The following is a 60,948-nucleotide window of genomic DNA, read 5'->3' as shown; positions in this document are numbered from 1 at the left end:
TTTATGGGTTACATTGCATAGTCAAAAGCCTATAGTATTTTTCTCTTTGATATTTATCATTCACAAATTAAATTAGAGCCCCTAGTTTCTTTACTCTCCCGTTTTTTCGTCGTATATTCACAAAAAAAAAATCCAAAATTATGTGAACATTTTATAAATTATGTGATTTACATAATTCCCAAATTCCTACATTTTGGAGTCGAAATGAATTTCTGGATTTCAAAATTTTAGAAATTGAAATTAGAAGTAGTACTCTTGTACTTACGGAAGAAAATTTTGATTTTTTTTTTCATAAAAGCTAATTTCGATCCATTGTCCCACTTTTACCCTTACATATGTCTGTACTCTGTACGATAAATTTTGAAATAAATATGCAAATAATGCATATATATGTTGCAAGAGTATATATGATAATTCAAGAAATAGAATATGACAAGAAATAGAAAAGCAAAATAAACAAATTTAAAACCATATTGAATTGAGTATTTGCGGATTAGCAAAATTCAAACCGCCAGATGAACGGCTACCACAAATAATGTTCAAGGTAATTAGCATCACCTCCCTTAATTATATTAATTCGGCAAACACAACCCAAATATTTAATTTTTTTGCATTCACCTCCCCTAAACTTTGATTATTTGGCAACTAGACTATAAACATATAAAAATTTGGCATCTACTTCATCTAATTTTATTATATATAAAAAGAAAACTTTATATTGTCCTTAATGTCGACAATGAAAATAAATAATAAATTTTTGTTTGTCTATATTATGTATATATAAATAAGAATTATCAAAATATTTCAACATTTAAGTACAAAATATGTTTTCATTAGAAATTTTCATCGATAAAATATAGCCACAAAAATAATTATCTACTATTGTTATTGACATTAGCAATAAATATTTATCTTCCAAATAAAAGAATAATATTAAAAAAAATAAATGGAGGCAAGTGTGGTTGTAAAATTATTATAGTTGAGTGATGATTACCCAATCTTTTAACTTTGTTTAACTTTTAAAATAATACTTTATTTAATGAAGTAGATATTTATTTAAAAATATATATATATTTGAATTGTTTATATTTATTTACGAGTACTATTTTGTATTGATATGCTTAATTATCGAAAGTATTGGAAGTCGACGGCTTGTCGGCAAGTCCTTATTGGAAATGGACATATTTGTATTTTTGTCAGAAACGATATTTTCAAACCTTAAAACCACTTTTTGCCACAACTTGATAGATTACATTCACCTCCCTGAGCTAAAACTTAATTACAAAATGTCCCTCTTTCTCTTAATAAATTACATCTGGATCCTTAAAGTTTGTAAATTTCTTACATCTATTCCTACAAGAGGGTGTTAAATGTAAGAAGACGATAAATTACAGGAAGTAGATGTAATTATGGAGACATGAAGTTTTTTTTTTTTTTAAATAGACCTTACCTCATTGGAACAGTTGTAATTTACCCCCTTAAATTTTCAATTGACTATTAAATCATGTAAATAATTAGGGAAGCAACAAAAATATTTAAAATTTTGCTATTCAAACATGTTTCTAACTTTTTAGAAATTGCAAAACGGTTTATAAGGTGTCCGTCCGGCAGGTGTCTTCGAGTTTCTGCCACGAAACGTAGAAATGTTGAGAAGTTTAAGTTTCCGTGAAACATAGCACATGAACCATTTTTCAAACATAACTAGGGTCGAAAATCAAATCAAGCTCATGACATTTAATTTGAGACCGTTCGTTAAAAAAATCATTCGAGCTTACTTAAATTAAAAGAATCCAACAAAATTCGCGCAAAAAAAAAAAAAAACAAACACTAAATGAACTGGTCGTTGAGAGCTTATCAAACCAAGTTCAAACACAGATTTAAAAAGGTCGATAAAAATTCAAACAAACTTGAAACTCGGCCTTCCCTCAAGTCAATAGAACTCAGAAGAATTAAGTTCCAAGATACATATACATTATAGTAATAGATATAGTTGAAAATGTTTTAATTTATTACATAATAATATAACATGATCTTGCATTCTCCAATCAAATCTTACCTTAAAAATTCCACACAGTTTGTAAACAGAGGAGAAAACCAGAGGACTTTATTAAACTGTAGTATTGTATTTAACTGTATATATATATATATATATTTCATTTTTACACACACATTACACATAGTAGATGTGAAAGAGTAAGGAGAAAACCAGCTGAGCTTCCATTTCTACCTACATCCCAAAGCTACAAGCTGCTTCCCTAAAATAAAGAAATAAAAAAAAAAAAAAGGGTTTGATCTCGATCACGATTCACGAATCACGAATCACGAAACAGAGGAGAAACTCCGGGGATGTATATAACTAACCACCCCTCTGGTAAATAAATCTCCACCCGTTTTTTAAAAAGTCGTTAATAGTAAAAAAAACTCGGACTTTACGCGATTCTAGTGATTCAAGAATCATCATCATCATGCCTGGTTTGCCAATTCCTTGTCGCCGATGAATGTGCCGTGAAATCCGTACGGAACCCTCGACGGGAGTTTGACGGAAGCTTCCAATTCCATAGAAACGGCGTTCACGATTTGCAGCTCCGATTTTGAATTTTTCTCGTCGTGGCTGAACGCGAGAATATAGCCGTTGTCGTCGTCGTCGTCTTCGTCGGATGAGTTGGGGTAGTCTCTAGGAAGAAAGAGAGGCTCTCCGCCGTACTTGTCGTCTCCGTACATGAATTTCTTGACTTCGCCAGTGAAGAGGTCCACCTTGGCGAAACCCGAAACTTTAGGCCACGGCTCTGCAATTGCGAGGTACGCGAACCGGGTTTTTCTCCCAAGTTTGTTCCGGTTGACCATCCCCGCTTCCAAGTTGACCTGTTCGGTCTCCGACAAGATGGGCTTCCTCGTTGACTCGCCGGTCTTCAAATTGAGACGGATTTCCGACAACACGCTTTTCAAACCCTCGTCGCACTCGTTGAAAATCGAGTCCGGCGGAGTCATACACGAACCGATGACCACGATTTCGTCGGTTTCTAATTCTTCCCATGCATTCCATAGATGGAAGCAGAAGCAATCCGGTACGTTTACCCACTTCATCTCCGACGAATCGGACGAGTATTTGTTTAAAACGCCGAATCGGCATACTTTTTCCTTGTCGTACACCACCGGAGAGCCGCCGCGGATCATTTCCGACAGCTTGAACACCACCTGCTGATCGGGGATGATGACGTGGTTCTCGGTGATTGCGAAATCGTGCATCATTGTCGGCTCGGCGAGCGGGATTTCGACGTCTTCTGATTTTTCGCCGGTTTTCGAGAATCGGAAGTATTTAAGGTACGGCTTCTGAACGACGTCGTAGCTGAGGGCGAAGAGTTCGCCGGAGACCGGGTCGATTTTGGGGTGTGCGATCATGGTGGAGTTCAGCTGGCCGTCGAAGCTGTACCTGCCGACGGTTTTGAGGTCGCCGGCGGGGGTGATGCTGACGTGGTAGGGAAGATCGTCTTCCGACATGGCTAATAGCCGGTTGTTGAAGTAGACGACTCCGGCGTTGGCGACGCCGGAGCCTTGGCCGTGGTCGACGAGCTTGAAGAGCCCACGCGCGTAGAAAAGCATCAGACGCGCGATTCCCGAGTGGCCGTGCAATTCGCCGATTGCCTTGGGGAAAATCGAGCGGCCCAAAGCGCGTTCCTGGACGAGCCTCTGCGTCTCCGTGAACCGGCAGGAGTAGCTGGCGGCGCCGTCGGCGAATTGGACGGCGTGGATCATACCGTCGCCGTCGAAGAAGTGGTGGCCCGCCTGCGGCTCCAGCAGGGGATTGGCGCCGTTTCTGACGTACACGCCTCGGACGGACTCCGGGATTTTTCCGACGACGGGGAGGCTGTGGGTGACGGGATGCTCCGGCACCGGCGAGAAGTTTCCGGCGATTTGGACGCCCGGGTCGGCTGTCTTGGGCAGAGGGAGGCGGAGCTCGTGGGCTGTTAATGCCCTCTCGACGGCGTCCAAGGCCATTGCTGCCGCTTTCTGAATCAAGTTCCGTTTTCGCTCCGACGGCTTTGCTGCGGCGGAGGCGGCGGCGGATTCCGGGTTGGCGGAAGGTGTTTGGTGGGTTGTTTTGGGGAAAACGATCGCCGGAGTTTGGAGAGAGCATTTGAAACTGTTGGTGGCGTTGTTTCTCCGGAGAGTGGTTCTTCTATTATTAGGATTGTGAAAAGACGAAAGTACCCCCATCTCCGGAATCGATGAATTAGCCAATTTGGGCTTAATCCAAGAACTCGTAGAGTATGTAGTTGAAATTGCCATGCTTCCCTATTTTAATTTATCACTGAAAAAAATAGTGACTACTTGAGTGTGTGTGTTTTGAGTGAGTGAGAGAGAGAGAGAAAGAGTGTATGTGTTTTAGAGAGAGAAAGTAGTGAATTTGTATGTGTTGTGTTGTGTGAGTTAAGATGAGAGAGGAAGTATATATAGAGTTGAGAAGTGGGGAAGAAGGTCCACGTGTTGGATACATAGAAAAGATTTGATAATAAAACGGGGGATTTTGGGAGGTCATTTAAAATTTCCACAATCTTTATTTATCCCCATGATAATAGTGATATACTCTTTGCAATTTTACGATTATATTGCCAATGTATATGTGAGCTTATTTATTAGGTTCTTGAAATATAATTTGAGATTACAACTTGATAATTACTCTTGAAGTAAATGCATTATTCAATAAATGAAAGTCTAACATCCACTCTAACTTATTATATAAAATCGTTTTTAGTAAGTTTTCAACGATATTATTTAGTCGTAATGTCAAAAGTCACAACTATTAATCATCAAGATCAAGAGTTTATCGCATTTTGGTATAATTCGGACATAATTACAATTAATTTGTGTCTATGCAGACGAGAGGGCCGGCCCAAGCCTATATGGGGCCTTGGACAAATAACCTATTTTTAGCCGTTTGTATTATTTTTTTTAATGAAAAATTAAATATTTTTGGTAGTTTTTATTATTTAATTATAAATATTAAAATGTTAATTCTTATATTATATTTTCTATAAAATGCATGCTCTATATAAATGTTTTCGTTTAGTTCTATAAAAAAAATATAAAATTTTATTCCATATTTGGGGGCCCTAATTCATAATACACGTAATTTAATTTAGGCGACTCTATGCATCTTAAACATAGTTTGGGGGCCAAGCTATAGGCCTAAGTGGCCTATGCACTGCCCTGACAGACGATGTACGTTTAGAGCGATTTGAGCACTAATAAACTCTTTATTCGAGATGGCTATAAGTCGATATTACAAGTACAAGGGGACCTTTTATAAATGTTTATAACCAGGGGGCTAGAAAAATGATGAATTGTTTGGATGAGTTAAAAGTCGAAATTGAGAAAATGTGGTGCGTTTTATAAAAAAATGAGATTTTTCGTTTGTAGCTCTGTTTATATATACAAACACGCTTAAGTGGTCTAGTTGGAAAAATGAGGATAGAACATTGTCTAACTGCACGAATTTAATTTCTCTCTCGTCAATACCTTTGAAAATCGAGTTTATTGTACATAATTTTTCCACATTATATTTCAAAAGTCATTTTAACATGAATAATTGCTTGGCATGGCATGATTTTCCACGAAAACTTATTTCAAAAAGATTAAAAAAAAAAAAAAAACAAAACAAATAAGCGAACAATTGAAATTGAGGGACTAGTCGGGAAATAAGAGGAAAAGGTAGCTCTATTTAAAAGTAGACAAAAGTCAATTTAATTAATATTTTTTTTATCTTAATCTATAAGTGATTAGTGAGAGAGTCGACTTTCTTGTTTACACGATGCTATAATAAAATTCAAAATTATCTAAATAAAGTTAGTTACTATTATCTACAGTATAAATAGATAGATTAGACATCAGAACGAGACCTTGTAAGATTGAAGAAACTCCCAATTTTCTTACTTCGTTAAACTATGAGTGTGAATGGGCTGAGACGGTTTGACAAACGCTCGAATTTGAACCCGAGTTGAGAGCTCGAACTTTCTGATGAGCCGAACTCGAGTTTATTTTTAGTTGTTCGTAAGTTTGCGAGCCGAGTCGGCTCGCGAGCTTTTTTTATTTTGTTTAATATAATTAATATAAGTTCATATAATTAATTAAAACAATTACAGTTAATTATTTTATTTCATAATTTTTATTAAAAAATTAAAATAATAAAAACCTAATAATATTAATAAAAAAAAATAAAAGAAAAATACACAAAATAGACTTATGCTTGAGCTCAAAATATCAAACTCAAAGAGTTAAACGTCGACAAATTAAATTCGAACTCGCCAAAAGAGTCAGGCTATGCTCGAGCTTGGCTCGTTTACATCGCTAAGTTAAACACCGCGTTGAATCCTTTAAAGCTGAATGCACCTTTTTCTCGTAAAACGTGGCAGTTGAGTTAAGGTTGTTTAACGCAAATCAAAAGGTCCAACACGCTTTGCCCCCCTACCGCCCAGCATTTTCTATTTCCTTTTTATTATCAGGTTCCCATTTGAAAACAACGTTAATGCCACTCTTAACTTTTTTTTTTTTCTCCTTTGGAAAATTAATTATAGGTAAAACTTATTGTAGTATTTCACTATTGTTAATATATACATGGTTATTAAAATCTGAAGATTTATTACTCAAATCTTTTGATTCGATTCGATTCCTACCTAAATCGGTTCGAATATATGATTAAATCTTAAATGTGGAAAAACAGATTACATTTTACGATTTACGATCTACGATTCTTACGATACAAGAAAATTTAAGTTTACTATTTAAAAAGATACTAAACTTTTATTATAAACAGTTAATTCGATTAATACATCATAAATTGTCAACACTTTCTTCAATAAAATACTATTAAAAAAAAAATCAGAATACAGTATTTTGATTCTACTCCTCATCTATAGTTAAAGTAGAAAAAATAATTTAAACATGTTATATTAGTGGCCAGAAGGCATTTGTATTCGATATGAATATGTATTTCGTCTAGTCGATATCGATTATGTCGTAGTTAGCTTCCTAACCTCATACAATTTAGCTTTAAAAGAATTAATTAAATGTGCACGCTAACAATGCCCCTTGTGTTTTTCAAAGGAATTTAGGTACCTATTAATTCATTGACAGCCTGCTTTAATTCCTTACATAATTAATTTCAAGATCATAGGGTAACTACCATATCTATCTTTGACCAATATTTTATCTGCCAAATTGTGCTATTTTACTATTTTATTTTTTTATTTTATATTTAAGTTTTTTAGTGTTTTTGTCCATGTCATGGATGACTCTTGCCAACAGAAAAAGGGTCCATTTAATAATCTTTAATTGGTAGGCCACAAATAAATAAATAATTAATTAATAAATAAAGGGCTGATTATGGATGATCTTTTTGACATCTGCAGCCATATCTCACCTTCAAAAAAATTAATTTAAAAAATAAGAAATTCCGAGGCTACGTGTTCCCTTTGAACATGGATTTGCTGGGGGTTCACACCTCCATTATTTTTATTTTTTTAATCCAATTTATATATTAAAATATACATATATCTTTTTGGTGGCAACAATTCTCTCACTCTCTCTCTCTCTCTCCCTCCCCCTTTTTAAGTTTATTAGTTAACCATCCCCCACAATTTAATGTAAGTAGTATATTATATTATCTACCAAAGTGCAATATCAAGAATTTAATTTCAACGTCAATGCATCAAGTTAATTGAATATTTCTATTTTTTTCTTAAAGTCCTTTAATTGGATTTTGTTACTATATAAAGTCTCTCGAGTTTTGTAATTATGTTATTTGGGATGGATCGGAATAGACGATTTTATATGTTCAACGGTAGTTATTACATGCAATTGAGACTAAAGACTAGACAATAAATGAGTTGGTAAGTAAACATGTAGCTTAGACAGTTTATTTGCAGAACATAGTTACATAGATGAGTAGGAGATTAAACTCGGTATTATCTTCATAATGCATTCCACATCACATATATGGAGCTTATACAGACAACTTAGGTTGCTTATTTATGGAGCTTACTAATTACATTAATAGATAAGAGTTTAGATTGAGTATTATCAGTACATGAATGTATGCATTCCACGGCACACAGAGAGCTTATAATAACAATCACGTATAGCTTAGTTAAAATAAATTGAAAAACACTTAAATCTCTGGTGCCTATCACCACGATCAACACCATCAACACCATCACCAAACAATATTTCATATTTTATCTTTCGGTTTTCATGAACATTTGAAGAAATTATTGCTAATTTTTTATATCCGAGCGGAGGAAAAAAATGTAGCTCAAAGCAGTGTGTTTGTGTGTGTCACTATGTCGGTGCGTGACTATGCGTGCATGGAGGTGTGATGGTGTGTGTGCATGACTGCGCGTAGTGTTTTGGCGACGATAGTGGGGGTGGAACGTATCTGAAGGATTGCAGGAGTGATGGAGGCGAAGGAGGGGGTAATTTCATCCTTGAAAAATAGAACTTACCCCTTAAAAGAGAATATAAATGAATTCAACTAATAAAAGAGCAACTCCAACAGAATATTATTAAATAGCTAAACTGCCTATTTGATACTTCAAAATTCAAAATTCTGCGTATTTTGACACTTCGCCTCTGAATGTAAATACTTCTTTAAAGTGTGGTATTATAAATTCAACCACCCAAATATTCATATCATAAGTCGATGGTGGCACCTACACAACTGTAAACTTTTAACTGATAATTAATTTGATATCTATAGTTGTTGAAGTATATGAATTTTAAATATGTATCAAAAATATTATCTGAAGTATCAAGTGAGTACTTGATAATTCAATCTTAGTTATTTACTATTGGCGTTGCTCTAAGGATAATGTTATTTTCAGAGAAAAAATATACAATTACCAATCTGAAGATGTAATAAATATTATCACGTGATATTTATAACTCATAAGAGTGATCTTTTTAGTAAAGTAAGAGAGTGTGGTATCAAATGACCCGAGCTTATCACATGCTTATGCATAGTTGTGACATGAGAATAAAGTATTATCCGATACTATAGTTGGATGTAGGTTCCTTTTTTATTTTTATTTTTATTTTTATTTTAAAATAAAATGAATATTGAATTCAAATATATATATCTAAGTTGATGACTAGTACTCGACAAGATAGGGCATTTTTTTGGATTTTTTTAACTGAGATTAGAGAAGTGTACACGTAGAGTATATATAAATTTATAATATTTAGTTTATAACTAAAATAGTTTGGTGATGATTGGCAATGACAAGCCCAACCAACTTGTTCCTTAAAACATCTTCCACGCTGTCCATGTTACATAAGCATGTTAGCACATGAATCACTAATTTTCTTATTAATAATAATATCTTAATTGTATTATTCTAATAGTCAATGCAAACCTAATTTTGCAACTTGACATAAATTAATTGTTGCCTTGAATTATCTACGAAACTAGAACAATTTTATTAGTTTAAAAGGATATTTTTAACCAAAAAATCCCAATCGCCCCAATAGATTAATTAGTAACTTATATTAATTTATAAAATTATTGTTATTATTTTCAATAATACATTTAAAAATATAATTATGGACGAACCAAAATAGATGGTGAATCACCCAAGACCTGCAAAATATAATCAATGAGCTGATTTTATCGTAATAAAATGGATCTTGATATCTATCGAATTACCCTGAAGAAAACGTAACTTTGGAGATGTTGACTGGCGAACAAATAATTCAGAGCATTATGAGAACCAATAAAGATGATGGAATTGAAAATGATAGTTCTACTACAAAGCCCGTTTCTTAGACATAACCTCATAAAACAACAATGTTATTAAAATTCTACCGTACTGTTTATCAATTTTCATCTCTAGAAAATAATTCTAATCCCGAGCCGCAAAAAAATTGAAAAAAAATGATCATAACTCTAAGGTGATGTTTGCAAAAACTTATTTAAAAGCAGAAGTTAGTGGTGGTGAGTTAAGTTGGGATTAAATATTTATTTCTAAAAGTTGAAGGTGTTTGCAAATTAACTGAAAAATCAACTAAAAAAAAAAAAAAAAACAGCTAGATAAGTGTTTTTAAAATTATAGCTTAAAGAACTTATTTTAAGAGAAGTAAAACTAAAATTATTTTGCAAACACCTAAAAACAGATCATGTAATAAAAAAAATTCATCCTCTATTTTTAAAAACTTTAACAAACACGAACTAATTGGAGGTGTGGAAAATAATTGAAGTCAAAACCACATTAAGCCGAAAGTTTAAGAATAGAAAGGGAAATTTGTGTGAAAACGGCCAAATATATTGGGGCTGAAAGGTGTTTTGTCTCTGGCCCCACCCAGTTTTCCGTTGACCAATACTGATTTGACTAATCTTATTTCCTACAAAAACACATGTATTAAAAAAAAATCATAATTACCCACCAAGAAAAAACTCAAAATCATCCAAACGCAGATTCTGAACTTTTCTTCACCCGAGTGATAGAAGAAAAGTAAAATAAAACAAATGTGCTAAATTTTTTTATTTTTTTTTAATACTCAATATTTTCTCTTGTAAATACTACATTTGATAATCTTTTTCACCTTTAATTTACACACAATTACAAATACATAAGCTAACATGTTACCCTTTTTGTTTATGCATGCATGTTTAGCTTAATAAATGAATCTCCAAAATTATTCAAAAGTTTATCTCTGCTTTAAACAAATGTTTTGACTGGTATAATAAATAATGTATTCCCTATAAGTTGGAGATGCGCCATTTTTTTTAACAGAAACTACTATTTCAACAGAATAGAGTGCGTACAAACATTCAAAGTACATAATATTCAGAAAACATATCATCAAACAACAGTTTGTTCAAAAACTTAGAGTATTCATCAAAATACACGGTTTCACCCGGAGATAGAGTAGTTCCCATTTTAGCACGGGCATCTGCAAGGTTATTGACTTCCCGATAGCAAAAGTTGATACTAATTTACGTATTTTAATTTTCAAATTATCTTCCAAGAAGAAATTTTTTCAACACCTTTAAATATATTTTATATATATATATTTTTTTAACCAAAAATATCTCACAAAGCCTTGTTCTTCTTCAATACTTGATGTATTTTAAATAAAAGTGTTATTTTAATAGATTTGCATTTTTTTTAGCTTAAGCAAGCTTTGAAAAAACAATCAATGTTCCTTTATAAAAAAACAAAAAAAAAATGTTAAAAAATAAAAATAAATAATACAATATTCTAACTCGGTTGCATGTAGTTGTCCTATAAACTAGATTAGAGTATGCAGCCTGCAATGCTTATCTCATGATACTAAACTATGTTTGGAAGTTAGGTCCAATTAGAGATGACACAAATTGATGTCGATTTTCATTACTTTCTCACTAATTAAAAGGAGTGGTTGTTATAATTAGTCCAATTGCTTACTCAATGATGTTTGCTAATGTGGTCAAGTTACTTTAGTTTAATGAATTAGTTTTTTTACTATATATAGATCTAAATTGCTACCGGCCAGTTGTCCTAAAATTAATTGTTGTCGGGAAATACGTAAAGTTTAGCTTTATAATGCATTCAGCACGCAAAAGCGCCCATGATATTCAATTCTGGGATGCCTATATTCGGGCTTCCTCACGTGGACAATTGCTGCCAAATCGAGGAAATCAAATGACCGGCGATCCACATTAACAAGATTTAATGGGATTGAAATTTTCTAAATTAATTGAAGTTATCTTATCATCATTTCTCACTTTATTGTATTTAATTATGCTAATTTTGACCTTTTATAAATGGGTATTAAATACTCAATCTTAGCTTGTCGCTTTTTTATCGTTATCTATCCATAAGTTACATTTAAAACATGGTTAATTTAATTATTCTGCCAATGTTATTGGAAGAAATAGTTTGTAGTGTTTTTAGTAAGGATCAATAAAAGACGTACAAGTTAGTTCTATAGTACTTAATTAGTTGCAAACAACGAATAGCGAATAGAGGTGAAAATCGGACAGAACATATCGTAATTAACTTTTTCGGAATTTTTTTTTCCTGAAAGTACAAAACTTATTCCAATTCCAAAATTTTCGAATCTAGAAATTCGTTCTAATTCCAAAAGCTATGAAGTTTTTGGAATTTCAAAAATTTGGAAGTTACATAAGATTTAACATTTTTTAAAAGTTTCGAAAACTTTCAGAAATAAGATCATAGAATTAAAACTACTCATATGAGGAATTCTAATATTTTAAATATAATTATAATGATTCCAATTTCACTACGCACCTATTTTGTTTTGTTTGCAGACACCTATTTTCAAATACCAAATAAAATTATAAACCCGAAATGATAAAAATCAAAATTATGGAAGAAAATAGATCTTTCTTTACCTAAAAAATAGCAATTGGAATATTTTAGCTCTCTAACATGGTGCAAAAGGTTAACGTATGTAAATAATTAATTTATTTTACACCAAGTAAAAGAAATAAGATACAATATATACTTTTTGAAAAAAAAATTGGAATTTTAAAATTCATTTTGAAAATTAAATCGGATTGGAAATTGAAAATTCCAAATATTTGTTTACAGAATTCCAATTCCAATCCAAAACAGTCGTATAATATCGAAATTCTAACATCTGAAAATGGGATTTAAAAAAGTTATTCCAAAATCGAAAATTTTCTGACATGATACGGCGGAAATTGGAAATTCCATTCCAACTTTTACCCCTACATTTCAATAACATTGACATGCTGGTCAACTCAAAAATAAATAATTTTACTACGATTTTACATTTTCTTTAAATTAATTGGATTGTCTACAAGATCGATCTCCACAAGAAGATTCCGTCTCGACTCATTTACATTGATAATATAAGTATTATTCTTTTTCAAGAACCAATAATATAAGTGTTAGATAAACTTTTGTAATAACCCAATTTAAGCACTTTTCTTGACGTATGGGTAAAACTTTGTAAAAGTGATTTTGATTTGATTATGCGCGTGGATTTAATTGATTTTTTTTCCAGTAATTTAGTATGACTTCCCTAACATCTAGTTTGTCTTTAATGGATGATTACCTGAAACTTCTAGAAGAAAGGAGTTTATGAAACTTCCTAGAATAATGTAAGACTTTTTAAATTAAAAAAGTTATCTATTACTCGTTATTTTTATTTATTTTTCTAAATTTAAAACATTGAAAAAACAAGGCTTAATTCCACTTTGCACCCTTGAAATATACCATTTTGGCACTTTGCACCCTCGAAAAATAATAATAGCACTTTGCACCCTCAAAACACAATAAATCATTCACAATGCACCCTCAATTGAATAATAAAGGCAATTTTATTTTTCATTGGTGTTTTTCTTTTTTGGGTACAAAATAAAAAAAAAATTGTTGTTTTCTTGAACCTCAAACCTAATTTCGAGCGGACAAAGTGCGAAAAAATAAAAATTACACCGGATTATTTAAAAAAAACTACATTATCTTTCAAAAGAAAAATAAAAAAAATAATCTTTTATCACTAAATTATTCGATTGTGGATCTTTTATGTCACTGTTTGTAAAATATTAGGTGAAAATATTTGGAAGAAACAATAATTTTCAGATAACTTGATAACGTAATAGTTGAATGATTTTTTTTCGTAAAATATTTTATTTTGATAAAACAATATATTTTTTAAATATGTTGATGGAATGTATTTTTATTTTTGAACTTTATAGTTTCAAAATGATTGATGAATAAAAAAAATATTTGACATTTGACATCCTAAAAAAATATCACTACAAATATTAAATTTATATTTTTTAGCTTTAAAAAATCATTTGGGGTGCATTATGCATGATTTATTGTATTTCGAGGGTGCAAAGTGCTATTAACTTATTTCGAGGGTGCAAAGTGCCAAAATGGTATATTTCAAGGGTGCAAAGTGGAGTTAAGCCAAAAAACAATTAGAAAAATAAGAATAAACAAATGTATTTTTCTGAAAATAAAAATTTCTAAGGCTATTCCCCAATTATTATTTATGAAATAATAATTGGGAATACATATAATAAATAATGATATATAGTTTTAACTTATAGCAAAATTTGTTATATGCTATTCACGATAAATTTTGCTAGATTATATTATGGGGCTAAATCCCGGCATACTAAAATTTACTAAATCCCACACATAGATTAAAAAAAAAAATCTCTCTAGCTACTCATATTCTATCTAACTTCTCTCTAAGATGATTTTATCCAAGTCACTCAAAATTTATTATTTTTTTACGTGAATAATCATAAAAAATGAGTTCAGTTTTAATTATATTTATTCGATTTTATTAAGCTTATTTAATTGTTCAAATTCATATCAATTCGATTTTTTTTCCTCAAATTCCAACTTTATTTTAGTTTGAACATGTGAAGATTTTTGTCAAATTCGAACTTGGAATGCTAGGGACGTTTGTAGTGTGTGATTTTGTGAAAAAATTAGGGAAACAGAAGGGTGGAGAAGGAGAAGAGAAGATTTTAAAGAGAGAAATATATTTTGGTTATGTGCGTGATTAAGTAAAATTAGTACATGATTTTGCATTTCAGTTATATTATACCATACGCACGTATAGATTGATAACGTTTGACATATATATATATATATATATATATATATATATATATATATATATATATATATATATATATATATATATATATATATATATATATATATATATATATATATATATATATATATATATATATATATGTGTGTGTGTGTGTGTGTGTGTGAAAAATTATCCAACATAGTTTAATAGGTATAGTTAGTATAATGTTTTAAAAATCAGACCGAATATTAGCCCGAATAAGCTATTGGGTCATGGTTGGACCGGTTCAACCGGTATTCAATAGGTCTTTTATTTTTTTATTTTTTATTTATATATACTTGTTATACTAAATAAATCAAATTTTCACCATGCTACTTAACTCATTACTCATTTCAATTGAAACGTAAATGAAGACTACGTTTATTTTACACTCAACATATCAACACACACATATAATATTGAATCATTTCAAATATTATAGAAATTATAATCTAAAATAATATGTCTTCCAATATCAAAATTTTTATTTTGATTTAATTTTGTTTATTTCAACTGGGAAGTAAAAAAGACATCCATTTTGTTTGTTTATTGAAATAGAGGCACAATTTTGGAGAAACAAAAAAAACCTGATTTTTACTCGAGTTCGGATATTACAGTTCAACCAGTTAAATCGGACATCAATAATCCGTCAAAGTCCCATAATACTTTTCAAATATTTTAATTAAAAAAACTAATATCTAGAGAGATAAGATATTGACATGGACTTTTAATTTTTTATTTTTGTAAACCACAAAAGGAAGAAAGAAAGAAGGAAATTGTTTTATTCTGGTTAAGATTATAGATACATAGTATTATTTTGATCTTATTAATTTTGTTTTTTTCTAAGGCAGAATCTAGTTAGGATCCAACGGCTAGAAAACAGTGTTAGTACTGAGTAATCTTAATCAGCCTTTGAACATTTGACACGTCAACAAACAATAGAATCTCTAATAAAAGGGACATAATATTATCCCCTCGACTCAAACGTGTGATTAAATCGACCGTACCCATTCATGAGTTGACACGTCTCTTTCGCAGCGTTTAAAATTATTTATTTTGTATGATACGTTCGTTTTAAATAAAATTTTCGCAAAAGTTTGTATTGATTCTGTCCATTTTTGTGAATTTCACTATATAAGATGTTTTAAGAGCCGATAAACTATCACATCTTTTCTTTAGAATTTTTTTTAAAGTGTTTGGGTAATGAGCCGACCCTGCAATCAAGGTCGCGAGAGAAATTGTTTTGCACGTTTTTCATTGCTTCCACAAAGCTCATAAATTTTAGTATGTTCTACTTGTAATACTTAATTTGAGCGTCACGGAATAATCATCGAATCAAGAACGGCACCTTTCCTAATGTGTTTTTAGACATATCGTGAATTAACGCTCTCTTCTCTTCCAATTCGACCGTTCATCGAATTCAACTATAGTGAAATTAGAAATACCGTACCCCAAGGCAGGAGAGGTTCCCTCTTTCAGCTTCCAAAACTTGAAAATTTTTAAGGTCTTCATATTTTTAAAATATTTTATATACACATAAATAAATATATATTTTTTTTATTTTTTTTATTTTTTATTTTTTATTTTTTATTTTTGAATAAATTAATTCAGTTGAAGAATCATCTACAAGAAATTGTTTGTGACTTATGTAATTTTGCCCAGTAGGCTTTTTCTTATAGGTGGACTGGTTCTTCACTATTTAATGGGCTGTTGTACTATTTTATAACGGGCCGTAAAACTTATGGCATAATCATCTTAATATAAATGTTGAATTTATACATGTGGCATTTTTATATAACCTTTGCGAGAAAAAAAGAAAAAGAAAAATAAAAATAAATAATTTGGCCTTGGCGAAAATTGAAAAAAAAAAAAGAAAAATAATGAGGTGGAAAAAGGCTAGATTGCAATAATAAAGTAGGGCAAACGGTCACCCATAAACTAAAGTCAAATTACGCAAAAACCACTTATGTTTAGGTGATTACAGTGTCAAGTTTTACCTACTGGAAAATGTGTTTTTTAATAGGACAATATATAGTTGAGGGAGTAATTGTAATTACTCAAATAAAAGAAATTTTTTTTCTTCATAATTTAACATTAGCTAAGAGACTGTAATTAACCTATGGTGCCATTAAACACCAAACCACCAGAAAAGAATAATCAACAAAAACTCCATCATTTTCTTTTGTTCTCCCTCCTTTTTATTATTTATTATTTTTAATTGTATATGAGTCAAGTTGTAAAGATTCTTTTCCAACTTAATTTGTTAGCCTAATGATAGTAAAGCCAAGTTGATTCAAAGCTTAATTCTCAAGAACAACTAGGCCGGGAATATTTTAATTTGGGATATTGTATAATTAAGAACAATATTTTTCTTACAAATATACCCTTGAATAATGGTGAATCATATTTTTTTTTTGGAAATGAGTGATAACCCCTAGTTTTGAAAATATATATGAGTAGGTCCAAAGAATTTTTCCTTCCTAGTCAAAAACCAAAATTCTGAACTTAATTTGTGAGACCCCCTGAACAACATAAAATACCTGTTTTGCCCTTTTAATTCAATTCAATAAATAACCTAATCGCCTAACCCCTCTCTTCCATTCACACGTCCGCCGTTTACATTCCTCCTCTCGGTTTCTCTTTATCTCCCCCTCTCTCTCTAACTCTCTCTCCCCACTGTTCTTATTTCGAGAGAAAAATATTTATCCAAATCTCGCGGTTGGTTCGGATTCAGGTTCCCTTCAAATTCGAAACCCTAGGTTTCAGAGAAAAATCGCAAATGTCATGGTCATCGGAAGAACTTCCCTCGCTGCGAGAGATTTCCAGATTGTTCCGGTGGCGGAGATGGAGCTGTTGTCTTCTGACCATCATTCACCTGAGTGCCTTTCATGGAAACAGGTGCTTAATTAATTATATATTATAAATTATGTTTGTTCTTTTAATTTTTGACTAATATTGTAATTCTGAATATTCGTAAGGTGCTAAACTGTGTTAGTGATAATTCACTACAAGAAAGTTCGCATTTGGCTACAATGAATTTCGTTGCTAATTCCATTCGCAACGAAAATAAGTCGTTGCTAGCTTCGTTGTCTTTTATTTGTTACGGAAAGTTCGGGGCAACGAATTAAAAGTTGTTGCCAATACATTTAGTTTGCGCAACGAATTCATGTCGTTGGCAAATATTTTTCGTTGCCTATACATTTAGAATGCACAATGAATATATTTTGTTGGCAATTATATATCGTTGCCAATGTATTATGTATACACAATGAATTTATTTTCGTCGCCAATAGTATACACAACGAATTTATTTTCGTTGCCAACAATTTATTTCATTGCAAAACTATGGTCCGGATTGTTATCCAAGCCGGACCCACATCCGCCAACCCGACCCACATCCATTGGACCACCGAGCCAAGCCGGACCCACATCCATTGGACCACCGAGCTACTTCGGAATATGAATAGTTGGGTCGAACTCACGACCGGCCCAACGCGCTGATAAATGTTAAATATATGAAAATATGACAATGGTAGGAATTGAACCCTGGTTGATTTGAGGTTAGAGCCCCTTCAAACCGCTAAGGCAACATTATATTCTGCAAATTGGCAGAAAATAAATTTATAAAAACTAAATAGACAAAGAAAAATATTTAATATAGTTATATAAATAAATAAGATTTTTTTTATCATATTTTATTATATATATATATATATATATATATACACATATAATAATAATAATAATAATAATAATAATAATAATAATAATAATAATAATAATAATAATAATAATAATAATAATAATAATAATAATAATAATAATAATAATAATAATAATAATAATAATAATAATAATATATTCAATAAATGAAAATCAAGAAAAAATAGTTGGTTTGTAAATTGACAACGATTATATCTTGTTGCCAAATCACTTGGAACATTTACAAACGATTATATTTTGTTGCCAAATTACTTGGAGTATTTACAACAAAATATTTCGTTGTCTTTTATCACTTACTGGCAACAAAATAAATTTGTTGTCGTTGTATATGTATTTACTACAATTTTATATCGTAACAAAAAGAAACACTCTTTTGCAACAAATGAAGTTGTTGTCTTACATTAAATTCGTTGCGAAATATATATGATATTATTCACAACAATAGTTTTCGTTGCCTATGAGATTCAAAGGCAACAAAAATTTCTTGTTACAAAAAGGTTATTTTTTAGCCACAAATACTATATTTCGTTGCTAAAATATAATTATTGGCAACGAAATTAATTTCGTCCACAAAGAAATCGTTGTCTATTTTACATTTTCTTGTAGTGATTTGTAATAATTAAATTGGATATTTATCTCAGATAAATTTTTGGAAGACATGCTACTGTAGTACTGTTGTATCTGGAGAATTGTTGGACCAAATAGATAAGAATTAACTCAAAGAGCCATTGCAATTTATTATATTACTGAGCTTATGATTTAATTTGTAGATTTGTATATATTTTTAATTTTTTTTATAGATGGTCAGCAAATTGGTGCTGCAAATTGAAATCTCTGGTGTGGAATGGCGACAGTGCCATAATTAGATCAGTGCTTGATGAAATTACTCAAAAGTATAGTCGTCCGTATAAGGTTTGATTTAATTTTCATTTTCGATTTTAGTGTTCGTTTTCTCTAACTCGTATATTTTACCGCAGGTTGCTACTTCATACAATAAGGAATGATGGGGAATAGTACACTATGAAGTTAAATTTATTAAGAGTATAGAACATTGTAGATGACTATAGTCATATACAGTAACATTACTACATGTTACTGTAGTCGACTATAGATATATATAGTAACATTACTATATGTTACTGTAGTCGACTATAGTCATATATAGTAACATTACTACATGTTATTGTAGTCGACTATAGTCATATATAGTAACATTACTACATGCTACTGTAGTTGACTATAGTCATATATAGTAGTAACATATAGCAACATGTAGTCATGTGTGGGCTATGTGTTTTTTTTAAATGAAGAGTGATGATGATGATTTGTTTTTTGTTGAAGAACATGTGCATGTTATTGTGTATTTCAATCTATATTTGTACATATTGATTTATAAAATCAAGATTTAAATTGTGATCTTTGTTGTTTCGTGTCGATGATGTTTTTTTTGTATATAATCAGCGATCTACATAATCGGTTGACTATATATAACTATACATAATTGTATATAATTTTGGAGTAAAAAGAAGGTACATGACTATATATAACTCTATGTGACTAGATAACATATAACATACTATAGTCATATGAAGTTAATATCTGTACAGGAAACTTGCTAAAAAATTATTTCAAAAAAAAAATTAAAAATTCGAAAAATTTAAAAAATTAAAAAAAATTAAAAAATTAAAAAATTAAAAAAATTAAAAATTAAAAAAAAAAGTAAAAATTAAAAAATTAAAAAATTAAAAATAATAAGAAAATAAACATTTATATTGTTTTATTAAAAAAATATATAAAAATGATACATGCAGACCCAATAAGGCTAAATGCAGTTGGGTAATGGGCATTATGCTGAATGCAGGGGTAATAATATTGAATGCAGTTGGCACAATAGTGCTTTTGCCTCTCCAGGGGTGTATCTCAAAGGAAGAATTTTAGGGGTGGACCTATCCCTATATATTTTCCATACTAGGGGTGTATATCAAATGGACCCTTTTTTTTATCAATCCAATATTTGTACCATCCTTCTGCCGTCAAATACATAAAAATTATAAACAGCAATTTGTTATATATCTTCCTATAAGAGATTTTAGGTGTATAAATCTAAATAATAACTCTTAATATTAAGTAAATATAATGTAATTATTATGTCAAAAATACCCTAACAATATATGGAAACAAAAACCTCCATAATGATAGCCTACTTTATATAATCTTTAGAGTTTAGACCCCAAATTTCTCCCGAAAAGATATGTAATCAATATTGACATTCTCCATTCCCAATTTTTTTGCATTTTTGTAAACAAAAAATTGCTTCGTCTCTGTCCTACCATAACTAAAAATCAATTGCAGTTTGCAAGTTTGAATCTCTGTTTGCAATTGCTTTGTCCCTGCCCTGCCATAGCTAGGAATTGTTTGAAGTTTGAAATTTTGAATCTCTATTCGCAACTGCTTCGTCCCTCCCCTACTACAGCTAAGAGTCGTTCACAATTTGCAGTTTTGAATCTTTGTTTGAAATTGCTTTGTCCCTACCCTGCTATAAGCTAAGTATCTTTCGCAGTTTGCAGCTTTAAAATCTTTGTTTTCAATTGCTTCGCCCCTACCTTGCCATAGCTAAGAATCGAATGGCAAGAATCCTTCGCAGATGCAGTTTTGAAATCTCCGTTTGCAATTGCTTCGTCCCTACCCTGCCATAGCTAAGAATCTTTCGCAGTTTGCAATTTTGAAATCTCCGTTTATAGTTTTGAAATCTCCCGTTTGCAGTTTTGAAATCTCCATAGCTAATAATCGATTGCTTTGAGCCTAAGAATTGGTTGCAGAATCTCTCTGTTTGTTTTCACTAGTATTTGCTTGTTTGATGGTTTGATTAGAGCCTAGTATTTGCTTGTTTGATGGTTTGATTAGAGAGAGAACGTTTTTCACTAGTATTTGCTTGTTTGATGATTTGATGAGAGAGAGAGAGAGAGAGAGAGAGAGAGAGAGAGAGAGAGAGAGAGAGAGAGAGAGAGAGAGAGAGAGAGAGAGAGAGAGAGAGAGAGAGAGAGAGAAGAAAGAGAGAAAGCGTTTACGTGTGAAAAAGAAAGAGATAGAGAAATTTGTGGTAGAAAGTGGGAGTGATATGTGAGATTTGTTTTCTCACTTGCGTAAATAATTAATTGCATAAAAAAACAAAAATTATTAGTTTTGAGGGTACTTGTGTCTAATAACTTTTAATTTGATTTAATTTATATTATTTTTTTGGGTCAATCAACCTACACCTATATGCATCTAACCATTAGGATCTCCACACATATAACTTCAAGAAATAGGATCTCTATCCAATTATACCAAATAAAAAATTGTACCGACGTTTTAGTACTTTAATAGAAAATCACATGAGCTAAATTATTTATTTTATCTGAAATTGATGGTTTTGGAAGATATAATTTAACTAAATGGAATATTACTTTGACACAATTAATTCATACCAAAATAAAGGTCATACATGTGAATTTAATTCAAACATGCTTCATGCACAAAAAATGTACTTTCGTCATATTATAATAGGAACCGGACAATTATTTTTGTGCATGAAGCATGTTTTGAATTCAATTCAAAACATATTTATTTTGAAGTATCTGCAACGGGAAATTTTTTTTACAAGTATGTTGATGTTTTAGAAATAGAAAACCTTCGTGAAAGGATCTTGAGAGAAACATACGAGAAGAGAGGGAAAAATAAGCAACGGTATATTATTAATTTGGAAAAAGTGAAAATTGATTACAATTGAATAATTAAAAAAACTTTCTATTTATACTCTAAATAACTAAACTAATAAAAATAACTTTATCAGAATAAAAACGGTACGCACCAAAAACACGATCAATACTTAGAAAATAAAATAATTTTTTTTTTATTTCAACATCCCTCAAAATGGAGCAAGTAGATTCTTTAACAAAAGATGAGAAAAATGTAGGAAATGGTTGAGCTTTTGTAAAAATGTCGGCGACCTGATCTCTAATAGGAACTGACAATACTTTTGGTAACTAGCTCGCTCATAAAATAACAGTCAATGTCAATGTGTTTCATGCGTTCATGAAACATAAGATTGGTGGTGATGTGGACAACAACAAGATCGTCACAAAATAGTAAAGATGTTGTCGGAGACAATTCAAAATCCCTTAGAATTTGAACATCCACGCAAGTTCACTTGAAACCACAACTATTGCCATGTAATTTGCTTCCGTGAAGGAGCAAGATATTGTTAGTTGTTTCTGGCCTTCCAAGAAATTGGAGAACCACATAAAAAAACACAGCAGTCAGAAGTGGATTTGCGTGTGTCTGGGCAGGACCCCGAATCAACATCAGAGAATGTCTTTTTTGACGGTAAGAGATGACGATGAAGAGTAAAAAGTTCTTCTCTAGGTGCAACTTTTAAATATATGGGAGATGGTGTGCTACCTGAAGATGTGATTATCACACAATAGTAAAGATGTTGTCAGAAAAAGTTTAAAATCTCTTAGAATTTGAACACTCCAGATAAGTTCACATGAAACCAGAACTAGTGCCCAATACTCTGCTTCAATAGAGGAACATGATATTGTTGTTTTTGTTTTTTTTGGACTTCGAAGAAATTAGAGAACCACCTAGAAAAATACAAGCCATAAGTGAATTTGTATGTGTTTGGGCATAACCCCCAATCAACATCAGAGGATTCATACAGTAAGAGATAATGATGAAGAGTAAAAAAGCCTTATCTCGGTGCAAGTTTTAAATATCTGAGGAGATAGTGTGCTGCCTGAAGATGTGAATTACGAGGTTGATACACAAATTGACCCAACTTGTATATTGCAAAAGTGATGTATGACCTGATAAGAGTGAGGTAAAAGAAACAACCAATGATTGCTCTGTAGACAGTAAATTCAGGTAGAAGATCACCATTTTCATTGTTAACTTGCAACTTTGGATCCACGGACAGTTGAGCTGGCTTGCAATTCAAAAAAATGTTGTTTTCGAAACGTATTGTCTTTGGGATATGACATTGCCAGTAGATGATCTTGCAACCTCAACGCCTAAGAAGAATTTTATTTTTTCAAGATCCTTCAATTTTAAGAAAGACCGAATTTGTCATTTTGAGAGAGATATTTCCTTGAAATTAGGTCCTACAATCACCATATGATCAACAAATGCAATTAATGCAAGAAAATTATCATATGTACATCTAGTAAATAGAGGATAATCTGACTTTGCCTGGACAAATCCCAATTTAAGAATGACCTCGTGAACTTCTTGTTCTACTTCCTTTGAGCTTTGCTTTAACTCATATAAGGATTTAATCAATTTGCAAACCATTCTTTTGTTTGACTGGGGAACAGACTGTGCAGTTGACTGATAACTTTAAGAAACATCCATATAGACTTCTTCTCTAGACTTCTTTTTTGAGGTTCCCATTGGGGGTTGAAGAGACTCATTTAGACCTATTAAGAACGCCATAATTTGTTCATTTTGATTATGAATATCAAGATTCTGGACACTCCCACACGTGCAAGTATCACATGAACATTTTGGACAAAACATATTGATTTCATCCCAGATCGTTTTTAATTTTGAAAATTTTACATTCACAAATTGATTATATTGACAAATAGTAGCAAAATCGTGCATGAGTTGAAACACCTTCAGACTGTTTGATTGTTGAAATCGAGTACGAAGATCATCCAAGATTTTCTTCACGTTGTTGGAGAATATGATAGTGGCTTGATTTTTTTTGACAACTGAGTTGCGAATCCAAGAAATCACAACATTGTTGTTGTGAATCCAGCAATTTGCGAGGACCAGATCATTCAACGCCGACATCGGAATACATCTGTCACGAATCCAAGTTTGTTTTTAACCAACAAAGAAATTGCCATGGCTCTACATCATGAATGGTAATTGTCCTCCATCAGAGGTTGAGAAATAAGAATGATGCATGGACCGTCAGAGGAATGAAAAAGTAAAGAGTGAAAGGATCATCCGTCGGAAGATGCCTCGTTGCAGCCATGTCCGATGCTCAAGAACAATGGTAGGCTTTTGCAGAGAAAACAAAAAAAAAATGGATCGAGAAAAATAGAGTTGATATGCTTAACTAAGTGATGCCATAAAAAATCTTGAGCTCAAAATGTAAAGAACACATATCTAAATTTTATTAATCAAATGGTGAAATTAAATGAAGAGGATGACCTCAGTATGAAGAAATGTGTGCGGGGGTGCGAAACGTGTATGAATGTCAAAATGACTATGGAAAACGGATATCCCGGCTCTCGCATTGATGAAGAACGCAGCGAAATGCGATACTTGGTGTGAATTGCATAATCCTATGAACCAACGAGTCTTTGAACGCAAGTTGCGCCTGAAGCCAGAAGACGATCAGATAACGTCCTAGTCTCAACCATAAACGATGCCAACATGGATCGGCCGATGTTTCTTTAGAACTCCGTCGACACCTTATGAGAAATCAAAGTCCTTGGGTTCCAGGGAGAGTTTGTTCGCACGGCTGAAATTTAAAGGAAATGACGGAAGGGCACCACCAGGAGTGGAGCCTGCGACTTAATTTGACTCAACGCGAAAACAACTTACCATATCTAGAGATAATAAGGATTGACAGACTGAGAGCTCTTTCTAGATCATTTTCATAACCGGTTAGGGACTGACTATGTAGCACGGACACGAAAAACAGGGAAACGAACACTGGGAAACTCCGTTTCCAAAAAGTTGGATACGAGAACGTGGGGAAACGCATAAATAATGAAAATATAGGGGTGCATTCATAATTTCTAAAAAATATTATAATATGTAATATCATTCCACAAATTACATTCGGGCCATATAAATTTATTTTAGTATTAAATTAACCTATGCAAAAATATGAAAACACCACAAAAAGTGAAAATGAGACATAATATTTAACATTTTTTTTTGAGCATATGCAATTCGGAGTTTTTATTTAAAATGAAATTTAGAGTTATTTTGTTTAGAAACGCGTTTCTAATTTTTTATGATTATCATAAACGTCCCCGAAACTTATAAATATTTATGAAAACGACCGCAAAACGCTTCCGACAGGTGTCATGGAGTTTCGGTTTCCGAAACCTGAAAACGCTTGTGGGTTGAAGTTTCCGTGCATCATAGAAGAGCGGCATCGCTCGAACGCCACCAATAATTGTAATCACAAATCATCCAATGAAGTTCACCAGATGTAGGATCTCAAAAGTAAAAAAAAAAAAAAACCAGGTGTTACATGTTAATAAAAGGCAAGTCAATGAGGTCAAGGCATGGACTTGCATACTAAAAGGGTAAAATACAATTATCATAATTTTAGGGTACGTTAAGAAACAAAAAAAAAAAAAAAAAAAAAAATTAAACCGCATATATGGAAAAAAAAAAAAAAAAAAAAGAGCAACAATTCATTCCACATTCTAAATTGCAAGTTGTGGATTAAAATCTAGGACAGTGGAATTTACTATTTAGAAACCCCCCCAATTTCCCAAAAAAGAAAAAAGGTCCACTGGGGTTTTTTTATGTTTCTCCTTACAAATCCAATGCCGGCCCCACACACCTCTTTTTGCTACCCTCACAGCCTTAGTCCGTGACCAACATTTCATCCAACGGCTCACCGTCACTTCAAACCTCTAAATTTCCACGACATCTACGTGCTCTCCGATAACCGTCACATTAAATCGGTCACAGCCGCGTGACTTTATCATATACCCTCTCCGATACACGGTACCCGGACACTTTCTCTCTCTTCTTTCTCTCTCCTCTCTCCCTCTCTTGTTTGAAACAAAAAGACATTAAAAAAAAAAAAAAAAAACAAAGCTTTGAGTTGCTGTAACTATTAAAGTAATTATGTCACCAGAAATATTATTATTTGACAAACGAAGCCTACAATCCGTTCTCCCCTACCAGAGCAGATACTTCTGCTTCAGAATTACACAGGCTTTCGCCAAATGTTAGGTGAGTTTTTCGAATACTCCTCAGTTCATTTTTTTTTTTTTTTTTTTTTTTTTTTGTTTTTAGTTGCCCATGTTGGATCTGATTTGCTGTGTCCGATTGTTTTCTGTTTGAATGATTTGCAGCTTCAATTTGATATGTATAATTCATGTGTGTGCTGTTCTTTTGCCGAGTTTGGGTTTCGATATACATGGGTAGAGTATGAGGATTTGATTTTAGGGTTTTTGTTCGACCTCTACTGATTGGGCTCGGGGTTATCTTGATTTAGTGGCAATTGATTGCTTTGGGAATTGTGAAAGTTGTATAGTTGGGAATTTGTTTTTTTTTGTTTTTTTTTTGGTGTGTGATTTTGTGTACTGCCTTACGTTGGATTGGAAGATGAACGAATCAGGACCGTTGATGCTTTTGCTTTTGCTTGTGTAGTTATAACCTCTAATATGAAGATATAGGTTTTTAATTGTGTTCTTCGGAAATTTCGGATTGTTGTATCTCTCGGCATGTGATTGTCCTGCTTGCACACATTTCTCGTCCAAGTAAAGTGAATACAGTAATTACATCTAGCCATATACGATCTTGAACTTTTCTTTGATCGATTAGACATTTGACAGCTGGCACGATTCCATTGATACGAAAACGCTCGTTGAAAAGAGTTGTCGGGATTCCCTCATTAAATATGATCATACATATGGCTTTTGTTATCCTAATAATTGTTCTGATCAAAATCGTAAATTTTCCTTTTCAGATAGTAGTCCTTTTATAGTGCAGCTCTGATCATAGAAAAAAGAAAAAAAGCATGGAGCTTTGTAATTGCATCGAGCCACCATGGCCCGCCGACGAATTACTGATGAAATATCAGTACATTTCCGATTTCTTCATAGCGTTGGCGTATTTCTCAATCCCATTGGAGTTGATATACTTCGTCAAGAAATCCGCTGTATTTCCGTATAGATGGGTACTCGTGCAGTTCGGTGCGTTCATCGTACTGTGTGGAGCCACACACCTGATTAATCTATGGACATTCACCATGCACACAAGAACAGTGGCAGTCGTAATGACCACTTCTAAAATCTTGACAGCTGTCGTTTCTTGTGCGACCGCGCTCATGCTAGTACATATAATCCCCGATTTGTTGAGCGTCAAAACGAGGGAGCTTTTCTTGAAGAACAAGGCAGCCGAATTAGATAGGGAAATGGGTTTGATCCGTACGCAGGAGGAAACCGGTAGGCACGTTAGAATGCTGACTCATGAAATAAGAAGCACGCTCGATCGGCATACGATATTAAAGACCACACTTGTGGAGTTAGGGCGAACGTTGGGCTTGGAAGAATGTGCGCTTTGGATGCCGACTAGGTCGGGATTGGAATTACAGCTTTCTTACACGCTTCGGCATCAGAATCCGGTTGGGTATACTGTCCCTATACAACTTCCTGTAATAAACCAGGTGTTCAATACGAGTAGAGCGGTGAAGATTTCTCCTAATACTCCGGTTGCTCGTCTTCGGCCAGCTGGCAAGTATATGCCAGGGGAGGTGGTTGCTGTGCGGGTCCCACTCCTCCACCTGTCGAATTTCCAGATACATGATTGGCCGGAGCTTTCGACTAAGCGGTACGCTTTGATGGTTTTGATGCTGCCTTCGGACAGTGCTAGGCAGTGGCACGTGCATGAGTTGGAGCTTGTTGAAGTTGTGGCGGACCAGGTTTGATCCTGTCGCATCTCTTTTTTCTAGCTATTTACTGTTTGTGGACATATAATCTGACTCCGTAGATTCCTCTTTCTGAACGAAAGATTCTTTAAGATTCCTCGACGGTGAGTTCAGTGTGTACTTTTATTTTCTTTTCGAATCAGGTCGCTGTTGCTCTTTCGCACGCAGCAATTTTGGAAGAGTCAATGAGGGCAAGGGATCTTCTAATGGAGCAGAATGTCGCCCTCGACCTCGCAAGAAGGGAAGCAGAGACAGCTGTTCGAGCCCGTAACGATTTCCTAGCTGTAATGAACCATGAAATGAGAACTCCCATGCATGCAATAATTGCTCTCTCTTCCTTATTACAAGAAACCGAGCTCATGCCAGAGCAACGTCTCATGGTCGAAACAATCCTCAAAAGTAGCAACCTTTTAGCAACCCTAATCAATGATGTGTTAGATCTTTCAAGGCTCGAAGATGGCAGCCTTCAACTCGAGATAGGAACTTTCAGCCTCCATTTACTCTTCAGAGAGGTATAAATATAATATTCTCTTTTTTGTATTATTTTTTTTTAATTCATAATAATATTTGACCTTTCATCTTGACTTCTTGACTTATTTGTAGGCTCTTAACTTGATAAAGCCTATTGCGTCAGTGAAGAAGTTATATGTTACGTTGAGTTTGTCTCCGGATTTGTCTGAATATGCCGTCGGTGATGAAAAGAGGCTAATGCAAATTCTACTTAATGTTGTGGGGAATGCTGTAAAGTTCACTAAAGAGGGTGGTATTTCGATTTGTGCTTTTGTTGCAAAATCGGAGTCTTTAAGAGATCCTCGAGCACCCGATTTTTTCCCTATTCCGAGTGATAATCACTTCTTTTTACGCGTAGAGGTTCGTCTTCAATTGCCTAGTTTGTTTAAATTTTTAATGTGTAATTTTTATTTTTATTTGTAATTTTTTTTTAATTTATTATTATATAGGTAAAAGATACAGGAGCAGGGATCAACCCGCAAGATATTCCAAAGATATTTATGAAATTCGTGCAGAGCCAGCCTCTTGCTACCAAAAATTCTGGTGGTAGTGGGCTCGGTCTCGCAATTTGTAAAAGGTAATGTCTCGTGATTCAAACGAACTGCGTAATTCTTTTTGTTTTTTTTTTCCCCAATTTTGTCAATTTAAAATAAAAACAAAATTGTTCTCGATTTTGTATGACCAGGTTTGTGAATCTCATGGAAGGGCACATTTGGATTGAAAGTGAAGGTGCTGGCAGGGGTTCGACAGCTGTCTTTATTGTTAAACTTGGAATCCCGGGTCGTCTAAATGGTTCTAAGCTTCCATTTGTACCGAAAGGTCCCGGAAATCAAGTAAAGCCAAATTTCTCGGGTCTCAAAGTTGTTGTCATGGATGATAATAGGTTAGTGTTTTTATTTTATTTTTTTCTTTTTTTTCTTTTTTATGATAAATAATTATGTTATTGTTATTATTATTATTATTATTATTATTGAGGAGATTAATTTTCAATATTTTTTTTTCTGGTTTATTACATCTTTATTGGATTATCGATCTGACGCAGTGTTGGGCGAATGGTGACCAAAGCCCTCCTTGTACACCTGGGATGCGATGTGTCGGCTTTTGCTTCAGGAGAGGAGTGTATAAGAGCCGTCAGTCACGAGCACAAGGTGGTATTCCTAGATGTGAGCATGCCAGGTGTCGACAGTTTCGAAATCGCGGTACGTATACACGAGAAATTCTCAAAGCGCCACGACAGGCCTATTATTGTAGCGCTCACAGCAAACACAGACAGAACAACAAAAGACAACTGTCTGAGAGTCGGTATGAAAGGGGTTGTACTAAAGCCCGTTTCTGTCGATAGAATGAGAAGCGTTCTATCGGATCTGTTAGAGCATGGATATCTGGTTGAAACTCAATGAACCACGAAAGTATTAATGGAGATTAGTGAATATAAATTATATATATATATTACTTGACGGGGCCCGTGGTTTCAGAAAGATGATCACAGGACGCTGTGAATTGTGCATGCACAGTAAGCATAAAAGATCATTTGACTCGTTTCGAGATTATTTCTCTGTAAAAAAAAAACGAATTTCTGTGCAGACACTTGTTATAGAGCGCCATATGTCGTTGATAATTTTCTTAATACTAATAGAGGAGTTTCCTAGAAAAAAAAAGGTTATCTTTTCTTTTTATATTGATTTTTTTTTTCGTCGAGACTTTGAAATGCTTTCCTAGGTTTAGAATTTACAGAAATAATTGGCTAAGAGTCCATCGTCGTAAATTTATACTTGTCTATGCACATCTTCTTCACATTATCTTTTTTCTTGTCCATCTCCTTTCTCTTCTTGCATGCATTTTCTTGGTGTGTTTGTCTGTGTATTTTCTGGTGTTTGTTTGTGTGTCCATAGCTTGTGTGCAATTTTGTGGTTTGTTCGTTGTGTGCGGCGCGTGTTTTACGGAATGTATTTGCGTGCGGCATTTTGTCAGGTGTTCCTTGTGGGTTCTTTCGACTGGGTTTTCTGCTGATACGTGTTATATTTAATTATTTATTATATATTCTCCCACTTGGGTTAACCTTTAGGGGTTGTAGAAAAATACAAAAAAATACACACGTCACCAGGTGTAGGGTCGAAGGAGCCTTCATTATGAGAGTTGGTACCTAGCCTCTACTATTAGAGTAGAGGTGTAGGAATCGAATCTTATCGTATAATGCAAGCTCAAAATAATTTATGGATAAATAAATTTAAATAATTTTATTTTAGTACAACCAAGTACAATTTAGTGATTTACTTGATGGACAAAATATAATCCAACACATATTGTGGTAAAATCATTTTCAGTTTTCCTTAGATGATGAGGGAGAATATTCTTTAATATTAGCTTTAGCATTGTTAGAAAGCTAAAAGAAAATGAAGATTTCTTTCTCCCACAACTAATATTCCGACCAATAAAGATAAATAATAAATAATTTAATAATAATATAAATATATAATCGAGTGCCTTTTACCTCAAAGAAAGTTTGAATAGTTGCCACCAATATCGATCCACTCTTTGCCGAACAACCCGACCACTATAAAAATCTTGCAAGAAAAACCTTTACTATTTACGTGGGGTGGGTAAAAAGAATGGGGCGGGTTTTGCAATTCTCATCCCATCCAGCTATGGAAATTCTCATCCCGTTAAAACCCCAAACTTTATAAAAAGAATCCTCATTGTTGACACCGAAATTTGACCAATTAATGGCCAAATAAATCGGTTATTAATTGGGTCTCAAATCTAAGTTCATAACATATTTGGGCTTTACACATGGATTAATCTTTAAATAAGTAATAAATTCTTATTTTACGGATTATCTAATTGGGCTCGAATCTAGCCCAATAAATCAAATGGCAAGTATCCAAATCCATCGGCCCATGCTACAAGTCAATACCCTAACTCATGCCTATAAAAAGCGACCTTCGGTGCATGCAAAAATGGAGACTCACATGACAGACACATATCGAGCTCTCAAGCTCACGTCTCGAGCCTCCGCCTCGAATTCATAACATATTTGAATTCGAGATGTTCGTGATAGGAAATCATATATTCGATTCCTCCGTGATAGGAAATCATATGTTCGATTCAAGAACAAGCTTTTAAGCCCTTGAATCAAAATTAGAATAGGAGAGAAGAATCAGGGGAATTACGGAGATTGTAATCCGCTTTCGTTTTGATTAATAAATTATTTGTTCCATATTTTCCTGTCTTGTATTTATGTTTTACAGATTTGGAAATTTGTGGTTTACAAATTTTGATTCAAGGGCTTAAAAGCTTGTTCTTGAATCGAACATATGATTTCCTATCACGAACATCTCGAATCTAAATATGTTATGAATTCGAGGAATCGAATATATGATTTCCTATCACGAACATCTCGAATTCAAATATGTTATGAATTCGAGGCGGAGGCTCGAGACGTGAGCTTGAGAGCTCGATATGTGTCTGTCATGTGAGTCTCCATTTTTGCATGCACCAAAGGTCGCTTTTTATAGGCACGAGTTAGGGTTTTGACTTGTAGCATGGGCCGATGGATTTGGATACTTACCATTTATTGGGCTAGATTCGAGCCCAATTAGATAATCCGTAAAATAAGAATTTATTACTTATTTAAAGATTAATCCATGTGTAAAGCCCAAATATGTTATGAACTTAGATTTGAGACCCAATTAATAACCGATTTATTTGGCCATTAATTGGTCAAATCGCTTTCGTTTGATAATAAATTTATTTGTTCCCTATTTTCTTGTCTTGTATTTTTATATATTTTACAGATGGGAAAATTTACGGTTTACAAATTGGCACGCCCGGTGGGACAATCTTCGCCCTCATCTCTTTCTCTCCAATATCAAATTAAATGTTCATCTTGCGATTCTCCTGAAGAAGAGGCCTTGGTGTTGTTATTGCGACCGGTAATCAAATCATACGGTGGGGGCAAGCAAATTGACAACACCGTCAAATATCTCGAATTCAAAAGTCCGAGAGAGTCAGTCAGCATTCAAATCGCTCACTTGTGCAACTTGGGGAAAAGCAAAAAAAAAAAAAAAAAAAAAAATCATGGTTATCTCTGAAATATCACGTGATTTTCTTTCCGTAGAGGAGCAACCATTACGGTGAAAGGAAGTTTGTAAATTTCTTGTATAGTGCAATTAATAGCAATTTTTTCTTTGCAGGAGATGGAAAATACTGCGGATTTCCTTCTCATGCCCAAAAGAATATGTTTGCAATTATGGTTAGAGTTAAAAGTATCTACCAAATCATTGCAATGCTACCTTAGGGAATTTCCCAAGTTTCAGCAAAAAATTGGGCACTACAAGAAAATAAAAGAGAAATCGGTGGCAGCGGTCATCTCCTCCAAAGCTCTGCCGGTGGTGAATCCACTGCCACACATCCATTCATAGGCGGTCTAAGATGTCCCACAATCTACCATCTACCGAAGAACTAGCGATCGCCGCCTGAAGCACTCGCTGGTGTCATCACTTTGTCTCCTTTTCGAGGATGCTGCTGCAACAAGCTCATCGGATTTCCACTTCAAATTGCTGTCAGTACGAACATTCCACCATCGCACTCCGCTTCGCCGCCTAAATCAGTCGCCGGAGTTATCACCTATTAGCGCGCGCCGTTGCACACGTATTCATATCCCAGTGAAACCTCGAGCTCGCTGCAGGCTTAAGAGTGGTGCCGCTTCATTTCCCGGCAACCTCGAATACGCTGTACTCCTAGCCCCGTTCCACCTCCTCTATGCTGCTTGTCATTCTGTGTGGCCGGTGCGCGTGGGTGATGCTGAAGTTATTCTTGTTCTCCCAACACGACTCTACGGAGTCCCGGTGGCAAGAATGGCAAAGACCCAATTGTTGCAAAATTACATGTCAGCCCCAAATATCATAAAATGGACTTCGCATTTAAGTCCTCAAAAGTGATGGCAATTCCATATACACCCCAAAAATGGAGGAAAGGAGTTTTGGAGCCAATAAGTGAAGGAAAATTCGAGCCAATAAGTGAAGGAAAATTCGAGTACTTCAAGTCTCGTCTCACAAATATTCAACATGTTTCTCTTCGAGACTAGAAGTGGGGGCATTTGTAGACATCGAAATTTTGAGATAAATTACTAATTCATAACCAAAATAACTTGGTTATTAATTTAGGTCTCAAATTAAAGTCCATAACATATTTGGGCTTTAGAATGTCCGGCCCACTCTGCAAGTCGAGAAACCCTAACCCTAGCTTGTGCCTATAAAAAGCGACCTTCGGTGCATGCAAAAATGGAGACTCACATGACAGACACATATCGAGCTCTCAAGCTCACGTCTCGAGCCTCCGCCTCGAATTCATAACATATTTGAATTCGAGATGTTCGTGATAGGAAATCATATATTCGATTCCTCCGTGATAGGAAATCATATGTTCGATTCAAGAACAAGCTTTTAAGCCCTTGAATCAAAATTAGAATAGGAGAGAAGAATCAGGGGAATTACGGAGATTGTAATCCGCTTTCGTTTTGATTAATCGTTTTGATTAATAAATTATTTGTTCCCTATTTTCTTGTCTTGTATTTTTATATATTTTACAGATGCGAAAATTTGTGGTTTACAAATTGGCACGCCCGGTGGGACAGTGTTCGCCCCTCATCTCTTTCTCCGATGTCAAAGTTCATGTCACTTCGATCATCCTTCCGATGTCTATGAATCCCTTGCCGCTCGTGTATATGGATGACAAAAGAGAAGGAAAATGCATCACCCTCTACTTACTTGGGGGCAACGTAATTGAAGGAGAGGAAATTTTCCTATATACAAAATGGAAAATTCAAATCTTTGACACATGCGGTGGTTAAAAATATATATTTATGTAGATTCTAAGATAAAAAAATTCACCCTATTTTCATGGCAGCTAAAATAGGAAAAGGAAATCAATCAATGATCCTCCTCCTAAAGCATCAACAGCGGGCGGAATGTTGGGCAATTAGAGCACAAATCACTGCAAAACAATTTTACCACCATCACTCAACACCGCCGGACTGGATGAACAATCGCCGTCGAAAGTCCTCGCCGGTGTTATCACCTTTCCAAGTTGTTCCAACCTCCACTCGTCCAAATTTGCTGCTGCCATCGGAAGTGTCGCACCTCCTCCTCCACCAGAGGCCCCATTGACAACTCCGGAAGGTCAGATTTGCACCGGCGAACTACCGATCACAGCCCGAAGCACTCACCGGTGTCATCACTTTGCCGCCTTTGCTAGGAGAGGCTCGTTTATTTGAGGATGTTGCTGCAAGAAATCTCTGCTCATCTGATTTGCCGCTTCAAGTTGCCGCCAGTACAAATCCCAGTCGGCCACCTTGAATCCACGTCGACTGAAAAGCTGGCCGACTCCTTCTCCAAGACACAAGGCTAGAGGCGGACACCATTCCACCATCGCATTCTGCTCCACCGCGAAAATCAGTCGCCGGGTTTTTTTTTTTTTACCTAATCTCGCCACTGCAGGCCTCCGGTCGCTCAATTCCGCCGCTTCAAGCACACCATTGCACAAACACCCAGGGACCCAACAACGCTTCCTTATAGTCCAGGCCTCGCCGACAGTTGTCATCCATGGCCAATTGAAAGTACTAAAAAAAGAAAGGGATAGAGTGAAAAAATGATCCAGCTATCCTCACGGACTCAACGGAAAATCGATGATCATCGATTCCCATCGCCGCTCGGAGCACGGTGTTATCATTTATCCGCCGTTGCAGGCTTCCGACCACTCAAATCTACACACTTTTCTTTGCCTCTTAGCGTGGTGGATTTACATGAGAAATTCGTTGTCCCTCTCACCACCGTCTAAAAGCCGCCGCAAACCGTTGACCGCTCGGATTCGCCACCTCAAACTCACCATCCACAAGGGGACCGTGCCACGTGTGACATAAAGACGGTTGCGTACGAGCCAAATCTCGCCCCATTTCCGCTCCTCCTAGTTGCAGTCCGTGGTCGCTCGCAGTCACCAGATACATAAATGGCAGCTCAATACATATCACGTTATACCTACGAGAAGGGAACGAGGGTTGGTGAAAAGTTGAGCTCCAACGGCGGTTGACAACCAAAATATATCGCCCGCGGTGGAATGGTAGGAGTGATGATCGAGAAGAGGATTTTGGTGGGCCGAACCAAGAAGCGGGCAAAAAACAAAAATCAAATCCTCAAATCAAGTCTTAAATAGCAATTTGGTCCATAGGTGGAAACGAAAGAAATGTCAATTTTGCCTCAAATTTCAGCCCTCCAATAACATAAATGGACTTTTCATTTAAGTCCCCAAAAGTGAAAGCAATTCCATATACACCCCAAAATAGAAGAAACGGGTTTTGGAGCCAACAAAGAAAGGCGAAGTCTTGTCTGTTACAATTATTTGGTATGTTTTTCACCGAATACTTCAAGTCTCGCCTCTCAAGTATTACACATGTTCTTCGCCGATTCTTGAAGTGGGGGCATTTGTTGACACCGAAATTTGACCAATTAATGGCCAAATAAATCGGTTATTAATTGGGTCTCAAATCTAAGTTCATAACATATTTGGGCTTTACACATGGATTAATCTTTAAATAAGTAATAAATTCTTATTTTACGGATTATCTAATTGGGCTCGAATCTAGCCCAATAAATCAAATGGCAAGTATCCAAATCCATCGACCCATGCTACAAGTCAAAACCCTAACTCGTGCCTATAAAAAGCGACCTTCGGTGCATGCAAAAATGGAGACTCACATTATAGACACATATCGAGCTCTCAAGCTCACGTCTCGAGCCTCCGCCTCGAATTCATAACATATTTGAATTCGAGATGTTCGTGATAGGAAATCATATATTCGATTCCTCCGTGATAGGAAATCATATGTTCGATTCAAGAACAAGCTTTTAAGCCCTTGAATCAAAATTAGAATAGGAGAGAAGAATCAGGGGAATTACGGAGATTGTAATCCGCTTTCGTTTTGATTAATAAATTATTTGTTCCATATTTTCCTGTCTTGTATTTATGTTTTACAGATTCGAAAATTTGTGGTTTACACTCATATCCGCTCCATAAAATCCCCAGGTATTGGTACGGGCAAAAATAGTCGTCTACTTTTTTTTTCTTTTTTTCTTAATAAATAAATATGCAATTTACTTATAATCTAAAGGCTTATTTTAACAAACAAATCAATATTTAATTATAATACTAATATTTAATTATATATCGAAACCTTAAAATACTCATTTATAGCTAATATTTAATATATTACTACTATTTAATTATTTATATTTAATAAAATAATTACTAAATATATATTATATATATAAATACTGCAGGGCGGGTATGGGAACGGGGACGGTGTGGGTCTACGGGGTGGGTATAGGCAAACTCATCCCCGTACTAGGTAATAAGAAAAAAATCAATCCCCGTACATGTTCCATTTTTTTCGAGGTGAAAAATACCTGAAAATTTCGACACGGGTCAGGACAGAGATCTATCTGGGCGGGTCAAATTGCCATCCTTAGGAGAGAGCGTACAAACCACATTACAATCATAATGAGTCTTTTTCACACGTAAGTTCCTAAGACAAATTTAATGTTTGTTACAAAATTATCTCCAATTCTTTAAACTCAATTCCTAATTGTAACACTAATTTAATTCTAGTTTTATCAATTTTGACAATAACAAATTCAAGTTTGACATTCTCTTTTCAATTTTTTATTCTTCTATTTTCCTTTTTTTCTACTTCATTTACACTACCACGGACCCGCGGTCACCATTGATCTCCAACGACATTGAATTTTTTTTTTTTTTTCATTTCTTTCCCCATTGTTGATAGTTATGTTACTATGGATTATAGTAAAATTACTGTAAACACAATAATATTACTGTCGATTACATCAATATTACTTATATTTTGCTTTTTTTTTTCTTGTTTACCGATCAACGTGATAATATCGTTTGTCTATTATTGTAATATTATTGTGGTTGAAAGTAAAATTACTCTAAACACAATAATATTATTGAACCATATCAATATTTTCTTTTTCCGTTTTTATTTTGTTTGATTTGTTGATTAGTAAAATAATACTGTCTGCTATTGTAATATTATTGTAGTTGACAACCATATTACTGTCGAACCGCACTAATATTATTGTGTTTGACAGTAATATTAGTGTGTCTACCTGGCAAAAACAAAGTATATCTTGAAAAACATCAATTTTTAGTTGACATATCTTGAATCAAAATATAATATGCTAATATTATCTTATTTGGAATCATTTAAACTTAATTATAAATGGTATATTTCAAGGTTTTTTTTTTTTTTTTTTTTGGGTTGGGCACAGAATACATAGAAAAGATGAAAAAGGCTATTAACAAAAACGATTTTTTTTGTTGTTGTAGGAGAGGCAGCCCCCCTTGTCTTCTCTTGGGTCCACCCCGGTTGGAACTATCGAGTCGAACAACTGAATTCGCAATTCAAGGTTTGCGTGAACTGTAACCGAACCTTATAATGTGACGGTTTAGTCACGAGTCGAGCCCGAGTTAACGGTCAATGGGCCAAATTCAGATCGTCAACGAGTCGATTGCAATTCCAACCCAATCGTGGATGTGTGTACTCCAGCCCACTCTGAATCAGACATTTTGGCACTGCATAGTAGCTCGATTATTTATTTAGTCCAACCAACTTATATCATTTTGGCAATTCAAATCTGGAGTTTTCATAAATTGAAACTTGAAAGGATTAATTGTAATACATAAGTAGTTTGCATGATCATATTAACTTATTTTATATCAATTTTAATATTTACTCATTTTCTCATGTTTTATATTATTTAAGTAAAATTGCGGAAATTTATAACTAACTTTAGTAAAAAATTCTGGCTCGGCCACTAATTTTCTTTCTCTGTAACCTAAAAAAAATAAGAGGTGTGGAAACTTAAGTCAATACTTCTTTATTGACTGTTGTTAAAGTGTGAGTTTTGAGGTTAAAACAAAATTTTACTGCAACTAAAAGAAATTACATATGATATGGGGTAGTGAAAAAGTTGGGTTGAAATAAGGAGAAGAAGATAAGGGAAATGAGAATTATAATCCCAACAAAAAGTGGCAGTTATGATTTATGAAAGCCATATCCTTTCACACATATCAAACAAAACAAAATCCAACCCTCGACTATTCATCCTACGTTAGCTTAACCCACCCCCCCCCCCCAACCAACACCCCCACCAAAAACAAAACTAAATAAAAAATAAAAATATAAATGAAATTAAATGCCTTTAATTTTGGGGATTTTTGTGCATAAGTCCCTTACCAAACATGTTTATTATTCTAGGTTTATGGGCTATATCTCTTTTATCAATAAGCACATTCCTTTAATATTTATTATAAATAAAGGAACCATTCATGTATATGTCAATATTAACCTCAACCATTTATACCTAATTCTTAATTGTAATCCCAATTTAATCAATTTTGTCCACAAAAATCCAATTTTGACCACAAAAACTCAATTTTGACTTTTTTTAAGCATTCTTTAATATGATCCAAATTCATCATTAACTTAATTTAATCTCAATTTGACCCCAAATTTCACAAATTATTCAGTTTTGACCCAAACCTTTTTTTTACCTAATTCTTAATTTTATATATATATATATATATATATATATATATATATATATATATATATATATATATATATATATATATATATATATATATATATATATATATATATATATATATATATATATATATATATATATATATATATATATATATATATATATATATATATTGCTCTATTTCTCACTTTATATAAATGTATTTATTTATATGTACCCTTTATATATAAAAGAAGAAGCAATGGGATAAGCTAAGCAACCCTAATTGCATTTTTGTAATTATCTTTCATTTTTTATTATTTTTTTCTCTACCAATTTTCTAATTCTAATGAGTTCAAATTCAAAATAAATTGTGGAGAATCTTTCAAGAATCAAGATCGATCCCTTATTTTCCAACCATATATCTCTAATTATACTTGCAAGTTTCTTTACTTTTAATTTTCTCTCTATTTTTGTTTTATTAACTACTTCATTTCTTTAACGATTAATTTCATTTTATGACAATTAAGTTTATATAATCATTTAAGGACTGTGTTCGTATTATTAGATTTATATGAATATTGTAATATTTTCTTCTCATCATAATTATTTTTTTTCGTATTTAAACATTTTTTCCCACTTTTAAAATACTATCCCGTACACTCCACGAAGAGCAATACTAGTAATATTTAGGGTAAATTACAACCACCCCATAAGGTATGGTTAAATTACGAAAAAATCCCTCACGTTTGCGTAATTACATCTACCCTCGACTATGAATCTTCTTACGCGTCCACCCTTATGGTGTCAAATTCAACATAATCATCTAGATTTCGGATCCGTGCAATGTTCTCTAGTTTGTATCATTTTGTGCAAAAAATCCAGTTTCTAATGCACCACAATCTGATTTATACAAGCCATAAAACACATCTTATGAACATCTCGCTTCAAAATGCGGAGCTCAAATGCGATAAAACGGGTACAAAATTGAGAACATTCCATACAGAAGATTCCACTAAATTTGACACCGTAAGGGTGGACATGCAAAAAAAAATTATAATTGAAGGAGATGGTTGTATTACCCGAACATAAAGGGTTTTTTCGTAATTTGACCATACATCGAGGTGGCTGTAATTTACCCCTTATAATATATAATGGGCTATAGGTATGCACATTATTTTTGATTTGATTTGTATGTATAATTGTATATATAGGTAGATGAACACCACCCTAAAAGAAGAAGGGTAGAGAGAGAGAAGCCAAAGCCAAGGCCACCTGTTGGTTCCTTCCTTCCATAAACCACCACACCTAAAACCACTGCCACTTGTGATCAAATTTTTGTTACACACAAAAAACCTTCAAAGAAGAATAATTGCATCTTTCTCAATTCTCATCACTCACTTTCTCTCTCTCACACACACTCTCTCTCTCTCACACACAGTCACCTTTTCTACCATTTCTGGCCCTTTTCACTAAATGGGTTTTTGGTTGTAACCCTTCCTATTAAATTTTTATGCACGCACTCGCGTTTACAGAATCTAACTAGATTATAATACACAGAGATCACCCAAATCTGAACCGGAGAAAAAAGACCCTTTCTTGACTGATCTCTATACTTTTATAGAGATATAAAGATTGGGTTTTTATTTATAAAGATTAGAGCTTTTTTTAATGTACAATTGAGTCTTGATTTTTTTAATTTTTTTTTTATCTCCTTTGTTGCTGCAAATTTTGTTTTTGGGTTGTTTATTTTATTTTTAATTTTTGTGGGGTTTGTTTGATCCCATGGCTGCGGGTGCAGAGGTATCTGGTGAGGCTGCAGTATTGGGGATTGATTCCTCTGCTGCTGCTGTTCTTGAGCCTTCATCGCCAAAAAACACCACCCCCACCGTTGTAGAGAATTCGGGAGAATTCGATGATTCGAATTCCGATGAGTCTGTGCAAAATGATGAAAAGAATGGTGTTAAGGATTCTGATTTGAATTCCAATGTGGATTCGAAATCAAAATCGAAATCGGAATTGGAAATGAAGGAAATTGTTGATATGCTGAAGAAACTGAAATTGAATCCCATGGCGAAGGAGTTTGTTCCTTCTTCGTACTATCAGGGCCCGATCGGGGGTTTCACTTTTGTACCTATTGATAAGATTTCCGGAATCGATGGTTCCCCGAACAACCGGAAGGTATTCCATTTTCGGTCGATTGATTATTTTCATCTCGCTCGTTTAATTGAATTGAATTGATTAATTGATCGCGGCCGTGTAATCTGTGGGGCTTGATGTTGTCGTTTGCCTTGATTATCGTCTTGTTGTTTTTTGGATCGATCGTACGATTTTTAATTAGCATTCAATATGTTTCGTGCTTCTTGTCTGGTTTATGAATTACAAGCGATAGAACTTTCGGACGAAAAAAATATAGGGACCCCTTTTCATTGTTTTATCTTAGGCTTTATGTTTTCATCGTCTCGTTTCTGCATTCGATTTGAGAATGATCGAACCAACTTTTTTGTATATTAATGTAAAAATGATGTTTTCTGCCAACCCTTTATTGCCTATTGTATCTTTCTTGGATAAAGTTACTGCCTTTTTCACGATTCTTTTTGCCGCATGTATTATTTTAAAACGAGTATTTATCCTCGTAAAACGAGTTCCCACATTTCCATTGCAAAAGAATGAATTTTTGACGTTTTGTGACGATAGAAATGGATTAAAAGTCTACATTGTCTGGCTTCATTTTGTAGGTTGGATTAGGTATGCTCGATAATTTAGTTATCGACTTTTAAATTGCTTAATTCGTTTTCTAACGGTACTCGAAAATTATGTTTTGTCAGAGAAGAAATAACTACAGCCAGGGTCGGAAGAGAATGAGTGGCAGAGCTTTCAAAGCTCAACGAGAAGATAGCATCCGAAGAACTGTCTACGTCTCCGACATTGATCACAATGTAAGCAAAAGATATACAAAATTTCATATTAGAAATCGTTAATTTTTTTTTTCTCTCAGAATTTAAAATTGATATAATTTTTCTTACGTCTTAATATAAGATCACCGAGGAGCAACTCGCTGCATTATTCAGCGGCTATGGACAGGTTGTCGATTGCCGAGTTTGTGGTGATCCACACTCCCATCTTCGCTTTGCATTTGTAGAGTTTTCTGATGATTGTAAGCCATCTTTTTTTTTTTCTTTCGATTATTTCTTGTTAAAAAAAAAAAAGAAAAAGAAAAACTTACCTCGTACGATAAATGTTGACAGATTCTGCTAGAGCAGCTCTTATTCTTAACGGGACACTGTTAGGTTTCTCTCCCGTTAAGGTTTTGCCGTCTAAAACTGCCATTCTCCCTGTGAACCCTACTTTCCTTCCAAGGGTAAGAAGATAATTTCACCATTTCTAATGCTGAACAGTTTTCATCACACACACACACACACACACACACACATATATATATATATATATATATATATATATATATATATATATATATATATATATATATATATATATATATATATATCCTTCGTTCAGTTGGTCTTTCACATGTATTTTTGTATATAACTCGTTCGTGTTTTTTTTTACAGTCGGAGGACGAGCGTGAAATGTGTGCCAGGACAGTCTACTGCACAAACATTGATAAGAAGGTAAACCTACGTACCTTATCTTTCGTGTTGTGATATGCTTACATTTTCTGCTATTTACGACTGCCTCGTAAATGCAACGTAGAAATCGTTTGAGGGTTTTTTTTTTTTTTTTTTTTGGCTCATAAGATATCTGTTTATTAGACGAGACGCAAACGCAACTTTTTAAAAAAATAAGTTGAAAATTGAATTGGCAGCTATAATTGATTTTTGATTTTCAGGACATTTGCAAAAAGCCCCGACTTTTAGAAAAATAAGCAACTTGAACTTTTTCAAAAGCATTTGCAAACACCACCTACTATAGTCGTGGGCGACTTAGAAGTGAAATTATATTAAGTTCGTTCACGTAATACGTATTTTCGTGTGCAGGTTTCTCAAGCTGATGTCAAGAATTTCTTTGAAACAAGATGTGGTGAGGTACGCATACGAGGTTCCGTAATAAGTTCGACTATTACCAATTGTTTTGCTTAATTAATAACCAGATAATATATCTTAATTTTAATTTGTAGGTTTCCCGTCTGAGGCTCTTAGGGGATCATTTGCACTCCACTCGGATTGCTTTTGTTGAATTCTTCATGGTATTTTTTACTTTCTTTCTGACTATATTTACTGCAATATATAGTTGGGCAAATTACGACCAACCCCCTAAGATAAGGTCAAATTACGAAAAAACCCCTTTCGACTATGTTTTCTTACGAAAAAGTCACCTCCTTTAATAGGTAAATTTGACTTCGTAAGGGTGGACGTGTAAGATGATACATAGTTGAGGGGATGGTTGTAGTTACCCAAATATGAGGGGTTTTTTCGTAATTTGACCATACCTCGGGGGGCTGGCCGTAATTTGCCCTAAATAATAATATGACTGTGTGTTGATCCGTAATTTTCCCAATTCTTTTGAGTGATTGATTTTCTAGTCGTTCACTTTCATGACGTAAAAAGCCTCGTGATTTAAGTACTAATATTATGTAAAAATATCGTAGCCTTTTTGTTATCTTTATTCATATATGTATTTACTCTAGTACTTATTTAATAGCCATGAATTTAAAACATTTTGAGTGTGGATGTAAAATTATTTAGAGTTAGTGGCATTCGACTATGTAGCTTGCTGTATAATTCACGGGCGGTGAAATGACATAAGTGCCCTTTGATATATAAACCATTTTGAGTGAATTGCAAAAATCCCCGTAATTGACAAATATATTATATTTCACTTTCTCTCTTTTTCTGTTATTTCTTTCGTTATGATATACTTAAAAAACATTTACAGGCTGAGAGTGCAATAATAGCCCTCGACTGTTGTGGTGAAGTTCTGGGATCTCAACGCATCAGGTACAAATAATCCGAGTTATCTGCTTCCAAAAAAATAAAAATAAAAATAAAATAATAATCTGCGTTATCACTAATTTTCTTACATGTCAGCACTTTTTTTTATTTTTTTTGGTATAACCAATTTCAAAATATTGCAGGGTAAGTCCTTCGAAGACACCCGTGAGGCCGCGAGTCCTTCGTCCGGGAATGCAGTAATATTATAATCTAAAAATATTTATTATCTGAGATGGAAAATAGTCATTTTGTTCTTTTGGGAGAGACTACCTCAAAAAACGAAAGCGGCAGTAAAACTTATTCTCTCTTTCAGTTTTCTTTTTCTTTCTCATGAGAAAGAGAAACCTTTTTTCTTTTTTATTTTTTTTTTTCATTTTTTTTCTTTTTTTACCTTTCTCTTGCGACTGAATATAATTCTTGATGTTCCGAGTTTTTAACTCGGATGATCCGAAACTTGGGCACTTTTACTATGGTTAATTATCTAATTCTAACTTTATAACTATTTTGGTACTTGAGAATTTCTTGGGTTTTTGTTTACTTGTGTTGAGAGAGTTAGTATTGTCGGGCTTCTATATGGCGATTTTCTGCGATTTCAGGGTAATGATAAAGTGCTTGAAATATAACTGTTTTAGGCACACATCTCTCTAAATATAATTCTTAATATTCTAGGAGCCCCTCAATACAAACTTAATTTGAAGTAGATGACAACCTCAAATAAAATATCTTAACTAAATTTTTAGTTCAAAATAAAATTTGACGAACATTATTTTTGTTTAACCCCTTTTTTCCACTCGCCACACCTTAATCTTTTCTCTCTTCTTCTCAAACGTTCCACATCTCTCTCCTTCTCTCATATTTGTGTCGTCAGCCCATCACGTTCTCTCTGTCTTGCAAATCAATGGGTGCAAACCGAGGATGCCACCGCCACTATGCCGAGATCTAAAGAAATTGAGGATCCATCCAGATCTGTCGCCGAGCGATAGAGTAGAGTGAAGGAGGCGATGCATAGATCTGAAGATCTCGAGGTTCTTGGATACCTCGGCGACGGTGCGGTGGAGGGGAAGGGTGTAGAAGGGGGCAACGGAAGTGGGTCTATGGCGATGGCTGTTGTGGTCGTGGTTATAGATCAGGTGATGGTTATGGTGGAGGTGGACATTGGAGATGGTGGTGTGAGGTTAGATCGATGGTTGGAGGCGATTGCATCAACCTAGGGTCTTTTTACGGCGCTAGGGTTTTGGTTGACGGCTAGGGTTGGTGGATAGTAGGTGGCGGCGACTGTAATTTGTTTGCCCTAGGGTTTGCCGAAGGCTAATAATTTTTTTTTATGCTAGGGTTTGAAATACTACGCCGTAGTAAACCATAGTATACCGTAGTAAACTATAGTACGCAGTAGTAAACTATAGTACATCGTAGTATATCATAGTACACCAAATTCTACTACAATATTATTAACAATAGATAAAATTAAAACATAATATAAAAACATATGTAAATTAAATAAAAAAAAACAAAAAAAAAAACATGTTTTTTTTTATAATTTTCTATATTATATAGAAAAAAGAGGAATTTTATTTTGTTTTATATTAGTGTAAAAAATGCTTAAATGAAAAAAGAGGAAAGAAAAAAAAGAAAAAAAGAAAAAAGAAAAACGTGTCTTTTGTAAAAATAAAAATAAAAATATAAGATGGAAAAATGAAAATATTCCAGACTAAACAGATGATAAATGAAATATGAATTTTAATTAAAACCTATTTCAAATTTGTGAGTGGGGGACATTTTTTGAATGAATTTTATAAATGATGAGTAGCAAAGATTTAGTTAAGCTTCTCATTTAGTTCTAATAAATTATCGGGGTTTGCTATTATCAGTGCGGTTTTTACCACTCGTTGTGCAAAATAATTCATTTTCTTTTATTTTCCAAATCTTATCCAAACCCCTTCTCAAACACTCTCAACCTTTAATTCTTGAAACTTTTCAAATTCAATAATTTTTCGACCAATATTAGTTAGAGCACAAGTATTATCGACATGGATGACAACGACTTCGATTTTGAGGTGAAAATACACGTTTTTTGTTCATTTCCAACGTTTTTAGACATTCCGTGTTATAACACATGAAATATATACTTCCATTTCGTGTAATACTATACGAAATGTGTCTTAAAATCGTTTGTTGTTTATTTCGTAGAAAAACATACGAAATTAAAGCTTACATTTCGTAGTAAAACGTACGAAATGGAAGCTCTTATTTCGTATGTTTTTACACGAAATTGTAGCTTGCATTTCGTGTTATTTCATATGAAATCCCTTTAATATTGTCTTTTAATTTCAAATATTTATGCAGGAACTAAGAGAACAATCTCACGATCATAGTCACTTCTTTGAACGTGGTATTGTGTGTGATAGTAGAGAAGCATTAATTATGTGGGCAAAAGACACAACAATTAGTCATAATCATCGACTGATTAATCATTGTAAATCAGAAAAATATCATGTTTTAACGTGTGAAGGATATCAATCTGGACGGCACGTACTATTGAAGAAACGTTCTTGTCCGTTCAGGTTAATTGGCAAAAAATCAACGGAGGATAGATTATGACGATTGAGTGTGAGTAATGGTAATCATAACCATCTGCCGTGTATTTGAAAGTTTGACTTATGTTTAAATTTGTATTTGTTTTAATATTGCATTTTAATGTTTAATTTATGTTTTGGAATATTTAAATTTGTAGCGTTGTGTTTTGCATTTTTATGTTTAACCTAGGGGTGGGAACGAGCCGAGCTCGAGCCGAGCTCGGCTCTTTTGGCCAGCTCGAGCTCGAGCTCGAGTCCATGTTCCCGAGCTCGAGCTCGAGCTCGAGCTCCTCGAGCCAATTTTTTTTGGCTCGAGCTCGAGCTCGAGCTCAGGCTTATTAATTTTTTATTTTATTTTATTTTATTTATTATTATTTAATTTTTTTATTAAAATTATTTTTTTTTATTAGAAATTATTCAAAGGAAAAAAAAAAATTATAAAATAAATAATGAACTCTAGGTATATATATTTTTTATTTTTTCTATTATTATTATTATTATTATTATTATTATTATTATTATTATTATTATTATTATTATTATTATTATTATTATTATTATTATTATTATTATTATTATTATTATTATTATTATTATTATTATTATTATTATTATATTTTATATAATTATGAATTATTTAAGTAATATAGATTTGTTTTTATTTAAATACTAGATATATTTATTATTATAGACTATTTACTATTTAGTTAATAATAATAATAATAATAATAATAATAATAATAATAATAATAATAATTATTATTATTATAATAATAAGAATAATATATATATATATATATATGTAAAAAGAAAAAAGAAAAAAAAAGAAAAAAAAAATAAAAAAAATAGAAGGCAGCTCGCGAGCCGGCTCGCGAGCTGTCGAACAACTAGTTTTGGGCTCGAGCTGGAGCTCGTCCGAAGCTCGAGCTCGTGAGCTCGAGCTCGAGCTCGAAAATCCCGAGCTCGAGTTCGAGCTTTTTTCGAGCCGGCTCGTCGAGTTCGCGAGCCGGCTCGGCTCGTTTACCACCCCTAGTTTAACCTATGTTTTTGGAATGATTAAATTTGTAAGGTTGTTTGTAAGGTTGTTTTGGAATGTTTAAATGTGTACTTTAATTGGTTCAGTTGTACGTAGTTTCTAAATTCAAATAAAAAAACAAGTGAATTAAAATACAAAACAACAAACTGGTAAATTAAATAGTTCGTAATAATAATAAACAAAACTAGTAAAATAATTAGTTCCTAATAATAATAAAAACAAATTATTAAATTAAATAGTTCCTAACAATAATAAAAATTGCATAATCCTAATAATAATAAAAATAAACTTTAAAATTAAATAGTTCATAAAAATACATAACTGGCAAAAAAAATCGATAAACTACCGTCTCACTCTCCTCGGCGGCTGCAGCTCATGATCATCGTCGTCGTCGTCGTCGTCGTCGTTGTCGTTGTCCTGGTCGATGCCAATATATCGGGCGGCGGGCTGCATAATATCTCCAAGGTAGGCACGTAGATCGGCAAACTGCTGCATCCAGTCCTGTCCAGTGCTCCTGGTGATCGGGTACAATGCACGTACTATCTGGTAATAAGCCGACTGATCTGGTGGCCTCACATTCTCTCGATGCAGTGGAGCCGGGCCTACGACGGGGTTGTTGATCTTCAGATGAGTCCGATCGATATACCACTCCATGTAGTGCTCGTCGACTTCCCCCCGTTGTCGTGTCGTCTTGTATACGTTGGTACGAATGGAATGAGCCTGGACCATGTCCCACATACCACCCGAAAATGGGTAGTTGACTTTGTACGATGTACCTCCTTTGGGACCGCGTGAACAGGGCTCCATCGATGGAATCAAGTCGCGCGGAATATCCTGGACCCACTTGAACTGTCGGACGCAACGATCAGGCATATACGGCTCTACGACCCACATGTACTGGATCGTGCCACGATACAACGTACGAGGGATACTCTCGTCTATATCCCAACCATACGGTAGCCACTCGACCTAAATAAAAAATAATATAAATACATAAATCTAAAAATTCATATTTAAACAAACAACAAATATAAACCGAAAAATTCATATTTAATCAAACTACAATTACATAAAATCGAAAAATTTCATATTTTAAAAAAATATAAACACATAAATCGAAAAATTCATATTTAAAAAAAATATAAATACATAAATAGAAAAAACTTACATCCTCCGCTGTCATATTGTCGAGTAAACCTCGAATATGCTCGAGTGTGCCCGCTTTTGGCGGCGGGTTCCACCTCTTGCATCGAGGCTGAAACTCGTGGTACCGCTCTCTCTCCTCCGGCAGCTGAAATCTCGGAAAATACTCGTATATCCAGCACTGCAATATTTTACTTAAAGATATTTAGGGAAATAAACAATAGAGAATATATAAATTTAAAAACATTATGAACAAAATAAGTACAAAAATATATTACAATTTACCTGAAGAAGGGTAGTGCAACCCGCCAAGCTCCTCGACTGTGGTCGGCTGCATATACCCAACTCCCTGTATAGATTGGCCAAATAGTTTGAACTCCACGAATACGTGCCGACTGATCAAGCACTGAATCCTCGAGCACGTGCATATACCACGGCTTCACCGGATCACATGTCTTGTCGGGGAATAAAATTGATCCGAGGAGAAACACTAGATATATCTGAACTTGGCGTCTCATGGGTGTGTCGGGCATCAACAAATGTCCATGTATCATCCTCCATGTGGGGCCCCCATACTTCCATGACTCGTCAATCTCCTCAAAATCGAGGTTTAATACCTCGGACAACAAATACATGCAGTTTGTCCGCTCGATGACCTCGTCGTACCTAGGCGCGACCACCCGTCCGTCCACATTGGCACCTAGAATAATCTGGACATCGTGGAGAGTGATAGACATCTCTCCCCACGGCATATGGAAGCTGTTCGTCTCCGGCTAACACCGCTCCACGGATGCAAACAACAGCGGAACATCTAGGCGCGGTAAATAACATCGGGTTAGGGGATACAAACCAGTCATCTGCAGAAAATGCTTGTCTACGGATACATCTATGTCTTATAGGGCAACTGCTATCTTCTCGTAGTTGATATGGTTCAGGGAATTGATACGGGACTCCACTCATCCAACCGGACGTTCCTACAATCATTTATTTAGAAAACATATTAATTAATCAACTATAAAAATATTTTAATATAAGATACAAAAATTATAATATTAAATTAATTAAAACAAGTAGTTAACTTACTTCTCCCCTCCAAATATATGCCGCTACGTGCAACTGGAAACTCGGAATCAAAGACGGATCCCTTGGGCACCAGGAAATGGACCATCTAGCACATCCGGATTGACTCGAGCTACAACCTCAGTCTCGTGAACGAGGTCCACAACATCCTCAGTCTCGTGAACGGGCTATAACCTCAGTCTCGTGAACGGGGTCCACAATATCCTCCTCCTCCTCCTCCTCAAGAAGACCCAACATCGGGATGTGCAACCGATGATCTGGCTACACCAGCTCTCTCAGCCTCTCGCCTACGTCGTGTAGACATAGTCATGCGCTCGCGCTCTTGATGCTCAGCCTCTTCACGAACTGCTCGCATAATTGCCTTTGATTTGCCTTTATCTGCCATCTGTTAAATAAGACACTATTAACGCGAGTCTAAATAATAATAATAAATAAAACAAATCTTAAAAAAAAAATTAAATTTTGCAGTTATTTCGTGGAAAAACTCACGAAATTAATGCTTATATTTCGTTTTTGTGTTCACGAAATACAAGCAATAATTTCGTGTGTGTTTTCCACGAAATAATTGGAAAACGGCCGAAACTCTTATGTTTCGTGAAAAAACTTACGAAACAAAAGCTTACATTTCGTGAGATTTCTCACGAAATGTAAGCTTTTGTTTCGTAAGTTTTTGCACGAGACGTAAGAAAAACAAACAATCCTGCTAATTTTGTGGAAAAAATCACGAAATTAGCCCTTTAATTTCGTGATTTCTTACACGAAACGCATTTTTTCCCGAAAAGTTTCGAATTTCTTCGAAATACTGAAAAGGTATAGATTTTTCGACGAAATTTGTTAATATACTACTATAAAACATTGAATTAACGATATTGAGTTTGAGTTTTACCTTAAATCGTTGTTGAATTGCTCGTTTAATCCGCATGAATTCGAAGGGCCTTGGATAGGGTTTGAGAGGATTTTGAATTTTTTGAAGAAAAGTTACAAATGAAATAAAGTCGCACTGCAAGCCGGTAAAAGTTATTCTATGAATAGCATTTCAGTAAATTATCTCACTAGGGACCTATATCTTAAGCCCCCTTACTTCTTTCTCAATTTTGTTTAAAAATGCTCTGTAAAATTTGATTGTTTATTATGGTCTATGCTTAGGGCCTAGGAGTGCAAGTTTGAACGGAAATTCTAGTTTTCACTGGTTTCGTTCCGAAAAGTTCTGATTTTGGAACAACTTTTTTCATTCCGACTCCCGAAATTCCGATATCCGAATTTTTCTGGTTTGTTTGAATTGAGATTAAAATTATTTAAAAAAAATAATGGAATTTTTCATTTCGGATCCGATTTAATTTTCAAAATTAATTCCAATTTTTTTTTCCCGAAAAATACACCTATAATAATATATATTATATAGTACTTATTGTAATTTTGTTTTTGAAACTGTAATTTGATATATGTTTTGTTATATGATTTTGACTTAATTGTTGTAAGAAGTTTTATTGGATATTATGATGTGGTTTATTTTTTAACTGAAATTTAATAGTTATTAGTTTTACTTTTATTGACGTGGATGTACTTATCTTTGGAAAATTATGAAATTTTCAGAAAAATTTCGTTAAGTTTTGACATTTTAAATCTTATGTGATTTCTTATTTTTTTTTCCCGAAATTCCGATATTTCCTGGCCTTTTGGAATTGGAATGAATTTTTAAACTTTAAATTTTTTAAATTTTTTTGAAAATACTAATTCAGATCTGATCCATCCGACTTTCACCCATATCTATGCTAGTTAATAATTAAGACGAAGGAGGTGTTGACAATGGGGAGGCCAGTACTGTAGAAAAAAAGAAAAATCCTATCAAGTAGGATAAGTAAATTACGTAACTTGGAACCAGGGGCGAGTCCACTATCGGGCAAGGCCGCAAGGGCGTACTCAAGCCCACCAAATTTTTATTATTTAATCCACCCAAATTCAGATTAAAGCAAAAAATGTACCAAGTTTTTATTTTCCTATATTCTTCTAAAAATAACAAAAATCTTATTTTTTTCGGAGGTGCTGCCCCGAAACCCCCAAAAAATTTAAGTCCATCATGTAACAATATCTTAAACTCGTCACATTCGAAACAATCATTGTTATTATTAATTTTTTGACGCTATTTTGTATGTATATTCGCCTTCCCTCGGTGATGAAATCCTGGCTTTGCTACTGGGTGTCGAAACAAGAAACCGACGCATGCATGTAATCGAAGGTGTGTTATGTGATCAGGGGCAGAATTAAGATCAAAATGTAGTGGGGGCCAACTAAAATTTATGGGTTCGGGCAGCGCCTCAAATTTTTTTTAAGGTTCACATGACATTGCTAAAATAAGTGTATATTGATAATTTTTAATTAAAATAGCATATATACTATAGTATTATCATATATTAAATATCCCAAAAAATCTAAATTAATTCAAATTATTCTAATAATGTACTGCACTTACTATTTTGGGGGATTTATGGCATCGTCTCATATAATTTTTTATAATCATTGATAAAAAAAATTCAAAATTAAGTAAATATTCATAATAAAATAAAACAAAGTTTTAACTATTTTATTTTATATTTTTATATTAAATATTATATATATATATATATATATATATATATATATATATATATATATATATATATATATATATATATATATATATATATATATATATATATATATATATATATAGGGACTATTAGTGAAACCCCCCTCTAGCATTTTTTAAATAAGGATGGGTCCAGCCCATTTTTAATTATTAGTGATAGACCCATGCCTTCCTTTATTCCCTAATTTACCCTCCATTTATTCATTATTCATTACCCACCATTTTAGTGCTTTTTTTTTTTAATTTTTTTCGTTTATTTATTGAAAAAGTATTAAAAAAAATATATATATCATGTTTTTTTTACTTCAGAATTAAATAAAAATATTCTGAAATCAACTAAATATTTCCGAAAATCAACTATAATATTTCCGAAATCAACTACGATATTTTCAAAATCAACTAATTTATTTTTTCATTTAGGTCTTCAGTTTTTTCGATTTTTTCCATAATTAACTAAAAAATTACCGAAAACAACTATTTTTTCGTTTGTTTCCCCACAATCAACTATACGAAAACTGTAAAACATCAAAACAAAATAGTTGTTTACAAAAAATAGTTGTTAAACAAACAAAATAGTTGTTTACAAACAAATAGTTGTTTACAGTCACATGCTTATCAAAAATATAATCAAATAAAAATTAACGAAAACGACTAAAAATTAACAAAAACGACTAAAAATTAACGAAAACGACTACAAATTAACGAAAACGACTAAATGTATCGAAACCAACTACAAAAAATGACCAAATTCAAGCGAAATCTACTATAAATTCAACAAAACCACTATGTGAAAGGATGCAATCTTTTCTTGTTGTTCCATTTCGTCTTGTTGGGGGCTTGTCGACATTGGCAATGGCCTGCATACGAACGCAAAATTCCATCAAATAAATGACATTAATCAAAATTTTGCCGAAAAAGATAAATGAAAAGAAAACTACAAACCAACTACAAATATAAAACTTAAATCACATTATGAATCAAGCAACCTGAATTACACTAAATTCATTTGCATAATCACAAAGAATATTTCATTTCAACCTAAAACGGGTATGCTATTCTAACCTAAAGTCATATTCATAATTCGATTGCATCCAAATATAATAAAAATTGCAAAATCATATGCACCTTTCTCCAATCTATAAGACTTCAACATATCAACATAATCGATTGGTTTCAAATTCCAAATAAATGGAACAAAATTAAATAGAATGAAAAGATAAGAAACTCAAAAGGAAACAAGGACATAATAGAGAAGAAACATACATGTAGGCGGCAGATCCGATGGGTTTGGATCGAAAAGCTTCAGAATACCGTCGAAAATGGAGGACAACTGCTTCTCGATTTGGATCTGAAGATTTTGATAGAGGACATGTAGCTCTCGTCTCCGCGGGTCTCCTCCTTTTACTTGATTGGGGACGTTCTTTTAGTCGACAGAGATGAGGTCCGCTTCTCGACGTGAAGCAGGGCAGAGGTGGGACGTGGTATGGTGGCAGGGGAGAGAAAAATTGAGAGAGACGGCTGGTGAAGAAGAACAAGAGGGGAAATAGGGTTAGTTAATTTAATATAATAATTAAGGGTAATTTAAGCATATCACTTAAATTTTGGATTTATGGTAAGTTAATATATCAAAAGGGGGGGTTTTCACTAATATGTAAAATGAGAGTATATCCATCCTAATATATGTTAATGTATTGGGGGGTTTTTACTAATTATCCCATATATATAAGATTATGGAGAAGAAACAAAAAAGTTAAAGGTTAAGACACATATTTAAAAAAAAACTTTAGGGAGGCCAAAAGTAATATTCAAAAAACACGTATCAAAATACTTCAATTTCATTTTTTTTTATTTTTTTTTTGGGGGGTTAACAGGCCCCCCTCCCCCATATAAAATCCTCCACTGTATGTGGATGAACAAACAATGCTGTGTGGTATATAATTTGTGCAAGTGTTTTGAGTTTTGACTGTTGCTTGAAGTTTCTATGGAGAGATCATTTAATGTTAAAAAATCCGAAGAAATTTTATTTGAATTAAAAGATACAAAACAATATATTTCCCAAATTACATTGATAATTTTTTTACTTTTTATGGATGGAATATTTTAAATCATTTTCATGTTTCCACGTGGAATAAAATAATAAAAAAAATCAAGCTGCGCATTTTATGTGAAGGTTTATAATGGGGGATTTGCATGGGGGAAATATAATTGGGAAAGCGGAGGCACACGTGGGGCAGTGATTTTCTCTCTTCCTTAAAAACTCCGAATCCAACTCCACTCCCCATACAATTACAGCGCCAAATTGTAACTACCCCCCAACAAGGGATTCATTATTCACCCGCCACTGTGTGTGTGTGTGAGAGAGAGAGATAGAGAGAGAGAGAGAGAGAGAGAAAAAATTGAATCAATTTGATCCGACAAAAAAAAATCTCAATCAGGTACAACGTATGAATTAATACACATTGCACTATATACATACATCGTATTATTTGTCAGATGTTCAAGAAATCTCTGCAATACACCATAGAATTAATACAAAAAATCGATTTACGGGTCGATTTGTTTCAAGCCCTCCTTCGTAAAGATCCGATTTTTGTTGTAGGTATTTTTGGTGGGATATTTTGTATTGTTGATGTCGGCTGTTGTTTTGATCGGTTCTTGAAATTTCGCACGTATAATTAAGAGTTGTCGTAGGCACGCATTTTGAGTTCGGCCGCAAATTATTATCATTATTATTTTTTTGTTAAATTTATTGAATGATTTTTCTTTTAGATAAAAGCGATGGCCTCCCCATTGCATCGGCACACTCGGTCGAGTTCTTCGGGGCTTTCGAATATGAAGAAACCGCAGAATGCAAAAGCAGCTGCTCAAAGGCTTGCTCAGGTTATGGCTCATCAACCGGCAGATGACGAAGACGAGGAGGATGACCTTCTTTACGATTTTGCCCCTGCCGTTTCTTCTGGCGGTATTGGTCTCGCCGGCGGTAGGCAAAACAAGAATCGATCTCCACGGGTAAGAACCTTACATGTGGCATTTGTATATGTCATTTGTCTAAACAAGTCCTCGTTTTAGTGCCATACTATATACTCTTTGCAACTTTCTTATTACAAGTATATGAACATAGTGCATTTTTCGAGTTTTTTTGTTGATATAAATAAGGCTGCGTTTGGATTGAGGGATTTGAAATGACTCTAACTGGGAGCTCAAAGGTGAGAAGTATGGATTTTGAAATGGGGTGTAATAAATATCGTTTCAGTTTTAATAATACCGTTTCGACTTGAGACACAGTTTCGACCATTTTTAGTCTGAATTCGACAAAACTCTAAACATGGAATTGCGGTTCTTTCTTTGACTTAGCTTTCTAATCTAGCTTGAATCAGCAAAATTAGATATTGAGTGAGAAAGATATAACACTGCTCACAACTTTGATGTTTTATGTCATCTAAAATTCAACATGTAACTGATTCATTAATAATTTTGTCACACGACATCCAATCTAGCTGCTTAAAATTTCGAAGCTAACTCAAAGGACTACAGTTTCCATTTTTTGAATTTTGCCGCAATCAGACTATAAAAGGATCAAAATTCCGTTCGAAGTCGAAACGACATTAGTAAAACTGAAACAACATGTAACATTTCACTCTTTGAAATTCACTATGAAACGACTCAATCCAAACATCCTCAACAGATTCGTTACTATGGATTTGAAACCCCTCCCTAAAATCCTTCAATCCAAACGCTAAACTCTCATCGTTTATTGAGAACACGTAGCTTTCTTGATCCAAAATAGACACTAACAACGTCGCTAATAATTTTTTAAAGCCTAAATCTTTCGATATATTACTTTCTAGTCAGTTCGTAGCTCGGTAGATCAGCCACCACCACCATCTTCCCGCCCCACGTCGGTTGCAAGACCCTCCTCATCTTACAACTTATCGGAACAACAACAACAGCCTTTATCGGCTCGCACCACGACATCTCTTCTCCGGCCGACTCCTCCTCAGCCGAAGCCGCCGGAACCTTCTACACACCTCCCGCCTTCTTCGATATCCGTCCGCTCATCTCAGCCCGTCGAACTTTCGCCACATCACCAGCACTCTTCCTCCTCTATACCATTCCGCTCGTCTCAGCCTGTGGCGGCGGAAGTTTCTCCACACTTTCACTCTTCTTCGGGATCCGCTCGTTCGACTCAGCATGCGGACCCCGCCGAGGAGTCGCAGTCGCCGCAACATGCTAGGTCGAGTGCTTCCGGAAGATCGCCTTCTTTTTCGGAGCAGCCTACTTCGGCCCGTTTTGGATCGGTCGGACGTCCGAATTTGAAGGTAAAGACTGCTGCTATTGTGCCGCCAGCTGTACCGCTTTCGATTAAGCCTGTGCTGTCGGCCGACTCTCTACAAGAAAAAACCAGGGATAAAAGGTATATTATCTCTATTTATTTGTTTAGATTTTGTTTCATGTTTAATTTATCCGATTTTGTGAGTTTTTCCTGATACAGTTGAACTTCTATAAATTAGTACATACAGTCTTGACTAACGAAATTCTATTAATTTAGCGAAATATGAAATTATAATAATTATAGTACGTTTTTACTGAGTCGGGGGACCAGAAGAAGTTATTACAGTTAAACATCTATAAATTAATACAGTCAGCGGACTAAGAAAATTCTACTAATTAAACGATAAATTATCAAACTAATAATATAGTATGTTTTTACCCGAGTCAGAACCAGAATAAGTTATTATTGAAGCGAGGTTATTAATTTATCAATGTTCTACTGTAGTTGGATTTTCTGCTTTGTATTTGTATGATCTGTTGGACTTGGTTAATCTGTGAATCAATCCCCAGGTTATCACTAGATTTCGGGACTTTCAAATATAAAGAGCCTAGCGGCCAACAGTCGTCTTCGGCTCTACAAGATGAGGTACAAGTCGAGAATGTATCTACTCTTCGGTCGATGATTTTATTTAATTTTGTTTTTAACAACTTTATTTTACGTAAAAATACGATAGTTATTATGTTAAGACACTCATACTAGTGTCCTCTGTATCGCAGCTCGACATGCTTCAGGAAGAAAATGACAGCTTAGTGGAAAAGGTGATCCTAGCTTCTACCTATACTTGCATATTTCAATATATATATTACATGTTGCTATTTTTTTTTTCAGCAAGTTTAATTATTAGCATCTAAATGTAGTAGTAATCTTCTGTTTTTAGCTTCGATTAGTGGAAGAAAGGTGCGAGGAAGCGGAATCAAGAACTCGACAGCTCGAAAAACAGGTAATCAATCCTGCTAAAACAGAACAACTTCTTGGTGTATTCTACATTTCTTGAAATAGTAACTTCGGTTATATTAAAATCGAGAACTGCAAATTCACTATCTTGTGTTAGATTGCGTCTCTAGGCGAAGGTGTATCTCTTGAAGCTCGTCTTTTGAGCAGGCAAGTATTGGATTTCTTCTTTCTCCTTTTTTTCGCTAAATCCCGTTGAAGCTTTTCGATCTGAGTTTTCCCTTTTAACTCTATAGGAAGGAAGCAGACCTTCAGAAACGAGAGGTACGGTCGGTCGCGAAATACATACTATTATTTAAATCGTCACTAGTAGAAAAATAGTTTTTTAGTACGGATTGTTTTTGCTACATCAAAAAGTCGTTACAAAAAATGTATATTTTACTACGTAGTATATGCTAGGATTTACGGTAACAAAAAAGTATTTGCTACGACCGTTTATCGTAACAAAGTTTTTGTCACGGCCGTATCAAATTTGATAGCAAATTTCATAGCAAATTTGTAGCAGGAACCCATTTACTACGAATTTGGTACGGTTAATGATCGTAGTAAAAAAACAATGTTTCTACTAGTGCGTGTAAATAATATATTTGTTTGTTCGAATGGACGTCGACTTTGCATTTCATCGAACACCTTTTCTTATTTGTGTTTTCGCAGGCTGCTCTTAAAGCGGCAGCAGAAACCTACGGTGGTGGTGGAGGTGGCGAGGAGCTTACTGTCCTTCGAATGGAAGCTGAGGTACTTACAATCACCACATTTTATTTTTATTAAATAAATATACGAAATATGATTTATTTATTTTATTTTTTTGGTTAAAGGCTGCAAGGGAAGAAGCTGCATCAGCTATGGAGCAGCTCCATCACGTGGAGCGTGAAGTTAAATCGCTTCAGATAATTACACAGAGAATGATTTTAACTCATGAAGAAATGGTATTTATCTCACAATTTAGGGTAAATTACGGACACCCTTCTGAGATAAAGGGTTAAATTACGGAAAACCCCCTTCCTGTTTGGGTAATAAAAACCATCCATCAACTATGAATCTTCTTCTTACACGTGCGGTGTCAAATTTATTGGAATCTTCTAGATTATGTAGAATATTCTCGAATTTGTACTAATTTTACCTCATTCGAGCTCCACATTTTGAAAAGGGATTATCATAATACGTGTCTCTTGACTTGTAAATATCGGATTGTGGTGCATAAAAAAAACTGGATTTTTGGACCAAACGACTACTAACTAGAGAATATTCCACGGAATCAAGAATATTTTGTTGAATTTGACACCATAAAGCTGCTTGTAAATTACCCAAACGTAAGGGATTTCTTCGTAATTTAACCTTACCTCGGGTGGCCGTAATTTACCACCAAAATTTCAATCGAATCCTATTTTTTTTTCTTTGTCCATACTTATGTGATTGACAGTCGTAACACTTTAGGAAGAGGTTGTTTTAAAGAGGTGCTGGCTTGCTCGATGCTGGAGTTTATGTGTCAAACATGGTGATTTTACTTTAATTTAATTTAATTTAATTTTAATTTAATTTAGTTTTTGATTATTTTGTTTCATATTTAAATTATTATCTTATAAAATGTATTTGCAGGTATTCATGCTGAGATAGCAGGATCGAGATACGATTATTGGTCGTCGCTTGCTTCGACTCCTGTTGAAGTTATACTGGCTGCAGGAAATAAAGCAAAACTAGAAACCTCATCCTGTGAGAATATTTAAAAACTATATAATATAATATAATATATATTACCCCTTCGTTTTACGGAAAACTCGACGAAATGCTAACCTTCTCTCGATTTTTTTATATTAATTTTGGCAGTGAACAGTGATTTGGAAGTAAGGGAGAAAGTTCTGCAGGCAAAGGATCAAGTTCCGAAAATGGTGAACGTCGAAAGCATGCTTATGGTTGAAAAAGGTCTTCGGGAACTAACTTCACTCAAGGTTTCGTAAATTCTCTGTAAAAATAATTTATTTTTTTATTTTTCGTTAATTTATTTATGATGCATTACTATTTTTTTTTTACGTTGATTTTTGTCTTTTCGGTTCACGTTTATTCTTAAGGTAGAGGAGGCGATAGCCATATCAATGGCGCGAAAGCGTCGCCCGAGTATTGTGAAATCTAATGTGCTAGGTATATGACTTCATTTCTTAATTAAATCAATATTTATTTATTTAATTGTTAAAGAAGTGAATTAAAAGTATACTTAATTTCAATTTCTGTTTTGTAGATGATTTAAAGTTACCAATTGAGGGCCCAAATTTCTCAGAAGCATATGGTAAGTTCTTGTACAAGTGTATATATATATATACACATGTTTATGTATTAAATAATAATTGCACTCTGTTTCAGAATTGAGCCCAGAGGAGACTGAAGATGTGCTTCTTAAGCAGGTAAACTGCATTTGGAAAATTCAAACGAGACGTTCGATATCGATTATTGAAAAACTCGGTTTTGTTGTGTTGTGTTGTACACTTTTCAGGCTTGGCTGTTGTACTTTTGGAGAAGAGCCAAAAATCAAGGATTGGAAGCTGACATTGCTGAGGAAAGACTTCAGCTATGGATCAACCAATGGAATAAACCGCCTACTGCCCACGATGCAGTCGACGGTCTCTCTCTCTCTCTCTCTCTCTCTCTCTCTCTCTCTCTCTCTCTCTCTCTCTCTCTCTCTCTCTCTCTCTCTCTCTCTCTCTATCGCTCTCTCTCTCTCTCTCTAACATGAAATTTGATGCATGTGACAGTGGAGCGTGGTCTAATGGAGCTAAGGAAGTTGGGGGTGGAGACGAAGTTGTGGGAAGAGCCACGTAGATTGGTCGATCAAGAATCGAGCCACAAGACACTCTTGGAAACTGAGTATCAAATGTTGGCCTGAGAATCTGAAAATGCTTTTCTCAGGCAAACTAGGAAATATATAAATGCCCTCTTACAATATCCTACTTTAAAATTTGATGAATCATCATATCCTATGTCTTTCACTAACTCATTTTTGGTTTAAATTGTGAGAATACAAGAAAGAACATGAAGCAAAAGGTTCTCTCTTCTCTATATTTCATGTCTTAATCTTTGTTTTGCTTGAGTTCGTTTTGTATATTTACAACACGTATTAATTTCTTTTTATA

At 34.0% G+C, this 60,948-nt stretch overlaps 4 protein-coding genes, 1 long non-coding RNA gene and 1 pseudogene across 8 annotated transcripts; 5 read left to right on the top strand and 1 right to left on the bottom strand.

The window, feature by feature from the left end:
* Positions 1–2,123: 2,123 nt before the first annotated feature.
* LOC105957101 (9-cis-epoxycarotenoid dioxygenase NCED1, chloroplastic) lies at positions 2,124–4,671 on the bottom strand. The gene has a single exon (XM_012981017.2). The coding sequence runs from the start codon at positions 4,285–4,287 to the stop codon at positions 2,464–2,466; it is 1,824 nt and encodes a 607-aa protein (XP_012836471.2). The 5' UTR covers positions 4,288–4,671; the 3' UTR covers positions 2,124–2,463.
* A 12,564-nt stretch (positions 4,672–17,235) lies between these two features.
* LOC105950588 (uncharacterized) lies at positions 17,236–19,773 on the top strand. Its single transcript, XR_016029104.1, has 3 exons — positions 17,236–17,520; positions 19,146–19,257; positions 19,323–19,773. It is a non-coding gene; the product is annotated as an uncharacterized LOC105950588 (long non-coding RNA).
* Positions 19,774–24,599: 4,826 nt separating this feature from the next.
* LOC148765945 (5.8S ribosomal RNA) lies at positions 24,600–24,753 on the top strand (annotated as a pseudogene).
* A 1,023-nt stretch (positions 24,754–25,776) lies between these two features.
* On the top strand, positions 25,777–30,343 carry ETR1 (Signal transduction histidine kinase, hybrid-type, ethylene sensor). Its single transcript, XM_012981015.2, has 7 exons — positions 25,777–26,319; positions 27,059–28,012; positions 28,162–28,530; positions 28,622–28,888; positions 28,978–29,105; positions 29,214–29,411; positions 29,571–30,343. Exons 2-7 carry the CDS (start codon positions 27,110–27,112, stop codon positions 29,926–29,928), a joined length of 2,223 nt encoding a protein of 740 aa, XP_012836469.2. The 5' UTR covers positions 25,777–26,319; positions 27,059–27,109; the 3' UTR covers positions 29,929–30,343.
* A 9,971-nt stretch (positions 30,344–40,314) lies between these two features.
* On the top strand, positions 40,315–44,602 carry LOC105957098 (polyadenylate-binding protein-interacting protein 9). The gene is made up of 9 exons (XM_012981014.2): positions 40,315–41,313; positions 41,961–42,071; positions 42,172–42,289; positions 42,381–42,493; positions 42,705–42,764; positions 43,131–43,178; positions 43,271–43,339; positions 44,029–44,090; positions 44,228–44,602. Exons 1-9 carry the CDS (start codon positions 40,918–40,920, stop codon positions 44,283–44,285), a joined length of 1,035 nt encoding a protein of 344 aa, XP_012836468.2. The 5' UTR covers positions 40,315–40,917; the 3' UTR covers positions 44,286–44,602.
* A 10,147-nt stretch (positions 44,603–54,749) lies between these two features.
* LOC105957097 (coiled-coil domain-containing protein SCD2) lies at positions 54,750–60,874 on the top strand. 4 transcript variants are annotated; one of them, XM_088812049.1, is made up of 18 exons: positions 54,750–54,977; positions 55,312–55,551; positions 56,391–56,956; positions 57,385–57,460; positions 57,592–57,633; positions 57,753–57,815; positions 57,927–57,976; positions 58,063–58,090; positions 58,481–58,561; positions 58,642–58,752; positions 59,261–59,321; positions 59,423–59,536; positions 59,651–59,772; positions 59,893–59,962; positions 60,060–60,107; positions 60,182–60,222; positions 60,312–60,438; positions 60,571–60,874. In XM_088812049.1, exons 2-18 carry the CDS (start codon positions 55,321–55,323, stop codon positions 60,699–60,701), a joined length of 1,962 nt encoding a protein of 653 aa, XP_088668175.1. In that variant the 5' UTR covers positions 54,750–54,977; positions 55,312–55,320; the 3' UTR covers positions 60,702–60,874. The 4 variants fall into 4 exon arrangements, with proteins under 4 accessions (XP_088668175.1, XP_088668178.1, XP_088668174.1 ...); XM_088812052.1 differs by having other exon boundaries at positions 54,885–54,984; XM_088812048.1 differs by having other exon boundaries at positions 54,885–55,137.
* Positions 60,875–60,948: the final 74 nt, after the last annotated feature.

This window comes from Erythranthe guttata, chromosome 13, assembly GCF_056151865.1.
Source record: "Erythranthe guttata isolate IM_541 chromosome 13, IM_541, whole genome shotgun sequence".
NCBI classification, from domain to species: domain Eukaryota; kingdom Viridiplantae; phylum Streptophyta; class Magnoliopsida; order Lamiales; family Phrymaceae; genus Erythranthe; species Erythranthe guttata.
The sequence above is the reverse complement of the archived record's forward strand: the minus strand, read 5'-3'. Positions and strand labels throughout refer to the sequence as shown.

What these genes read in the sequence shown, in the direction of transcription:
- ETR1 (XM_012981015.2), top strand. Translation starts at nt 27,110, where the DNA reads ATGGAGCTTTGTAATTGCATCGAGCCACCATGGCCCGCCGACGAATTA. An exon ending in TCCATTTACTCTTCAGAGAG is followed by an intron (nt 28,531 to 28,621) that starts GTATAAATATAA and finishes ACTTATTTGTAG; the next exon opens with GCTCTTAACTTGATAAAGCC. An exon ending in ACTTCTTTTTACGCGTAGAG is followed by an intron (nt 28,889 to 28,977) that starts GTTCGTCTTCAA and finishes ATTATTATATAG; the next exon opens with GTAAAAGATACAGGAGCAGG.
- LOC105957101 (XM_012981017.2), bottom strand. Translation starts at nt 4,287, where the DNA reads ATGGCAATTTCAACTACATACTCTACGAGTTCTTGGATTAAGCCCAAA.
- LOC105957097 (XM_088812048.1), top strand. Translation starts at nt 55,036, where the DNA reads ATGTTCAAGAAATCTCTGCAATACACCATAGAATTAATACAAAAAATC. An exon ending in GAAAAAACCAGGGATAAAAG is followed by an intron (nt 56,957 to 57,384) that starts GTATATTATCTC and finishes ATCAATCCCCAG; the next exon opens with GTTATCACTAGATTTCGGGA. An exon ending in TTTTAACTCATGAAGAAATG is followed by an intron (nt 58,753 to 59,260) that starts GTATTTATCTCA and finishes GTAACACTTTAG; the next exon opens with GAAGAGGTTGTTTTAAAGAG.
- LOC105957098 (XM_012981014.2), top strand. Translation starts at nt 40,918, where the DNA reads ATGGCTGCGGGTGCAGAGGTATCTGGTGAGGCTGCAGTATTGGGGATT. An exon ending in TCTCCGACATTGATCACAAT is followed by an intron (nt 42,072 to 42,171) that starts GTAAGCAAAAGA and finishes TCTTAATATAAG; the next exon opens with ATCACCGAGGAGCAACTCGC. An exon ending in GCACAAACATTGATAAGAAG is followed by an intron (nt 42,765 to 43,130) that starts GTAAACCTACGT and finishes TTTCGTGTGCAG; the next exon opens with GTTTCTCAAGCTGATGTCAA.